Genomic DNA, 52,767 nt, shown 5'->3' on the forward strand with positions numbered 1-52,767 from the left:
GAGGCAGCCCCTTTGGGCTGCTCTCTCTCCTCTCCTCTCCTTCTTCTCCTCCATTTTTTCATAATAGTTTTAGTTTTCTTTTGGGTATTCATAGAATTTCTCACACAAGCTTCAAGGATTCATCAAGAGCTACAAGATTCAAGCTTTAGGTATTTGTGGGAGTTATAATTTCAAGGGAAGTCATATTAGCTTCCTAGCTAATTGTGGCTACCTTTGTGTTCTCCTACACTTCTATAATCTTTTCTCTTTGAATTTTGTATCTTTGATGTTCATAGTTATGGATTGTGAGTAATTTCTTTGTTGGGAGTTAGAGTTGTGAAGCCCTAACTCATCTTGTATAAATATTGATGCTTTAATTTTAATAAATGCAATTTCCATTGTGTATGCTTTAAATCCGAATTTATTGGTCCTTAGAAGCATGTTTCTAGGCTTTGTCACCCTTTGAAATTATGTTGTGGGCAATTGTGATGAATAGATTGATAAATTGACAACTTATTGGTCTTGTGGCATCTAGGATTTAAGTGTGGTAACCATTAGCTAGCTTAATTGTAGCAAAGCTTGCTTGGGTCTCTATTATCTTGCACTCTAGGCCTCTAATTTTAGATATTGCGGCCTTAACCGGCGTAATGCCTAAATTAGAGAGTTGATTGTGGCCCTAACCAGCATAATCGATACACCGAAAGGATAATTGGTTTAGTAGCCTTAACCGGTACTAAATACGGGACTTGACACATATAGGAAATGCATGCATTTGTGAAATTGGCTTCGATATTTGCAAGGGGGTTAGTGTGAATCACCCGACACTCCCATGTTTCCATTAATTTGAAAACCCAAATTTAATTTTCTAGTTCGTTAATTAGTTGTTTAGTTTATTTTTCGGTTGCGTTTAATTTAGTTGATTCCTAATTCAAAACCCCCTACAAATTTCGACTCATTTGTGCATATCCACCACTAGGCTCTTAGTTTTGATTAGGCTTTGGTGAAAACCAAAGCCGAGCATTACTAAGGCTTGGTGCCTTAGATTAGCCTTTTTATTCACTTTATTTTTATTTGGTTTGCTTAGTGACTTTAGTTCCGACCACCCAAGGATTGTGGGTTAGCCACTAATCCCCGTGGTACGATAAACTTTGGGCATAATATTTCCCTCTCTTGACAATGATACGTATGCTTGCGTAAATGTGTATTAAGTCAGCCCCGCAATGTTTTTAATCTCAAATTGAGATTTTTACCGCGTAACCAAATTCGTGTTTTCTGTGTGAATTTTGGTTATATGCCCAGTAGCGATTGCAACATAGCTATCAATCCCCGATATTCAGAAACACGTTCATCCTAGCATTTTGAATTGGCATCAGAGCGGGTTCTAAAGCTTTTTAGTAGATCCGAGGATAGGATGGAATGTGAATGTGACAAAGCCTCTAGTTTGATAAATTGCCCCCCTTTGTTTGATGGTGAAGATTACTCATAATGGAAGATCATGATGAGGGCATTTCTCTACTCTCAGGATGAAAATATGTGGAACATCGTTTAGATTGGATGGGGACACCCAACCAAGCCTGGAGTTCTTAAGCCTGGGCAAGAGTGGACACAAGAAGAGGTTCGGAACAGAAGTTGTGATTTCAAGGGATGGAATTCCTTATTCACAGCTTTATCCAAGGAAAGGGTGAGAATTAGCCACTGTAACACTGCTAAACAAGCATGGGATCTTTTTTAGGTCACTTATGAAGGCAACAAAAAGGTTAGAGGCCAGAAACTTCAGACTTGTCTTGGAGTTTGAGAACATGCAAATGAGGGAGGATGAATCAATAGATGACTTTCATGCTAGTCTTCTGAATGTGACAAGTTAGTGTCACAGTCTTGGTGATCCTTTGGAAGAGCATCGGATTGTCAAGAAAATCTTTAGGTCTCTTTCATCAAAGTTTCAATCCAAACAAACAGCTATAGAGGAGGCTTAAGACTTGGACAACTATTCTCTCAACGAATTGGTAGGTAATCTCAAACCCTTTGAGATGAGTATCAAGCCCAAGAACAAGGTAAAAAGTGTTGTTTTCTCTTCTAGTAAAAGAAAGATGATGATTATATGGATTTAGCGTTGTTGACAAAAGACAAATTTTCTGGAAATTAGCGTTCCGAAAACTCCTAAAAAACAATAACTCTTCTGGAAACTCTTCGAAAATTTTTATTAACAAACCTAAATGCTTTGAGTGTGGTGGTGTAGGTCATCTTGCTGCTGACTGTGGCAACAAGAAATATAATTCACCGAGTAACAGGGCATTGAAATCCACCTGGAGTGACAGCGATGAAGGTTCTCAATCTAAGAATGAAGAGGTAAATCTTGCTCTTACTTCCTCTCTTCATCACAATTCTTCAGATGAATCTAATATTGAAAATGAAGCTTTTGATAAAGAGACAAATGGAAAATGTAAGCAATTGTATAATGCTTCAAAAATTGTTCTTAAGAAAAATTTCAAACTTGAGGAAGAAATTGAGCTATTAAGAAAAGAAAAAGAGAAAACTGAGCTTAGGTTTGAATCTTGTTGAAAGAATGGGAAGAAGAGCTTACTAGCCTTGTTGATAAAATTAAGGTTTTGCAGGAAGAGTTCAAGTCCCAGAATTAGGACAAAGAGTGTGTTGATCTTATTGACAAAATCAAAATCTTGCAAGTGGAAGTTAAGGCTCAGTCCACACTAACTGTTGAGATTGAGAAACTGCAGGTTGAGCTAAATGATGTTAAGGAAAAGTTCTAGCAAGTTCTCAATTGGTTATGAAAAGGTCTCTAAGATAATTGACATTGGAAAATCGCAAAACAACAAAGAAGGCTTAGGTTACGGAGCTGAAACTTGTAAGACTTTAACCTTTGTAAAAGGTACAAGATGTGATGCCTCTTCTAGCTCAATGTCATCGCTCAATGACAACAGTTCTATTCCTAAATGACCCAAAAGGATAGAACCAAATATGGAGCTTCGACCTCATCAGAAAACCGTTAGGTTAATACTAACATGCACACCTCTGAGCGTCAACCCAAGTTTGTTCATCAACCCAAATGATTCTTTCCAACTTGTCATTATTACGGAAAGTTCGGACACATTTGTCTTAGATATAATATGCTCCGTAAACAATCTCAAAAACTCAGAAAACAAAAGAAACTCAGCTCTACAGCCTCTTTGCAAGCTGAGCTGAAAGAACATCTGAAGTTGATAAATAGGATTGCAAAGCCTATTGCAATCCCCTAATAGCAGAATTTGAAGCAGAAGCAAATTTGGATTAAAAAAAGGCTCTAATAATTGTTTTTCTGCTCATATTGATAATCTTGATAATATGCTTGAGCTTGCTTTTGTTCCTACTGAACACCAATTACCTGATTCGTTTACTAAGCCCTTAGACACAACTCGATTTAAATCACTTAGAAATGCCATTGGTGGGTGCTCTAAGCAGGGTTCTAAAAATCGTCCTAGGCGCCTAGGCGCTAGGCAGCACTCCAGCGTTCCGATTCATGCCTAATCGATCGAGCTAGGTGTCTGGCCGACTTGCAACCGCCTAGGCCGTCCTGGGCGGTATTGCTCGGCTGGGCGGTTCTAGCTAGGCGCCGATTAGGCGTTCTGAAAATGATTTTTTTTTCTTTAGTTAAGGGCTTAAGGCTGAGGTTAAAACTAAATCGCCGAAATATGGTACCCAATTCCCAAATAGTGAAACTGCTGCAGCCATCGAAGCAGAACCCTAATCTCCCGCCGGTCGCCATCGCCATCGCCACTCCTTCAGTCCATCGTCATCGCCTCTCTCCAAGTCTTCAGTGAGTTCAGTCATCGACTCGTCGCAGTCGCCTCTCTTCAAGTCGCCGTCGACTCATCGCCATAGCAGTCTGGGTTCAAATTTTAAAACGACGAAGTCGCCACTCTCTGGCTCTGTTTTGCCCCCTCTGGCTCTCCTTTGTCCTCTGACTCCTCTCTAGCTCTAGCTCCAGCCTGGCCTTCGTCCGATTGAGAAGTCTTCAATTTTTGGGTAAGTTGAATTTCTTAGTTTTGATTTTTGAATCGATTTGTTGTGGGTTTTAATTCCCTCCACGATTTCTCACTCTTTCATGAATTTCTGGGTTTTCATTTTGAAGTATCGAGCTCGTCAGCCTCACCTTCAAGTCTTCAACTGGTTGCCTTCAAGTTCTTGGTGCGATTCAGAAATTGAACTGGGTAAGTTACTGCCTTGAATTAGATATATTGAGTTTGGTTAATTAGGCGTGTTGGATTTAATGAATAATTAATATGCTTGATGCTTCTGGGTTTGTCATTCTTGAATTATGCAGTTTTGATGTATTGAGTTTGGTTGTTTTGATGCTTCTGGGTTTGTGATTCATGAATTGCAGTTTGTATATGTGTTTTGACTCTAAATTGCTGACTTGCAGTTTGGCTGAGTTTTGTAGTTTGAGTTTGTGTTTTGAGTCTTTTGACTCTGAATTGCAGTTTGGGTTTGATTGTAGTTTAGAGCCTAGGAGAAGTTGTAGACTTCAATAAATTAGAGAACTTCATGAGGAGGATTTTGTATCGGATGAAGAGGAAGAAGATGAGATGAATTTTGAGTTTGAGTCCGATGAGGAGGGAGTACTAGAGGGATATGGAGAAGAAGAATTTGAGGATTAGGCTTGGAAGAATCAAATTTGCAATTTTTTCAGCTTTTTAAGAACTCATTTTTGATTTCTTGTTGAACATTTTATCTATATTTTGAGTATTTTAGCTTTCTAATACATTTTATATTTTTATCTATATAATTATATGTTATAAAAAAATGAAAAAAAAAAAAACCGCCTAGTCCCCGCCTAGCGTTTTTTAGAACCCTGGCTCTAAGTATTGATACTCTCACTTCACTTGATCCATTCTACATGCATTCATAATGTAAGATCTCATAGTAGTATAAGTGCATTGCTCTTTTTATTCTATATTTTTTTTATTTTATGCTTTCTAGAGAATCAGGATTGCATGTGAGGTTTGTATCCCAAAGTGTCTGATAGATCAAATTGAACTTAGATTGACAATGTGTTGTGATATTTTCCTTAAACCTGATTGTGATGAATTAAATAACATGTTTTGAATTGATTCTTGCATCACTCTGTAATCTTAAGCTTGGCCTACATACTTTGTATTCTCACATGCACACATATTCCTTTGTGGGGGTACGTATCTTTTTAGTTGATTTGATTTTAGTTCACACATACTAAGTGAGTGATTATTATTGGTGCTCCCTGTTTAAATGGTACAAATATTTAGAGCAAGGCCAAGCTATTCCCAAAGTAAACAGGCCTTGGTCATGGTGAACGATATGAGGTTTGGGAAGAAAAGGGAATGGTTTAGTCGCCCCAGTGGATTGTGAAACTATTGGCTCTAGTTGATGTGTCCTTTGGGATGTCCTTGTTACATCTAGTATCCTAAAGTCAACTAACTTGGGAGTTGCTGACATAAAACTTGTTACACGATTGATTTGGTGCCTATACTAGCGCCTCATGCGTAATACAACACGGTCATCAAGTTTAGGGCAAATAAATTAAGCTCCAAGTATCATACCCAAGGGAATAGGGAACCCCCACTTAGTTACGGACAACTAAGCACAAATACAAATTATCCTAGCAACAAGTATCCGAAATTGTGATTTTTAATTGTGAAGACTTAAACTAAATTTAAGAACCGAAAATAGAAAATTGCTAAAAATGAAAAATGCAATGCTAAAGTAGTTTGCGAAAAATTCAAGACAAGAGAGTGTTGGGTGCTAGGGAGTTCCTTCACCCAAATCCTATGTGCCGGAAGCTAATCTAATGTAGATGCAAAATTCTTCATTTGGCGGTAGTCGTATCCTAGGCGGTTCAAGGCTCAAGGACCATATATTCTCAATTACGGTATTAATGTGCCATTTCAAGGGTCACACAAACTCAATTAGAGAGAGCTAGAGCCTTGAACCGCCTAGGATACGACTAACGCCAAATGAAGAATTTTGCATCTACATTAGATTAGCTTCCGGCACATAGGATTTGGATGAAGGAACCTCCCTAGCACCCAACACTCTCTTGTCTTGAATTTTTCGCAAACTACTTTAGCATTGCATTTTTCATTTTTAGCAATTTTCTATTTTCGGTTCTTAAATTTAGTTTAAGTCTTCACAATTAAAATTCACAATTTCGGATACTTGTTGCTAGGATAATTTGTATTTGTGCTTAGTTGTCCGTAACTAAGTGGGGGTTCCCTATTCCCTTGGGTACGATACTTGGAGCTTAATTTATTTGCCCTAAACTTGATGACCGTGTTGTATTACGCGTGAGGGGCTAGTATAGGTACCGAATCAATGGCGCCGTTGCCGGGGATTAGGGTGTAAAAACCGTATTCCCTTGGTGTTCGGATTCTTAGGCACTTTGCATATTTTTCTAGCTTTTTCTTTATTTTGATTTGTGTGTGTTAAATATTGAAAATATATTTTGGTAATTTTTATTGCCATAAAAAAAAATTCCAATTTTCTATTTTTGTGTTATTGGTTACTTGTTGAGTTTTTATTATTGTAGTAGAAAAGAAGAAATTTTTTTTTAAATTTTTTGTTTGAATTACTTGTGTTTTTTCTTGTATTCTAGTTTCTAATCATTTTCATAGTTCTATTTTGAAGGTGCATGAGTGAACTTCCTAATAAGAGAGGCTGGGGCTTCACGAGTTTAGGTTGAGCTTCCTTCAGTTTAGGTTGAGCTTCATGAGTTCCCTTCAGCTCTTCCTTTTAGCTTCACCGGCAGCAAATGAGCATTACCTCGAATCAGATTAATGTTTTTCTTCAAATTTTTGGCTGAAAATCCAGACCCAATGTTGGACTCTGGCAGCGGCTGTACCCAATCGATCGGTGGCAGAATAATTAGATCCGGAGATACCAGCCTCTGGCTGAGGCTTTGACTTTGGCCCTGAGGAAGAAGCAGACAGCGGGTCGTATGTGTTCAGATCGAAATCAATGTTGACTCGTTGGACCTTATTAAAGAAGGGGAAATCTCGTCAAGAAGGAGGTATCTTGTTAAAGAAGAACCAAGCAAGGAAAATCACTTCGAGGAAGGTCTCAATAAAGCAAAACCCTTCATCTCAATGAGGCAAAACCATTCGAGGAAGACTCCCAGTGAGACACAATCTCTTTAAGGTCGAATTGAGTAAGATGAAGCTGAGTTCTAATCAAGAGAAAGCCCACCAATTGAGTAGTGAAAGGTTCAGATAATGTCAATGAGGGATATTTATGTCATTTTAGATCCAGGTACCCTACTATGTCATAAACTTAATTGTATAAGCTTAAAAGAATAATGTGGGACTCTCACAGCACAAGAAAATGATCCAATTATACAATTTCATTCATAGTGAAAATAACCAGTACTAACTCCTGTGTTAGGGAAAAAGAAAGAGAGAAGAATATGAAACAATCAACAAATTAATGTAGACTTAATCATTAAGATTGAGATTGCAAAATATACTAGGATTTGAAAACTCGTAACAGTTGTCGAGAAAAGGATGAAATACGCTTTTATCTAACTGCCAATATAGGTTAAGGACAAAAAGAACACCAGAATTTCCATTGCCATCGTTACACAGAGCATGTAATAAACTTCAATCTCTCCAAGTCGTCGAACCTTCTGTTTCTTTTTGGGAGGCTGCTGCACATTGTTTTATTGATATTCGTATCGTGGTTTTCACGGCTGACTCTGCCACAGACCTATTCTTTTTTGGCCATCTAGATTTTGTATGAGTTCTTGCACGAACTACATTTTCAGCTGTTGTTAGATCGCTTGCTGCTTTCAGTACCCTGCATGCCTTTCCTCCTAACCTTGATAGGATCTTTTAGGATGCTATTACAACTACTTGGACAAACATTGATTTCTTTTTTTTATTATTCAAAATCTCTTCCAATACTGGATCTAATTTATTGAGTTCATTTCTCAAAATGTTGGTGCCCCCCTTTGGCTTCGATGCTAGGTAAGATATCTTGCTACCCAAATAACTTAAATCGTGCCTGCATATATAAAACGTAGGATTAAATTTAGTTTACCCCCCTGAGGTTTGGGGGTAATTTCATGTTAGTCCATGTCCTCTCAATTTAATCAGTTTACCCCCGGTGATTTTCAATTTCAATCCTTCGTGCCCAATGTCTTAGGCTCCGTCCAAATATTGGGAGAAATTTTTGTGTGCTCCCGTCACTCCACGTGGCATATGTGACGGACCACTCTGATTGGTCCACATCATTTTTTTTTTCTCTGTTAAAACAATCATAACAACGTTATCTCTACCCAGAAAACAAATGAAAAGAATGAATGAAGCTTTGAACATCTGATTGGGAAGGATCCATGAAGGCTAGGCGGGAGAGAATTGGGATTTGGCCCTTCTAAAATGGATGAATACCAAGAACCTTCTCCTTTTCAATTGAGAGAGTGAAAATGGTAGTCTTGCTTCTCTGGCTTATCAGGAGGAATTGGATTGAAAAAAAAAATGAATTGTGAACATCCAACAGATCGAAGGTGGGAGAGAACTGGGCTTTTGGTCTTTATGAAATTCCCAATAAATAATCCTAGTGGAATACATCCTATATCGAACTACAACCAAGCAATAAGCTCCAACTGTATGATATCAGATGTTTTTCAAAAAAAAAAAATTGTATGAGACCAGATCATTGAATGAAACTTAATTTTGGGAAGGAGAAATTCAATTTCTCCATCCAAGTTATCGTCATGGTACTAAAATTAATAAAACTTCTAGCTTTGCATATAGTCAAAGTGGAAGAGCTTTCAGATCTTGTTCATAATTCCAATAATATTGTGAAGTGTGTTCTTGGCTGACCACAGTTTCAAATTCCAACAGAAAAGGAAAATACAATTGACAAAGACGTGGACCAATCAGAGTGGTCTGTCACATATGCCATGTGGAGTGACGGGAGCACACAAAAATTTCTCCCAAATTGGACGTTAAATGCTGACGTGGACCCAAACTTGAGAGTAAAATTACGCTTATAACCCCCTACTTAGAAATCAACCCCGTCTTCTTCTTCTTCGTCTTCAATCTCCGGAAACCAAAATCACTGCCCCCTCCTCACATCCTAATCTTCTTCTACCCTGCACAAACCCATACCTGCCCACCACCTTCTCTCTCTGAGCTCCGACGGGCAACTCCAATACCCAAACTTCATCATGTAGGCATTCCATCAATACCCAGAATCTGCAAACGAAAAATCCCTAACTTTGACAAAATTTACAATAACCACAACTACACCCACATGCTCAGATAACAAAAATCCTATCTTTGATCAAGATATGGAAGAATTCAAAGTTTTACACCATAATCACAATCAAATTCAGAGACCCTGAAAAGAAAAGGCTAACATCAGTGGACCTTTGCCGCTCTTCTAGCTTCTGTGAATCTCCCCACAGCGAATCCGCCTCTCGATAACCTCCGCCGCTCTTCTACCCAACCCTGCTCCGTCGTTGTATTACAGCCCAAACTGGTACTTCCTCTTCTGCCCTTGTTCATAAACTTGTGCTTCCTTCAGTTTAGGTTGAGCTTCACGAGTTCCCTTCAGCTCTTCCTTTTAGCTTTACCGGCAGCAAATGAGCATTACCTAGAATCATATTAACGTTTTTCTTCAATTTTTTGGTTGAAAATCCAGACCCAACGTTGGGCTCCGGCGGCGGCTGTACCTAATCGATCGGTGGCAGAATAATTAGATCCGGAGATACCAGCCTCTAGCTGAGGCTTTGACTTTGGCCCTGAGGAAGAAGCAGACGGCGGGTCGTATGTGTTTGGATCTAAATCGATGCTGACTCGTCGGTTTTCTGAGAAAGATGGCGCCAACTTGGAGAAGTAGCCGGGGGTGAGGAAGGAATTGACTGTTGGGATCGCAAGGGTTTGACCAGGCGGGCGATGGAGTATATGGAAAGATAAATCGGAGGACAGAAGAGGAGACGGGTCGGGTGGAGTGGAGGGGGTGGGTCTTTGGGGCTGCCCATCGGAGATGAGAGAGAGAAGAAGAAGAGGATCTGAGGAAGAAGAAGAAATGAGTTTTTTTTTTCCTTCAATTTTTTTTGTTTTAAATGACTGTTTTAGCCATTAAAGTGGGCCCCTAAAGTTGGACTTAACATCAAATTTAGACGGAGCCTCATACATTGGACACGACGGATTGAAATTGGAAAACTTAGGGGGTAAACTGATTAAATTAAGAGGACAGGGACTAACATGAAATTACCTCTAAACCTCAGGGGGGGTAAACTAAATTTAATTCTAAAACATAATTAGAAAGTCAGACATTTTCTGATCATTTGAGACTATATTCCATACTTATCTTTCATACTCGTTTTATGATAAGTTGGGATTATATTGCATTCAACAATCTAAAATAGGTGCAAAAAATGAAAAATTAATTGTAGCTATAATTCTCATAACAGAATACCCAAAAAGAGAACTTATATTCTGGCCATAAAACCAAAATCTAAGATCAACTTTGTGGTATAAGTATTTGTGTACCTAATCAATTGCAGAGCTTCACTAGGTATATATATTGTATTGTTTATGGCCTTTGTTTTTCAATTATTTATATATTGCTTTGAATATCATTAATGAAAATTAATAGTCACTCTATCTTGATGTAATCTTGCTTTGAGAATCAATGTATATAAGTGGAAAGCAAATTGATTGTAAAGTTTAGCTGAAGTGAAAGCAATAAAACCAAAACACATCTGATGTTAGAAAACAAAAGGTACATCGGTTATCTCTATAAAATATATGTCAAATAGGAGATCGTAAATCGATTAAAATGATAAAGCAATGTTATAATAAGAAAACAAATCGATTTTTTTAAAAGAAAACTGATATTAAGACCCAATTAATTTCTACATCGGGTACTTCAAATGAAGTGATGTGTCGCGGAATTTTTAACATCGGCTAATAACTAATATCTGGATTATCATGATCTTAATTTAACATCCTCCACCAAGACATCGGTCAATATATATTTTTTTTTTTTACAACGATTAAATATCAATGTCTGTTAGCATTATTATTTTAGTAGTGAAATGTGAAAATTTTACTGTATTTGCTGAGTATATATGGCAACACCCTCTTTTTTCCTTTTAACGTTAGTCAACACAGAAGTAATGAAAAAAAATTACTTGAAATAACTCTAATCAACTTAAGGAGTAAGGCATAGCAATACCATGCATAACCAATCAAACTTACTTGGAAGCACGATCAGAAATCAACAAAAACAGCGCATTAATACTAGTTCAGTTGCTAGATGTGATCATATAGGTGTGAAAACCCAATGCACATTCAGCACCATGATGGTCCAGACTCCAGGCCCTAGTCAATTACGAGCTACGACCTTCAATCATATACCCTATGAACTCAATTACTTACTACTCTTCCTATGTCGTCGACGTCGTTTATCATCCTCATCCGAGGACTCATCTCTCTTTCTCCGTTTCTCCTTTCTTCTTTTCTTCCTATCCCTTTCAGAATCATCTGAATCATCATGTTTCCACTTTCTGCTTCTCCTCTTCTTCGACCTTTAATTCCTCTCTTCTTCCTCTCCCCAGAATCTGTATCTGAACCATCAATATCCGAGTCCTTGTTCTTCTTTTTCAGCTTCTGCTTTCGAAAACTCTTTTGCCCATATCTTTGAGCAATGAGCCTCTCCATATCAGAATCATAGTCCGAATATGAACTCTCAATGTCTTCATCCTCCTCCTCACTATCAGCCTTAACAACATCTTTTCCCTTCGCTTTACCCAGCTTCCCCTTCAACTTGCCCAACTCAGAAGCAACATCAGCCTGGATAGCTTCAGGGTCCTCCTTCTCCTTGTCCTTAACACTCAGAAAATTCCTACATTGATAGGTGAGGTGCCCAACCCGGCCACACCTCTTGCACGCCCCACGAACCTCGTCAGAATTCGGCCTAGTTATACGAGCGAGTTGGAGAAGGCCTTGATAGCTAGCATATGCATTCTCAGCATCTGGTTTTGAGTTTGACAAATTCGGCTGAGGTGCATAGGGATCGTACCCAATTGTACTCTGCCATATACCATGAGTTTGAAGGGCAACACTACTGTGTACCCGATTGTTTGGCGGCATGCGAACCCTTCCTGCGGTGGCCAGCATCTTGAAATTCCAGGATCAAACCCTAATAAGAAACAAACTATTTAAAATTCTCAGAAATTACACATACAAAAAAGAAAATTACTTGAATTTAAAAGCCCCAAGAGAACACAATTAGTCCTCAAAAGCACTAATATATATCATCGCCTGAAAATTTAAGCAGAAGAATCTAATTCCGATTCAATGGAGGACGTAACAATTACCGCTGTATAATTGATTTTGATCTTTCCTCGACTGGGAAAAAAGGTATATCCCCTTGATGGCAGACGACTTCTGGAGAAAAAACGTTTAATTAGTATGGACTGCTTGAAAGAATCCCTTTATATGGCTTTGACTATGGATTCGGCCGAAATTGAAAACCAATTGCCAAGCGGTCTTGCGAAGCGACATCGTTCGCTGTTGGGCCTCTATCTAATAAAATAAATTGGTTACGAGTTCTGACGGGCTCGGGAGGCCCAAACCATAGAAGGACCTAGCTTTTAGAAAGAAATCGGACCACTTGGATGAAATGTTGATTGATGATATGTCTACATGATATATGTTGTGTGGTATTCGTTTTTAGTAACTTAAATAGAGGAAGATTTTTGATCAGAGCACATATTACAAACATGCAAGTTGTTAATGAAATTTATTTTCTGAAAAAGAAAAAAGAATTATTGGATGATACGGTGCCTGTCGCCCTAGTTTCATTTTGTTTTTTCATTACTTACGAATTGTAGTATGGGAGTTGCTTGTTTTTCACTCTCTTAAACAAGTGGCTTCATGCCTTCAGCCTAACCTATCTAGGTTGAAAATTAGGGCACAATCAAACAAAATCACAAAGCAAATCAGTTGGCAAAAAAATAAATCAAACTCTCTTTGATATAATTCATCATTGATTGTGGTGATCAGTAGCAATGATTACACTTGAGAGATGCGATACTATTCCATACCGTTGGAGTAAACTGGCGCTAAATTATAAGGCCGCATAATGAAATGATATGAGTCATATGACTAAGGCTATGTTTGGGGGGTGGGGTTTGGCTCCCCTGCTTACCCAAAAGCAGAAGCAGCCGGATCCTTGCTTTTAAAAGCCAAAAGCCAGAAGCCAGGAAATCACTGTGGCGGGTGTTACTGTAGATTAATGAAATTTTGATAATACCGGTCTCTATCCTCCCTTGGTTGATGCAATTACTTGATTGCCATGAAACCCTTCTTGATTGGTGTTGATCCCCTTTTCAGCCTTTGCACTTCCAAAAGGCTGCAAGCTAATGCAAATCTCTTAGAACCCATTAGTTTTCTCAAGGATTTGGCTTTAAAGGAGACTATTTTCGCACTTGGAGTTCGAGTTGCAGACTTGGAGTTCAATTGTTGGAGTTCGATTTGCAGCAAAAGATTTGAAGGTATGTTTCCAATTGATTTTCACACTCTTGATGTTAATTAGGCTTTGCTTTTCAATGGCTTTGTGAATGTAAGATTGTTGATTGTTACAACCGATTCAGAATTGCTTTGGATCATCGACTGAATGCATAGATGTTGTTTAGGCTCTGCTTTTCAATGGCTTTTGGTTACGATTGTTGTTCTGTTGTGGTCTTGTGGTTTGATACTTTGATAGGATGAAACTTCCCGAGTTTGTGCAGGTGGATTGTGCCCATTTTGTTTGCTTGATATATATATATATATATATATATATATATATATCAGTTCCACCCAGTACATATTCCACTACTTCCTTCATCTATTCACATTTAGAATACTGAAACTACCACTCTTGAAGGCATGAATTCCCTGTCCAGCTTTGACATGCCTTTTGACAAACAGAAATAAACCATCCCAGAATACAAAGATTTAATCCATAAATTGTGGGTGATTTTTGAATAGGATTATGAAACTTTGAATATGCTGCCCATATTTTGTTTGATAGGAATCATAGAATTATAAAACTTTGATTAAATGATTCAACTAGTTAGGCACTGATTTGATGGAGGGTTAGAGCTGAAACTTTGATTGATATACGTAATAGGCTTAAACTTTAATTGACTTGGTTAGGAGTGATTCCTTGTCTGGTTATTCTTGTTAGTTTCTTGTGGCTTCAATCTTTAGCTAAAGTACTTTTCAGCCGTAGGGAAACTTCATTAGCTCAGAAATTGACTAAGAAAAGTAAGGCAGGACTTTGGAAGACTTGTATATATCATGTTCGGAAATTATACCAGCTTTGATGATCAAAAACGTCTCAGGATCTGTTCCTTTGTAAGTATTCAATTTCACATATACATAGAGATAATCCACGCACAAATTCTTTGTCCGGTTTATCACTTTCTAGAGTTGCTTAGCTTTTTGTTTGTTTGCCGTGAAAATGAAGGAAAAGAAAACAAAACTGAATTAGATATAGAACGAATCAACTGGTTTTTGTTGTTGGATTGTGTTCAAGAGTTGTTCTTTTTCTTAAATCTTCAGTTTGCTATTTGAACTTTCAGTAGCGAGGGTTTATTAATTAGTGTAGCAAAAGGATAAGCATAATTGTGAATGTTGTATTGTCTGGCTGGATGAGTTCAATTGAATGTACCTACGGTTTAGCTCAGCTACAATGTTTTATGTTTTCTGGTGTGAGATTGGAGCAGTTTCCAATTCTACTTGTTAAATATGCAGTTGCTTTAATGTGTGACTGTACTAAATTGTTTCAGATTTTTAACCTTTGTAGACATTAGTTGTTTCCTTCTGCAGTGTATTAACAATTGAATATTTGTACCTGTGCAGCCTCTGTTCCTCATTCCATAAAGATGGAGCTTTTGCGAAGGACTTGTACGTTTCTACCGTTCGCAGCTCTTTAATTTTTAAAGCATCAGTCATGGTCATCTCTCTCCATACATCATATCATTTTGCCTGTTTAGTTCAGGTTCAATTGAATGTTAGATGCTATATTAAACACCCTAGGTTAATGTTACTCTAGAGGGATCAGTGGGCACTTGATTATTTTGATGCTATGTTTGTTTCTGCAGAAATCCTGAAAAACAAAAGTAATGAAATTTTTGTATACCCAAAACGAGTAGCTAGGTTTTTGTTTGAATTTGATGTGGAAATGTTTTGCCTATTATTTCATTTCTCATAGTTTTCATCAAAGGCGTAGATTCCAACTCTTAATGTGACTGGTGATCAAACATGACTTGATATTTTTAGTCTTGCTTACTTTATATATGATTACAATCTTATGCGAGCTACCGATCTATCTTCATTTCCCTTTCAAGGAAAATTGTACTGTGTAGCTTTGCATATCTTTCTCTTATTCAAATGTCTATGCAGATAAATCATAACTTTTGTTATTCAGCAGGAAAAATACTGGGAAGATCATCCTGGCTGTGAGCCCCGGAAAAGTTTATCGAGCTTAAATGAAATAGTTCGCTAATTGACTTATCGATTTCGGTAAAAGTTAAAGTACTCGAGAATATTTTTCAGAAATTTCGTGAAGTGAAATCCTCAATTTAGAAGTTGGATAATGAAGTACGCGTCACGACGAATTCGTGGAAATTTTCGGAAAATTTTCTGGTAACCGGAACTATTTTTAGTGAATTTCCGAAGTTTTGGAATTGTGGAAATTAATTCCAGAAAAGAAACACGTGGCACGATCCTAGCCCTCTACCTTTTCCACCACTTCATCACAGCCCTTGAATCAATTAAACTTGAGATATAATAACCCCAAGATCAGACCAAGGCTCTAGATTGCTCTAGAGTAACCAGAAAGTTCGAGCTCTCTCAGCAGAGAGAGAGAAACCCGACGACCCGCTAGGCAGCCCGACCACAACTTCGGCGTCCGGCCACCGATCGACGACGGACGACCACCATCTTCTTCGCCTCTTCGTCGCCTATAGCCTGATGCTCTTGGATCGTCCATGCATCTGACAAGAACAAAGAGCAGACGGTGAAGGTCCAAGCTTTCGCCGACGATTTCTGCAAGTTTCCGGCCACCATTCAAGGCGCATTCGGTATGGAAATTCATCCCTTCGTCATATTATACATGATTTGATACTTAGTTTTTGGATTGGGGTGAGTTCTGATGAATTGGGTTTCTGGATTCCTCTTGATTCCGGCTCTGCTCTTCGACGCAGGCGACTTCTCTGGCCTCTCTTGGTTCGCTTTTCACCTCGTTTCCACTTGTTGATGTTTAATGTTCTAGACTGAAGCTAATTTTCAGAAACTGCTAGCTGGTGTGTTGGATTCCCAGTTCGTCATCATCTTTGTTCAACCGAGCTGCTTGGAGTAGTTTTTGAAGGTATAATTTGAATTCTTGACTTGAAGTTCGGCTCTTGTTCTGCAGATCGGAAGTTAGTGACTTGAGTTGGTATACCTGTTGCTGGTACTGAAATTTTGAATTGAAATCGATTATTTGGAATGTGCAATGAACTGTGGAGTTGTAGCTCGAATTGCCTTGGTTGTGTGTTTAGTTTGTTTAGTTGTTGTCAGTTAATTGTATTGAGTTGTTAAGCTGGAAAGTGGCTATTATATTTTAGAACTGAAAGTACAGAAGATGTGATTTAGTTGTGAGTGTGGCTGTGGAATATTTGGAAAATGGTCAAGCTTGGGTGCCCATAGTGGTTTTGGGTACACCTTGAATAAAAGTTGGAATAAACAGTGGGTGTCCTTAGTATTTTCCGTCGAATTATTGTGTGTGAAGTAAATTGGACTCTTTTGTTGGTAAAATCGTTATGGATTTGCTTGTGCATTTCACGGCTTGATAGTGAGTAAGGAAAAGAAATGTGTATATATTGGGTGGCCTTAGTAAAATTATGGTGCACCTAATATATCGAGTTGATATCACAATTTTAAGTAATTGTTCGGTAATTTGAGTTAATTATCGAACTAGTCTCGATTGGTCAAACATGGTCAAATGGTCAAATGTGGTCAACCCTTGGTCAACTCCTGGTCAAACCAGGAAAAGTTGGTTGGACGATTAATTAATCGTTGAGATTTCGTTTAACTGTTCAAAAGTTATTAACTATCGAAATGTCGGAATCTAGGACTCCAGTTACCTGAGGAACAGAAGGTTCGCGACTCTCGGAGTACGTGAAAGCAAGCACCGGAATCCAAGTAGGGGATTCAGGATTCTCCTCGGTTTGTGAGTTTCTTTTATACTTTATTAAGGTGATGCATGATAAGTGGTATGGGTTGGTTATGTAAAATGCAATGCATACTAACCAATCCGTGAGAAAATATGTGATGGCTTGAGAGCGAAGGGTGGCTCTGACTTCCTTGGGTTCGATCCCCTTAACCTCCGGAGGGTTAGTTACGCCAGTCTTCCGGGTATTCCGATCGTAATAACGGGCCCGGTACGTGTGTGTAGCTAGGTAGTGGACGCTCTCGCTACGCTTACCTGGTGATAAATTAATTTGAGGTAAGGTCATGTAGTGGGTCTATGGGACCGGCCATCAGGTAATATTTGGATTTGGCGCCATATTTATTTAAGCGTCATGCATCGGTTTTCAAGTTGAAAATCATTAAAGTTTGTCGTTCTTTTAAATATTTGGTTTAAATATGTTTTCATACTAGGCAGCCCAAATATTTGTTTATTGGTTTTGAGTCTAGTTGAGGTAGAGTTCCTGTTGAGCAGCGAGGATGAAAGCTCACCCCCTACAACAGTATGGATGCAGGTACTGTGCACTGGTGACGGGACAATGGCGGACGGAGCTGGGTGTGCAGAACAAGTTTGGTAAACCACCTTCTGGGCTTTATTCTGATTTCCATTTCTAGAACTCCGTGTTTCGGAACTTGTGGTTATTTAGCATCGTGTCAAATTTAGTTGATCTCTCTTTCATTGAAATTCATACCTCGTGTGATCCTTATCCAAGTATTGGATGAGTGAAACTCAAGTTTTTCACCTCAAAAATATCGGTAGCTTCCTCTGTGTTTTGCAAAAAGTTTTCTAACAAAATGCCTAGCGGTCCTCTAGAATGTGAATCGAGCTTTCGGTTTATATTTTAGAGCCACGCAGCACTGTGACTTGCCGAAGCTGGTGAGGTGTGGTTTGGGGCGTTACAGAAAGTGGTATCAGAGCAATGCTTATGAGTTTTCGATTTCAACAATTTACAACCTCTGATACCCGAAAAAGTTTCTGTCGGCTCGTGAAAATTTCCAAGTTCTGGTAAAAAGTTGACTTGGGAAATGGTTGTTTAAGAACGTGTTTCGGAAGTCGAAACCTTTGACTTGAAAAGTTGTTAGAATTTCTACCTAATGTTTGAGAAGGTTTGACTTCGGTTCTTAAGACTGAGTTTCAAAAACGTTTGACGAAGTTTTCGGAAAAAGATTTTGAAAACGGTTCACGGGCGGGTTTTAAAGGTGTTTCCCAAAAGAGATTTCGAGAAAAGGGATCAAAAGCGAAAGTGCTTTGAGAGGCGATTTGGTAAAAAGGTTTGACTTCCCGTTACTGTTCAAAAGTGTTGGTTTTCGGTGTTTACTATTTACGTGCTTAAACCCGTACCGACTTTGAAATTGTGTTTTGTCGGAAAAACGTTTTTGACCGAAAAAGGGAAGTTTTAGTGGAAGAATCATTGTTTAACTTTAACGTGGGTTTTTACATTTGAGGTTTTCAGAACAAAACCTTGTACTAATTTAAACAGTTTTTCGAAGTTTGTCTAGAGTCTTGATTTCCGGTTACGTGGGAGATTATAGGAATTTCTTTACCATGAAATTCTGGTTCCCTCCTTCATTGTGAGAAATGATTGTTGCTAGTGTGTGTTCATATAATTACAACTCTTCACGCGGTTTAGGGCCCGACTGGCCACCGGATCTCCCTAATGTATATCGCGGTTGAAAGTTGTTAATTACTGAATACAACTTGCGATAAATAAATGACTCTGGAGTTATTCTCTGAAACTTTGACGTGTTGTCAGTCGGAACTATTGTTTGTTTTCTTTTTGGATTCCTTAATCCGAAAATCGTTATCCCTTCTTCGAAAGGTTGACTTATGTTCCGACTTGTCTTTGTAATTGACCTTGTGTTTGTGTGATTTTCCATACTTTTGAATGTTGTTATATTGTTGGATTCACTTACCGATTTGGTTGTTTGCCATCGTTTGGTTCAGTGAATCTGGTTCGTTAAAAAAAATTGTGCTTATTGCTATTGAAGTTGGACTTGCTAATTGATTCTTCCTTGGATATCCTGTCGAGTCTAGTTTACTTGATTGCTTCCCAGACTCGACTGTTGTGATTTGTTTCATCATCTTTTCAAGTCCAACTGTTGTATGTCTATACGCTGTGTTGACTTGGTTTATGGATTCACTTCCAAATTGTGCGTAATCACGTGAATCCTGTTCATTGAAATATTGTTGGTAAGACTCGATGTTACATTTGTCTTGTAATCTTTATCGAGTCCAGTTACTGTTTATCTTTTTATTTGTTCTTGGAATTTGAACAAGTATTGCCACCCAAAGCTCCTCCCCAGTGCACAGACTGCGAGAAAGATTATGTGGGCCCAGTATGAGGTAAAAGTAAAAAGGAAAAGGTACGTGAACGACAAACTTTGGGTCCCTATAAGCATAGTGGATGTTTGGACAACTGTCTTGTGAATTTCTTTTAGTTGTCTGAGTGATGTTGATTGTTGCTCTCATGTTAGTCTTGACTTGAAATGTCATTTGACAACTCTCGAGGAATTTGAATCATTATTTCGTGAAGATCCTGTCGAGCGTAACTCGTTGACGTTTCTTGTGCCTTAGGGGTGTGAGTCAAGGAAAAGTGGATCTTCAGCTACTTAATCTACTGAACAACAGAATGAAATTCCTCGCTTAGACCTGTTGATTTCGAAATTAAGTAAGAGAGATTTAATTGTGCTTTAGTAGTCGCCATTTGACGTTGCTTGTGAAATTTTAGGATTGTAAAATTTGAAAGCATGGTTTCGGCGAGTGGTACCATATAAGGCGTTGCTTTGGGTAGCCGAGGAAGCCACGCGATTAGAAGATTTATAGATTTGACTAAGGTCACCCTATGTAGTGTGTAGACCTCCTCGGGAATGCTTAAACAAGATAATGCAGATTCCGCATGGACCCGAAGCGTGCCATAAGGGAAAAAGGAGAAGAGGTGTGTGTCACCGAGCGACCTCTATGGCGACTTCTCGAATTTTGTTTCTTCGACTGACTCGTATGTTCGACAGAAACTCCATGTCACTTATGGCTATAGTTGACTCGAGTTTTTGGACGTCGAGATTGGCGTACGTATGAGGAAACAAGGCTACTTTGTTTCGTGGACCAAACCGCTCGACTCTAGGTGAAAGGTCATCAAGTCAAACATATTTCAAGGAAGGGCAGGCGACTCTCTGGGATTCTGGCCATTTACAACAACACGTGTCACCGGTAAGGATCTTTTGAGGACTGCAAGTATTTCTTCCTTACTAATAAATACGTTGATTTCTATTCTTTTTGTTTGGTTGGGGTTGCCTTACCATCTCCCTACTTTGCTAGAATTCTGGTTGTGGTTAAAAAGCATGCACCTTGAACCTTGAAATTTCTCCATTTGAATTGTTTCCAAGGTTTAAAAGATCTTGTGTCTTGACAAAGCTTTTTAGGTGCAAATGTATTTTGTTGCAGTAGTTTGGAAATTGTTTACAAATTATTTACAAAACCAGGAAATTTTTTCAACTAGTTTCACCCAAAGGTGAGAACCTTTACCCCTGCAAATCAGTTTCAAAACTGAAAATTTATAAACTTCAGGTTCTGCTGATACTCCTTGGCAGCGACTTTGGAATCAGTTTTGAATGATTTCCAAGGCTCCGAAATTGTTGAAATTTTAACCCAACAATGTTCAGCCTTTTGGCTAGTGATCTGGAAAATTTTACCTCGTTTCGACTAAAACAGAAGTCGTGGTGATTTTCCAAATTTTCCTTGTAGGGGAAGAAATTTGAAAACTTTTGCTGCAAATTGTTTGGGCAAAATTTTCAGTCCTTTTCTCTTCCTTTTTCTGAGAGTTTACATCCAGTGTTGAAAAAAATCATTTGACTTTCCCTAGAGCTTAATTTCCCTCCCTTGGGAATTTCTAAAGAAGTTTTGTTCTTACTTTAGTTGCCTATTCATAAAAGTCAAGTGCCATGTACACTATAGTAAGGGAAGAATACTCTCTACACTACAAAACTTCTAGCAATTGAAGGTCAAGGAAGATATGTACGCCTACCGAAAGGTGGGAAGTTGGCGTTGTCATCGCCGGAAACGACACTTGCGACTTCAGCCACCTGGCTAGTCATGGTCGGAACAACGTGTAACCTGGAAGAGTCTTTTAACGTCAGGTACGTTATAAGTGTTGTTCATGGTTGTTTAACCATCAGTTTCTCTAATTTTGACAAGGTTTTCGAAGTCGACGTTGTGCTATATGTGGAAGCGTGCAAGCCTTCAGTCTTCAAGAGGTAAACCTTTAATGGTGATCCTCGAATTTCGTCGGGTCGTGACGGAAGCGCTTGTTGAAGTTCATTAAACAAGACTGAAGGAGGGTTCAACAAACTAGTGTCTAAAAACTCGTGGACACGTAGTTGTTGCGACGAGGGCAATAAGATTCGATGTTATTAACATACGGCATATTGTCCACGTGGTTGGTAGGTGTGCTTCACTTTTGAGTTCGTGGAATGGTTGCGTTAGCCGAGACAGCGGTCATAAACGAATACGTAACGAACTCGGGTGCACTACGCGAAAATTCGTAAAGTTTCGTCACGTGAAAATTCGCGGAATAACTTTTGGGAATCGGCGGTTAGGTTCCGTCGTGCTTTTCTTGTATAGCTTGACGAGAAAAGATGGATACTCAGCCAGCTTCGTGTGTGGTTGTCCTTTTGAGGACAGATATGTCTTCCACGATGAATCGCGAATTCCATGTTAGTGACGACCAGTGAACTGTTAACAGAGAGTGTATTCCATTGGACGTTAATGGTCGCTAGAAGCTACGAGTCGCGGCGACGACGTCGACTTGCTCTCATAATTGACATAAGTTCCGCCATGGGAACATAATTTTACCCATGGATAGTTGTGATTTCACTTACAGGTGGTTGAGTACGTCTCTTGTTCAGTCCAAATTCCCGGTTAATTGTGTGCTTGTAATAAACGGGAATTGGATGGAGATGGGAATCATCTACTAGATGCTGGCTGTGGCAATATTGAGTTAGGGTAACAGGGTTGGTAATTACCCAGTTTTATTTGGTACAGACATGAATTGTCTGTGGAATTGCCAAGTATGGCAGTGTTATGAGGAGAGTGATAAAACGGTAAATTACTCATTCTGGTTGTTATAAGAAAACTTGTGGGTACAGAAGAATAAAGTGAAATGGAGCGAAGTGTATCCTGTTGGTGATAAATAAGGAACACTTGGTAAAAAGAAATGCTAGCTCCTGTGTTGATATGTGTGACTAGTAATAGTCTAGTTGTACCACAAGAACTCAGAATGAGAAATTGTTATGGGTACTGGAGTCCGACATGGAAAGTAAAGTATGGTAGACCGTTTGACCAATCATGAAATTTCGAAGACGAAATTTATTTAAGGGGGGTGGAACTGTGAGCCCCGGAAAAGTTTATCGAGCTTAAATGAAATAGTTCGCTAATTGACTTATCGATTTCAATAAAAGTTAAAGTACTCGAGAATATTTTTCAGAAATTTCGTGAAGTGAAATCCTCAATTTAGAAGTTGGATAATGAAGTACGCGTCACGACGAATTCGTGGAAATTTTCGGAGAATTTTCTGGTAACCGGAACTATTTTTAGTGAATTTCCGAAGTTTTGGAATTGTGGAAATTAATTCCAGAAAAAGAAACACGTGGCACGATCCTAGCCCTCTACCTTTTCCACCGCTTCATCACAGCCCTTGAATCAATTAAACTTGAGATATAATAACCCCAAGATCAGACCAAGGCTCTAGATTGCTCTAGAGTAACCAGAAAGTTCGAGCTCTCTCAACAGAGAGAGAGAAACCCGACGACCCGCTAGGCAGCCCGACCACAACTTCGGCGTCCGGCCACCGATCGACTACGGACGACCACCATCTTCTTCGCCTCTTCGTCGCCTATAGCCTGATGCTCTTGGATCGTCCATGCATCTGACAAGAACGAAGAGCAGACGGTGAAGGTCCAAGCTTTCGCCGATGATTTCTGCAAGTTTCCGGCCACCATTCAAGGCGCATTCGGTATGGAAATTCATCCCTTCGTCATATTATACATGATTTGATACTTAGTTTTCGGATTGGGGTGAGTTCTGATGAATTGGGTTTCTGGATTCCTCTCGATTCCGACTCTGCTCTTCGACGCAGGCGACTTCTCTGGCCTCTCTTGGTTCGCTTTTCACCTCGTTTCCACTTGTTGATGTTTAATGTTCTAGACTGAAGCTAATTTTCAGAAACTGCTAGCTGGTGTGTTGGATTCCCAGTTCGTCATCATCTTTGTTCAACTGAGCTGCTTGGAGTAGTTTTTGAAGGTATAATTCGAATTCTTGACTTGAAGTTCGGCTCTTGTTCTGCAGATCGGAAGTTAGTGACTTGAGTTGGTATACCTGTTGCTGGTACTGAAATTTTGAATTGAAATCGATTATTTGGAATGTGCAATGAACTGTGGAGTTGTGGTGGAGCTCGAATTGCCTTGGTTGTGTGTTTAGTTTGTTTAGTTGTTGTCAGTTAATTGTATTGAGTTGTTAAGTTGGAAAGTGGCTATTATATTTTAGAACTGAAAGTACAGAAGATGTGATTTAGTTGTGAGTGTGGCTGTGGAATATTTGGAAAATGGTCAAGCTTGGGTGCCCATAGTGGTTTTGGGTACACCTTGAATAAAAGTTGGAATAAACAGTGGGTGTCCTTAGTATTTTCCGTCGAATTATTGTGTGTGAAGTAAATTGGACTCTTTTGTTGGTAAAATCGTTATGGATTTGCTTGTGCATTTCACGGCTTGATAGTGAGTAAGGAAAAGAAATGTGTATATATTGGGTGGCCTTAGTAAAATTATGGTGCACCTAATATATCGAGTCGATATCACAATTTTAAGTAATTGTTCGGTAATTTGAGTTAATTATCGAACTAGTCTCGATTGGTCAAACATGGTCAAATGGTCAAATGTGGTCAACCCTTGGTCAACTCCTGGTCAAACCAGGAAAAGTTGGTTGGACGATTAATTAATCGTTGAGATTTCGTTTAACTGTTCAAAAGTTATTAACTATCGAAATGTCAGAATCTAGGACTCTAGTTACCCGAGGAACATAAGGTTCGCGACTCTCGGAATACGTGAAAGCAAGCACCGGAATCCAGGTAGGGGATTCAGGACTCTCCTCGGTTTGTGAGTTTCTTTTATACTTTATTAAGGTGATGCATGATAAGTGGTATGGGTTGGTTATGTAAAATGCAATGCATACTAACCAATCCGTGAGAAAATATGTGATGGCTTGAGAGCGAAGGGTGGCTCTGACTTCCTTGGGTTCGATCCCCTTAACCTCCGGAGGGTTAGTTACGCCAGTCGTCCGGGTATTCCGATCGTAATAACGGGCCCGGTACGTGTGTGTAGCTAGGTAGTGGACGCTCTCGCTACGCTTACCTGGTGATAAATTAATTTGAGGTAAGGTCATGTAGTGGGTCTATGGGACTGGCCATCAGGTAATATTTGGATTTGGCGCAATATTTATTTAAGCATCATGCATCGGTTTTCAAGTTGAAAATCAATAAAGTTTGTCATTCTTTTAAATATTTGGTTTAAATATGTTTTCATACTGGGCAGCCCAAATATTTGTTTATTGGTTTTGAGTCTAGTTGAGGTAGAGTTCCTGTTGAGCAGCGAGGACGAAAGCTCACCCCCTACAACAGTATGGATGCAGGTACTGTGCACTGGTGACGGGACAATGGCGGACGGAGCTGGGTGTGCAGAACTGATGCGCTAAAAGCAAGCGCATAATTTAACCCTGAAATGTCGTTAGTAATATAAGCAAATAGGGATCGTTCTATTCCGGGGATTGAGGGTACACCTGTCATTGTGTAACAAATAAAGAAAAGTATTATTTACAGAAATAAAATAAAGAATAAATATATACAAGTGAACAAAAATAAGGGGGGGAGTTTTAAGAATTAAAGAATTGAAAATTAAAATAAAGAAAATATAAAAACACATGTACAAGAATGAAACATAAGAAACAAAGATTAAACCCAAGTTTATCATTGAATTCGAATTAACCCTACATTGTTCTTCCAAGTCATGTGAAAGGAGTTGATCATGTGAAACATTCGAAAGCAAACGATTTCCCATATTTTACTTTTCAATTCTAATTAATCTAAGTGAAAGCACATAGACTAATCCTATCAAACATGTAATCAAGCCCTAGAAAGCTAGTCAATCATGACATGTTCAACGCATGAAACACATAGAAAGGCTATCAACTCAAGTGTACAACTTAGTATGAAAAAGTCCACCTAATTGCAATCCTCTTTAATTAAATTCGGTCTTTGCACAAAACCTTTACTACTTTGATTCAAGTTTACACAAAACGAAAAGTCGATTTCATGTTCTTAAATCTAGCACCATTCATATCAAAACCCTACGTGTTTCGAACCACATAAGATTAAAATACAAAAGATATCTATAAAGCAAATTCAATCGAACAATCACACATAAGCAACTTTGGAATCACAACATAAGAATCGAAATTCTTTATTCAATCATAAAATTTCAGAATATAAATCTTGTTCAAACATAAATGTCAACTAAAAACAATTCTCACGAAACTAAGCAAGATTACAAAGAAAGAGGTTGAATTACACCGTGAGATGGAGATGGGGATGAAGGATGAAACGTTATGGATTCTTGAATCTCGAAAGCAAGCTTCAAGGTGGAGGATGGATGATGATGCTCACGGCTCCTTCTTCTTCTTCTTCTCCCTTGCTTGAAACGTTGAATGCACTAGAGGATGGAGAGAAAATGGAAAGGAAATGGAGAGACAAAGAAGATGGAATGGATGAAGGAATTTATTTTAGAGTGAGAGGAGAAGGTGTTTATATAGGGAAGAGAAAGAAGAGTGAAATTGGAAAAGATGGAGTAAATTAGTGTGAGTAATGATGGAGAAAACATGATGATTACACCCTAAAACATGGAATGTTTTTGGGTGATGATGGTGGTGGATTAGTGTGAGAAATGATGGAGAAAACATGATGATTACACCCTAAAACATGGAATGTTTTTGGGTGATGATGATGATGGATTTCCTACTCATTTACTTCAATTTTATCTCCACCGAAAGTTTAGATTCTGCCCAAGACTTCTTCATAACAAATATTCCCCCATGAATGTAGATTACTGTGGTAAAATTTCAGAATGTATTGCCATGTGGTTGGGCCGGAAATGCTGCTGGACCTCTTACAGGTCCAGTTTTCCAGTTTTGCTTCTGTAGAAAATTGGGCTGATTGTTTGAATGCCTGCCACTCATAGTTTGCTCTGGCACTCTTCATAAGAAATGATCCTTGGGCTTTCTAGAATGAATCTGGAAAGTTTCAACTCATTTGAAGTTCGGATGGTTAGTCTGCCACTCCTCATTTCTTGTCTAGCTCGCTTTCTCATTGGCTCAATTTCTCCAAGACACGCTTTCTCAGGCCAAAATGCTCATTTTAGGGCCAAACAGCTCATTTCATCATCATCTACTCCAATGTACCTAAAAATAGAAATTGAGTTAAAAATCGATTCGTTAAGGAATTAACTAAGCAAAATGTGAGGAATTAACTATTAAAATACCGCATTAAAATGCTCCTATCAAATTCCCCCATACTTAGCTTTTGCTAGTCCCTTAGCAAAACAAAACAAAAAAAATCCAAAACAGAACAAAGACTTGACAAAAAGCAAGTAAATGACTCTATTGCTCCTAACTGTTGTCTCAGAGACTCCAAACTCATGGCTTTCACGTTAAACACTTAATCAAAATCACAAAGATAATTCCATGGTTAATAAACCTGTGACATTCGTATGACTAAGCAAGATATGGAGAACTTAAGTTATACAGTGAATGATAGCATGTTTCGAACAAGTCCAATCCAAACTCACAGGGCATACTCTCGATTTTTCTCTCATAAATGGCTATGCTTAAAAGCTTCACACTCAAGTATATGCAAGAGAACAAATTGTAAGGCAACAAACCGCTTGCATATTTCATCAATAAACATATTTTGTGAAGAATTTTTAAAGACCTCATGAAATGACTAAGTGCACAAATGGACCTACCATAAGCTCGACTGCGTAACTGACTCCACTAACCAAAGACTGCCCATCTCAAGGATCAAGTCAGCACTTAAAACAGGTTGTAATGGGGCTAAGCTAGGGTTTTCGAAATGAAGATTAAGGATACAAAAATCCTAAGGACCTAGCAGAGCATATAAGGACCACCTTATGTCATCATTTTTGTAGACCAAATATCATTGTTTTGGGCCAAACCTTCACTCTAACCAACATGGGAATGGACAAATGCATAATTTTCAACTTTGAGCCTTCTACAAATTTGCAAGTCCAAAACCACACTTCAACATTTTCCCAAGAGTTTTCTTTTCAATTTTTCTTCTCTTTTGCCGCTTTTCTTTCTTTCTTTCTTTCTTTTTTTCAAGGCAAAATTTTTTTTTTTTTTTTTTCTTCTTGGATTTTCTCCACCCCACACTTGTCTTTCATCGTCACCCCTACATACTATGTCATGCTCTACTAAGTCCTTAAGACAAGGGTAGAGATATCCTGTACTAAGCTCATGGTAGGGTAGTGAGGGTGATGAAACAAAGGTTTTCAACGTAGGCTCAAAGGGGTTCATTCTAAGGAGTCCCACGACGGGCACAATTGGGGACACATGCTTGTTTGGCTATGGTGGTTACCCTAATGTCTTCTATCCTATCCAAGATCAGGGCATATTATGGCATACAAGTTTTGACAGTCACAACAGCCGAGTTCTAGTACTCTCTAGTCCATTAAAATCTATGGCACATGATCATTGGATTTCCAAAGAATGATGAGGTTTTGCAAATACAGCCACGAAATTCTAGAATTATCAATAAGCACTCGAAAAGAAAGTATTTTAGCTCAACAGCTCACTTAGGGTCAAATGAATCAGACTTAATCCTAACATGCTTAATGAACCAAGTTACAATCCTATCTCAAATCTTCATACAAGCATCACAATGTCGATTAACCACAGAATTCAATTAAGTCCTATTTTGATTGTGAAAACCTTCAGCCATGAATTCGGAGACATGTTCATCCTAGACGTTAGGAGCATCCTAAAACTCAAACACACAAAAACACTCTAAAACCAACATTTTTTTTTTTTTTTTTACAATTTAATTTAATTTCAACACTTAGGTACGGGAACAGGGAGTCTCGATGTGCAATGGGACTGAAACAGCTACCCTTTTTCAAGACTATGTTTAATCCAATATACCTTAGTGTATCACAACGTTTTCTTTTGTTATAAACTTTTTTTTTTTTTTTTACTAACTACTAAAAACACAATAAAGCAATAATCCGTCCCCCATACTTAATTCATGCATTGTCCTCAATGTATAACAAATATAAAGCATGCAAAGCATAAATCAAGCATAGAAGAGAAAGTTAACACAACGAAACCTAAAACAACTTAAAATTCATGAAAATAAAATAGAAGGAAGAGTTCAAGAAAGCAAATCTGCGTTTGATGGCTCCTCCACAGATACGGTTGAAATGGGTTGCCTCCCATGCAGCGCTTAATGTTTAAAGTCTTTCAGCCTAGACTTGTACCTCCATTTACTCCTTTGGAGGAGCGGTATGCGGGCGAGTGGCAGCCCTTTTGCTGGTTTCAGCCTCCGGAGGAGAGTTCTCATGGTGTGATGCAGTAGTGTCCTTGCGAGGAAACCCAGGAGGATAACTCTGCAAGTTATTTACTTCCTGAGCAAGCTTGTTTATTGCAGTGTGACAGCGGATCAAAGAGCAGTTCATCTCAGAGATGTAATCGATCATGCAATTGACTCTCCAATCTGTCACCATAATACCATCGCGGAGAGAGGAACGCAAATCATCAATCGAATCCGACAAGCTTTCCAGGGTGGCCATAGGCCGAGGAGCACAAGCAGCTGGTGAGGAAGAAGACTCTCCGGGATGCAGTCTGGGAGAGCGACGAGGCAGAGGAGGGGGACTGCGGGTACGCTCACGGATTGGACGATGGTCCCATGGACGAGTAAGCCCAGCTCTAGTGGCCGCTTGACGACCTTCTTCCTCCAAAGAGAGAACACGGCGTTGATTGACGCCCCTGCGAGGGGTTACCTTGGTTCGAGCCATGAGGAAGTAGAAGGAATTTGAAACTGCACGCTTTAGACAAACCTTAGTAAAATCTGGAGGAGACAAAAAAGGATGTATATGTAAAGCACAAAATAGGGTAGAAATCTCAACAGGCACACGGTTTTAACAAAGCTTCTCCGGGAAGGAGAAGAGTTATGACAGTTCACGGCCCAAGAAACTCCCCCACGTGTAAATATTCCTTTCTTTTCCTGGATTTATGGCATGCTTTCGGCTATAGCTTGTCTGTCACGGATCCTCGAGATTCGTTTGATTCCCCCACGCGTCCTTTCTTTTCCTTGATTCACGGCAATTAAACCTGCTTTCGGCTGTAGCTTGTCTGTCACAGCTCCTCGAGATTCGTTTGGTTCCCCCACGTGTTCTCCACGCGCCAACAGCTTTTCCGTGTTTTCGGGTGACTTTAATCCAATGCGTAGATTTAATCTCAGAGATCGTCCATCCAACGGTGGAGATCTGCTCACTCGTTCTATAAATAGGTGCATTCTGAGGGAGCGACTGTTCACTCCAAAAGAAAATTCTTCCGAGTTCCAGCCTTTCTCTCTCAACCCTTCAGCCTTTCTTTCGAAACTCAAATCCTTTCTTCATCAACATGGAACCACGAACTCTGCAACTAATGGAGTTACAAACCCAGCAACAAATGGAATTACAAGCCCAGCAACCAACCGAGGAGGGAGGAAGCATCCAAGCAGCCGGGAGTAGTGCCAACACGCCTATCAGGCCGACCAATAACCGGTGGACTCCCACACCAGATCAACTAAGAATCCTCCAGGAGCTTTACTACGACAGGGCGCTTAAGAACCCAACTCCAGAGCAGATTCAAGGGATCTGTCTCCATCTGAAACCGTATGGGCAGATCGAGAACAAGAACGTCTTCTTTTGGTTCCAGAACCTCAAGGCTCGTGAGAGGCAGAAGTTGAGGGAATTTCGGAACGTTCGGGTTGGTGGATCTCTCGATCTCAATTTTGGATCCACTAGTTCTACTGATGATGGTAGGTCCATTGATCTGAACTTTGGTTCCACTGGTTCTACTAGTACTGACAGATCCATTGATCTAAATTTTGGGTTACGTGTCGGCTATGGTGTTGATGGATCGATCATGGAACAACGAGGAGAATATCACCAGGAGATTGAAACCCTTCCACTATTCCCCATGCATGGTGAGGACATCTTTGGCAACATGAAGACTACTTCTGAGGGAGGTAGCGGTTATGGCGGTGGCTCTCGCATTTCCCTTGAGCTCAGCCTCAACTCCTACGGAGATGCAGACATGGCTTAGTATAGTGTATTATTATTATTATTATTATTATTTTTTTTTTATATATTTTTTAAAAAGCTGAATTTAATAAGACTGAATGAATGCAGTTTTTTTTTTTTTTTTTTTTTATATATTAATTAAATTTTTTTTTTTATATAAAGGACTTAAAAATAAAAGACAAATATAAATATATATTGGACTCAAAATGAAAGACAAAAATATAAATCTCTTCCCCCATACTTAAATATTGCATTATCTTCAATGTAATCAATTAAAAGCATGCAATGAAATAAGTAAGCATAGATAGAAGACATTTACGAAAACAAATCCTAAAATAAAAACAATAGAGAAAAAAAATGAAAAATAAAAAGAAATAGGGAAAGAGAAAGCAAATCTGATTATATTCTGAATTGGGTTGCCTCCCAAGTAGCGCTTGTATTTTACGTCTTGCAGCTAGACGGTACCTACATTAAATAAAGTTAGTAACTATAATTAACAAAGAAATACAAAATAAAAACAAGTATAACTATTAATTACAAACTACAAGTATAATTAACAAGTATATTGTACATAAGACACAAGTTAAGTATACAAGTGAGTATAAAACGTGAAAAGTATTTTTACAAGTTTAAAGTGTGAAACAACAAAATAATTTACACGTATAGAGTATTCACAAGTATTTCTTTTGTTATAAACATTATTGATATCGAATCAAATTCCAAGCGGTAAATCAAGTGAACGTGCGGCCCAAGTATAGTCGCCTAGACACAAACTCCCTTTCAAATCGTTTGGGCAACCTTACTGAAATGGCCAGGTGGGGGAGGGCAAACACGAGAGGAAAAATCCATTTTGGCATGAGCTACTCCCACATTATGGTTTATGCCCATTTGCAAGCACTTCTGGATTCAAAAACCCGTCATGAACGTTGTCCCCTTCCTAGACACCATTCCACATAGGCTATACTTACTAAGATGAAAAAGTTCATAAGTGTTAAGACAGTTCAACAAGTGTTAATAAAGGTCGCCCTCAACCTTAAGGGACCTGAGCTAGGTACCAATAAGGGGTTTAGGCCAATATTAATAAAAGAGACTTCACCTATTCCTCTCAATTTACAACCTACAATTAAAATTCGTGTTCAATAATATAAATAATATTTAAACTAAGTTTCAAACAATTTTTAAACAACAAATATATACAATAAATGACACAATTTAGCAAGTGATTTTTCAATCCCCGGCAACGGCGCCAAAAATTGATGCGCTAAAAGCAAGCGCATAATTTAACCCTGAAATGTCGTTAGTAATATAAGCAAATAGGGATCGTTCTATTCCGGGGATTGAGGGTACACCTGTCATTGTGTAACAAATAAAGAAAAGTATTATTTACAGAAATAAAATAAAGAATAAATATATACAAGTGAACAAAAATAAGGGGGGAGTTTTAAGAATTAAAGAATTGAAAATTAAAATAAAGAAAATATAAAAACACATGTACAAGAATGAAACATAAGAAACAAAGATTAAACCCAAGTTTATCATTGAATTCGAATTAACCCTACATTGTTCTTCCAAGTCATGTGAAAGGAGTTGATCATGTGAAACATTCGAAAGCAAACGATTTCCCATATTTTACTTTTCAATTCTAATTAATCTAAGTGAAAGCACATAGACTAATCCTATCAAACATGTAATCAAGCCCTAGAAAGCTAGTCAATCATGACATGTTCAACGCATGAAACACATAGAAAGGCTATCAACTCAAGTGTACAACTTAGTATGAAAAAGTCCACCTAATTGCAATCCTCTTTAATTAAATTCGGTCTTTGCACAAAACCTTTACTACTTTGATTCAAGTTTACACAAAACGAAAAGTCGATTTCATGTTCTTAAATCTAGCACCATTCATATCAAAACCCTACGTGTTTCGAACCACATAAGATTAAAATACGAAAGATATCTATAAAGCAAATTCAATCGAACAATCACACATAAGCAACTTTGGAATCACAACATAAGAATCGAAATTCTTTATTCAATCATAAAATTTCAGAATATAAACCTTGTTCAAACATAAATGTCAACTAAAAACAATTCTCACGAAACTAAGCAAGATTACAAAGAAAGAGGTTCAATTACACCGTGAGATGGAGATGGGGATGAAGGATGAAACGTTATGGATTCTTGAATCTCGAAAGCAAGCTTCAAGGTGGAGGATGGATGATGATGCTCACGGCTCCTTCTTCTTCTTCTTCTCCCTTGCTTGAAACGTTGAATGCACTAGAGGATGGAGAGAAAATGGAAAGGAAATGGAGAGACAAAGAAGATGGAATGGATGAAGGAATTTATTTTAGAGTGAGAGGAGAAGGTGTTTATATAGGGAAGAGAAAGAAGAGTGAAATTGGAAAAGATGGAGTAAATTAGTGTGAGTAATGATGGAGAAAACATGATGATTACACCCTAAAACATGGAATGTTTTTGGGTGATGATGGTGGTGGATTAGTGTGAGAAATGATGGAGAAAACATGATGATTACACCCTAAAACATGGAATGTTTTTGGGTGATGATGATGATGGATTTCCTACTCATTTACTTCAATTTTATCTCCACCGAAAGTTTAGATTCTGCCCAAGACTTCTTCATAACAAATATTCCCCCATGAATGTAGATTACTGTGGTAAAATTTCAGAATGTATTGCTATGTGGTTGGGCCGGAAATGCTGCTGGACCTCTTACAGGTCCAGTTTTCCAGTTTTGCTTCTGTAGAAAATTGGGCTGATTGTTTGAATGCCTGCCACTCATAGTTTGCTCTGGCACTCTTCATAAGAAATGATCCTTGGGCTTTCTAGAATGAATCTGGAAAGTTTCAACTCATTTGAAGTTCGGATGGTTAGTCTGCCACTCCTCATTTCTTGTCTAGCTCGCTTTCTCATTGGCTCAATTTCTCCAAGACACGCTTTCTCAGGCCAAAATGCTCATTTTAGGGCCAAACAGCTCATTTCATCATCATCTACTCCAATGTACCTAAAAAATAGAAATTGAGTTAAAAATCGATTCGTTAAGGAATTAACTAAGCAAAATGTGAGGAATTAACTATTAAAATACCGCATTAAAATGCTCCTATCAAGAACAAGTTTGGTAAACCACCTTCTAGGCTTTATTCTGATTTCTATTTCTAGAACTCCGTGTTTCGGAACTTGTGGTTATTTAGCATCGTGTCAAATTTAGTTGATCTCTCTTTCATTGAAATTCATTGTCACGCCCCCAAATCCAAGGCCAATATTGTACTGAAATATGGCTCGTAAATTTGTGACGTGAGTCAAAACAAATAAAATTTTCTTCTTGAATAAATCTACAGAAAGTAAAAGAAATTTTATACATGTTTGAATAGTATTTTTATTAGAAAACAAATATCGGTAATATATTTACATAACCAAAGTTAAGCAAAATTCGAATCAGTACAGGTATTCACTAGAAATAGTAGTAGAAAAATATTATTTTATCTAGTAGGTTCATCCCGTTTCCCCAAGCATCTATTCAGTACCTGAAAACAAAAAGGTGTAGCATCATGAGCAACACAAGCCCAATAAGTACACAACTTACATTCTTATATTAATGTGTCTTATAAGAAATCAAAACTAAACAACCAAGTTAAAATGTACCAAGAACCATTTATATGTTCATACAAATTCTTAAATATGTATATATATACACACAATACACACACACATATATGCAAATATATTCATTCGTGTGAATGGTTTGGTAATAAATCACAGTCACATATTCTTATCAAACCAACAAATATTGTAGTATTAATATGTGAATTAACATTAAAGCAATACATGCTTGATTCTTTTTTTTTTTACTCACACCATCACATATTAAAAATATATCACAACCAACAAATATTGTAACATTAATATGTGAAATAACATTAAAGCAACACATGCTTGATTTTCTTTTCACTAACACCTTCACATATTCAAAATATATCAAAATATATCATAGATAGATATTTGATCAATTTCACTAACACCTTCACATATTCAAAATATATCATAGATAGATATTTGATCAAAATAACATAAGTCTTTTTAGTGAATTTTCGGATTAACTGGTATCAAATCATAAATCCGCGTGCTAGGGTCCATAATACCAAAGCACGGGAATCCACATGCTAGGGTCCATAATACCAAAGCATGGGTAAGCCGCAGCATACCAAGGACACCCTCCAAAGTATGTATACTCAAAGTACCACCCTTCCTAAGAGTATAATAGTGCACTATCTGAAGGGACTAGGGCCCACAGCTTAACTCCTCATAACACCAAAACAGTTTTACCAGTAATTCACTTAAGCACGGGGTTGTTGTAATCACCCGGCTTCACAATTGTACTTTTTAGACATAATCAAATTCACAACATACAATCTTTATAAATTATAGATCGTAATATATGTATATGTACACACACATATAGATACATATACTTAGGAATAATCTCATATGAAAACATGTATAACATAATTGTATATCACAAATAAGTAAATTCACTAGCAAACAACATAATTAAAAAGAAGCTTATACATAATGAAAATCAAGTAAAATAGATAATAATAAAGCACAAACATTAAATAACTATAAACAATTAAATTATAGTTAGTATAAACATTAAAAAGAAACTTATGCATAATTGAAATCAAGTAAAATAGGTAATAATAAAGCAAAAGCATTAAATAAGTAACTATAAACAATTTAACAAAAATTATATTATAGTTAGTATTTCAGTCCTTATGTCCAAATCCATTGAAGTTCATCAACCATGTTCATGTTTCTCCAATTAGAGTCATCAAACTTCAAGATGTGTTATGTTGTCCATCACAAGTCCGAATTAGTCAAATGAGTATACCAATTCAAAGGGTTTCTCACAAGGAATCCAATGGAATAAGTCATGTAGTCCAAATCAGAGTGACATAGTCCAGAAATGGTGAAGAACCATAACAGTGCAGAAACCGATATTTTTAATACTGTCCTTTGATATCTAAGTCTTTACGTATAGTATAAAATTACCATTAATTCTCAAAATTTCCAGATCACAAGTAGAGGTCCTAAGCTTCAAATTGATATAAATTTTGTAGAAAATAGATAAGAAATGAGGGAGATATGAATTTTTGAAGTTGTGATGGCTGTATGAGATTTCCAGCAAGTTTAAAAGTTGAAAACTTTGATTAGCCATAACTTCTTCATTTCTTAACCTTTTTTTGTGATTCAAAAGCCTAAATTGAAGAACTTTTGATGAAGAATTTAATACTATAATTAGTTTTGACAAAACAGATTTTTTTATATACTAAAATACTGGTTTGCAGCAAAGCAGATCCTTTTCCATCTTATCATTGATTATGTAGTTTGATAAATCTTAAAGACAAAAGAATATAGGAATGTAATCATGTACTTACTTAAGAAAATCAGGGGTGAGGTGAAGATTTTGGTCTTAAATTCAAGCTTGGACTTCTTTAAGAAAAACAAAGGGAGCTTCTAAAGAGAAAAAGGATGAAGGATTTGTGTGGGAATCTTGAGTTTTCTCTACAACTAAGGGAGTGTTTGATCAATTTTGCATTTGATCTTCAAGCTTGTGAGAAGTATGATCAGATCATATGCTTAAATAGGCTAGAATTAAGCATAAAATAAGTAAGTGGCAAATTATTATAAGGTGAGTGACTAATTACTATTTAGGTTAAATGATTAAAAGGATAAAATAAAATTAAAATAAATAAAAAGAAAGAAAGCACAAATCCACTTGCTAAATATATATATATATATATATATATATGCATATATATATATATGTATGTACACATACACATCCATATGCACATTTACCCAATTAATAAGTAAAGAACTTTAGTAAAAAAAAATTACAATAATTAGTACTAAAATGACATGCATCACAAAAATAACATAGATGAGAGTCTTGAGCTCAATAACAAAGATTTTTCAAATATAGTTAATAATATAGTGTTCTATAGTTGACACTAATTTTCGGGTCATTACATTCATACCTCGTGTGATCCTTATCCAAGTATTGGATGAGTGAAACTCAAGTTTTTCACCTCAAAAATATCGGTAGCTTCCTCTGTGTTTTGCAAAAAGTTTTCTAACAAAATGCCTAGCGGTCCTCTAGAATGTGAATCGAGCTTTCGGTTTATATTTTAGAACCCCGGGGCACTGTGACGTGCCCAAGCTGGTGAGGTGCGGTTTGGGGCGTTACACTGGCCATGCAGTCCCACTTATGAAGCCCAAGTTTTATGGAGGACCTTGGATGGTTGCAAGGGGAGAGGTTCCGGCCACTCTCCCACCCCCATAGACAAGTTTGAGAAATTGTTTAAGAGTTTCTACTAGCATTTGCAATCTTCTGTTATTGAATGTCAAGGGCTTATTGTGCCAAGAAGAAAGAAAATGAGAAAAACAATATGATTGGTGTACTATTTGGTACTTATGGTAATTATCCCAACTTGATTTATTTTAAGTCTTTATCTTTTGAAACTCAGTCAAAAATAACTTGAAGGAACATTCACCTAACACGTACCAACTGGTCATGGTGCTAATATAACTTGATGGATGATGATGTAGAAGAATATCATGGTGATGGTGCACAAGAAATGCAAACAACAAGAAATAACATTACTCAAAGTTTGATGACTGCGAGTAATAACGTGTACATTTGAATATATTATGATATTTTTTGTGGTTACTTGATGCGAATCAAAAACCAATTGTTAATAATGTTACTAATATATTTGTATAAGTTATTTTTTAAATTATCCAATATTAATCATATGGTCACCATAATTTATAAAAATTAAAAGTTAACTGGACCCCCCCAATTAATTCTTTTTCAAAGTTAAATGTTGATGCTGCTTGCAATGCAAAAGATGGGAAAGTTGCTGTTGGTGCAGTAGTTCGTGATAGTGAAGGCAAGTTGCAAGGAGCTTTAATGCATCCAATCTGTGGGAATCTCACACCGCATGCTACCGAAGCACTTGCTGTGTTATATGGCATGAAGTTCTGTCTAATGTCTGGCTTTAATAAGCTGGAGATTGAAAGTGATGCAGCCAATGTGATTTCAGCAATATTAAATCAAGAAGTGGATCTCAGCATGGAAGGATCCGTTTTTGAAGAAATTAAGTTCCTGAAGCAAGCCTTTGAAGAAGTTATTTGGAGGAAAATTCCTAGAAGTTGCAATAGGGCAGCACATTCTGTTGCTCGGAAAGCGTTGAATGCTACAAATATTGTCTTTTGGAAAGAAGTTGGCCCTCCATGGCTCAATGAGATTGTAACAGAAGAGTTGTCTAGTTAATGTTAGGGGCGTGACACTCTCCTTTATTACTTTAAAGGAGGTCATTTTAGCCCTTCGGGTGTATTGTCCACGAGTTTTTGAATGAAGTCATTTTCCCAATCAAAAAAAAAAAAAGGACATAATAAAGATTAAAAATAATAACAAAAGCATTTGAAGAACATTGTGTTACCAAACAATCAAGGCAAAATCATCTCTCATGTCCAATTTGGTCATTCTACAAACAAAAAGCACAAGCCAGTTTGATTTACCAAACACTTTGCCACTGCTTCTGCCACTGACAACTCTTATAAAAAGTCAGTTTACCAAACACTCAGCAGCTTTGATTTTCAGCCACTTATTCTCAGAAATAAGCAGAAGCCAGCTTTTCTGAAAAGTCCAGCATACCAAACATAGCCTAACTCCATACATATATCAAAGTCTATGTGGTTCTGAACTATTTTCCCTTCAATGACCTGGAAAAGTCCGTGAGGCTTTGCTGTCAGATGCAACTTTAGGAAGGTGAGAAGGAAAAAGAAGGAAAAGTAAAGAAAACACGTCTAATTAGCACTACATGATTACTTTCCTACACTTTAAAGTCTAAAGTCCACACCTTGAATTGCCAACTGAATGAGACGAAATCCCTGCACACTTTCTTGTTACCATATATCACTTGAGTCCACACCCTGGCCAGTTAAAAACCAAAAGAAGAAAAAGGACATAACTCCACACCAACTACTTAGAAAACGTAAATATAGGACCGGGTTTGGCATGTTTTCAATGTTAGTCTTCATTTTGAGAAGTCACTAACGTGTCGTGGAACTAGTATACATCACGTTATTTTTTGAGATTGTCCTAAATTCCTCTAAGGGGTTTTAATCTACACCTTATTTTTTTGGTGCTGCATGGGATTAGAAAGTAGGATTATCAAAATAGTGTTATTTAATGTTGCGGTATTTTATTGGGTTATAATACATTTTACAATACTCGATATCCCTAATTTTAAAATTGTAAAGAGCACAGCTCAAAAGTTCAAAAATAGGGTGGCTAGCTTTTATATATTTTCTTTTAGCCTGATTTGGCTAGTTTAAAAACATTACAGCTTGAATACCGATTTTAAAATTAAAACGTATCAAATTTGAAACAAAGAGGAAGGAACTTCCCACAGCATGCAGCAAAAGAATGTGAACTCCAAGCCACAATAAAGATTCATTAAAATCCCTACTTTCAAAAGATTTACAAGCCACTACGATCAATTTGACAGACAAATTTATTAGTTACAAACTTACAATTTACAAATCCACAAGTTCACAGATAAATGAACTATGATCAAATGAGAGTCAAGAGGAAGTATACGCCAAGGTCCACATCACCTTCCTAGAAAAAAGAAGGAGAAGTAAAGAAAACGCGTCTAATTATATCACTACGCGGCGCGGTTTTGGTCCGAGTTCTCTCTCCCTTCCATGATTAACTTTTCTACACTTTGTGCCCCTTTCATTTCACTCTTCATTTTTCAGAGTGGTCTCCTCTGCAACTAGCTTTCATTTCCTCTTCCAGTTTTCACAGTTCACAGTGGTTTTCCCTAGACCTTTCTTTTCGATCTTGGTGGTTTCCAATGGCTTTGAGCACCCACAGGGCCTCCTCATCTCGTGCTTGGGCTGAACCACCTCCCCAGTGGAATTTCGATGTTTTCTTGAGTTTCAGGGGTGAAGACACCCGCACGGGTTTCGTCTCCCATTTATACCGCGAACTGCAGTACCGGCAAGTATTCAAGACTTTCAAGGACGACCGAGAGCTTGAAATCGGAGCTAGTATATCTCCAGAGCTCTTGAGGGCAATCGAACAATCACATCTCGCCATCGTTGTTCTCTCACCCAACTATGCTTCTTCCACTTGGTGCCTGGATGAACTTTCCAAAATTATCGAGTCCATGGAAACCGGAGATAAGAGAATTCTGCCGGTTTTCTTTAATGTGGATCCATCCGACGTTCGACATCAAAGGAGCAGCTTTGCTGAAGCCTTTGCTAAGCATGAAGTAAAGTTCAGTAACGACCCAGAGAAGGTGGAGAAGTGGAGAGAGGCTTTAAGAAAAGTGGCCAATCTCTCTGGATGGGATGCAAAGAATTATAAGTAAGCACTACAACTTCACCCCTTGTTTGTTGTCTTTTAAATTTTGACCTGTCATAGCAATGTTCTACTATATACATATATATTATTAGCTTGATGATTGTCTATTTTTCTGTTAGATGTGAAAGTGAGCTTATAGAAGTCATTGTGAAACGTGTGTGGGAGAAAGTGCTTCCTACGATCACATTGTCAGATTCCAAAGAAAAGTTTGTCGGAATTGAATTTATACTCAGGCAAATGGGTTTGCTTTTAGCTCCTGAGGAGAAGGATGTTCGATTTATAGGAATATGGGGTATGGGTGGAGTGGGTAAGACTACCCTTGCTAGGCTAGTGTTCGAGAGAATTTCCCATCATTTTGAAGTGGCTGAGTTTCTTGTTGATGTCAGGAAGCGTCCACTAATCGATCTTCGAAAACAGGTTCTTTCCCCACATGTTTCACTAGTTTGGAATGAGAACGAAGTAACCAAATTTATTGGAAAATTCCTGTCTAATAAAAAGGTTCTTGTTGTTGTTGATGATGTTGATAGCTGTGACCTCCTAGAAAAAGTTGCTCTAGATAAATCTTGGTTTGGTGATGGAAGCAGAATCATTGTTACAACTAGAGATAAACGTGTGCTCGTCGAGAATGATATAAAACTATCAGTTGAGCTAGTGGGGCTAAATGTCAGTGATGCTCTTGAGCTCTTTAGTCACAAAGCCTTCAAAAAAGATCAGCCAGAGGAAGGGTTTTTAGAGCTTTCCAAGAGTTTTGTATATTATTCCAAAGGGCTTCCATTAGCTCTTAAAACTCTGGGAAGTTCTTTGTATCAGAGAAAGCTAGAGGAGTGGAATAGTACATCGGAGTCACTAAGGAGAATTCCTAATCCGACAATTTTCGATTCGCTCAAATTAAGTTATGATGCCCTGAATGATCTGCAACGGAAGATGTTCTTGGACATTGCATTCTTCTACAAGGGGGTGAAGAAGGGGCGAGTTAATCAACTGCTAGAATATTGTTATGGCTATAATTGTCTTATTGAGATAAATGTTCTTATCGAGAAATCTCTCTTAACTATTGATCAGAACGACAATGTTGGGATGCATGGTTTGATAGAAGAAATGGCATGGGAAATTGTTCGTCAAGACTCTCGCGAGGAGCCTGGTCTTCGCAGCCGTTTGTGTCATCGTAAGGACATCTTTCTTGTATTCACGGAAAATACGGTAAGTATATAACTTATCCAAGTTTAAATTTAAAAATAAAAAATACATTTTGTTTTAGCATGATATATATTAGACCTGTGTGGAATTAACTTTTCCTTTGTTCTGAATTAATATCAGGGAACAGATGCAATCAAAGGCATACGGTTATGTTTACCTTGTTTAGAAGAGGCAGATTCAAGCTGGAATTTTGAATGTTTCTCTAGGATGACCAAACTAGAGTTTCTTGAATTTGATAATTTAATAATTAGTTCAGTCCCCAAATTCCTCCCAGATTACTTGAGAATTCTCATATGGAATTGGTATCCTTCCAAATCTCTTCCAGCTAGTTTCCAGCCAAGTATGCTTGCTGTACTGGAGATGCAAAGAAGCAATCTTGTCCGGCTTTGGGATGGAAGACAGGTAACAATGTTGATAATGTTTTCTTCTTCAAAATATAATTTTAGGTTTTCCAAAGGTAATTATTTGTTCTATGCATTGCACAGGACTTGCCTAACTTGAAACGTATGGATCTTGGGGAGTCCAAAAACTTGAAGGAGACCCCAGATTTCACAGGTATTCCAAATCTTGAGGAGTTGTATCTTTTAAATTGTGACGGTTTAGTTAAGGTCCATCAATCCATTGCAGTCCACAAGAAGCTTAAACGGTTGAGACTTGATCGATGTAAAAATGTTAAGAGTTTCCCACGTAAGATTGAAATGGATTCTCTCGAGCATCTCAACCTTTGGGAATGCTCAAAAGTAAAGATTCCAGAATTTGGAGAAGGGATGAAAAATTTGTCATTCATTCTCGCACGTGGGACCGCTACTGAGGAACTACCTTCATCAATTGAACATCTGGTTGGCCTAACTGGTCTGTGCATACGTGATAGCAAAAGTCTCCAGAGTCTCCCGGGTACGGCAATTTTAAAACTGAAGTCTCTTGAAATACTCAATATGCGTGGATGCCCAAAGCTTAAGAAATCTGTAGAAAATATGTGGGAGACAGTGTCTGAAAAACCGCCAGCCTTGCGACGTTTATCATCTATGAAAAGGAAGCGTATGGGCCCTACGGGCTTATGTAAAAGAAAGAGTCCAGAGCATTTGTGCTTGTCGCCAACTCCAAGGGCTTTTCCGTCTTTGTCCGCGTTATGTCTAAATGATTGTAATCTGTGTGTTATCCCCGACGATATTGGCTACTGCTTTCCATCTCTATCTTACTTGACACTCGCTGGAAATAATTTTGATAGTCTTCCTGCAAGCATTAAATGCCTTTCGAAGCTTTGGCACATTGATTTGGGGAGGTGCAAAAGGCTTGAACAATTACCGGATCTCCCATTGAATGATTACTTAGACGTATATGCAGACGATTGTGATTCCTTAAAAATGTTGTCAGAACCATCACAGCAGGGCAGATTCCCCAAATTGATGCACTTTAATTTACGTGCTGCCAATTGCTTTAGATTGATTGACAATGAAGGCTTGAATAATGGAATATTTTCAATGCTAAGGAGATTGGCCGCTCAGGTATTCTCTCTCTCTCTCTCTCTCTCTCTCTCTCTCTCTCTCTCTCTCTCTCTCTCTCATATTGAACATGGATAATTATTTCTTTGGTATAGGGGATCTCTCCCGATTTTCTTCACTCATTCGAATACCACTACCGTAAGTCATTCGATATTGTAAGTCCTGGAAGTAAAATTTCAGACTGGTTCGATACTCAAAGCGAAGGAGATTCATTGACTGTGGAACTGCCTCCGGATCGGGAATCATGTACATCAGAGTTGATGGGCATTGTGTTTTGTGTTGCTTTTTCCGGTAAGAAAGATCCTATCGCTCTCGAGGCTCCTAGATTGGCAATTCGATGTTTTTCGACTCGGATTGTTACCGATCACGCTTTACCAAACCATCAGATTGTTATCGATCAGCATTTATCAAAACATACGATGGGAGATCATCTTTGGGTGTTTTTTATCGGTCGTTGTCAAATCCAGGATACCACAAGCTGCTCTATTAGGTTCTCATTCAGGCTTTATCACGGGATTAATAATCCTATTCCATGCTCGTATTGTGTGAAGAGCTGTGGGGCTCGATTGTTGTACGAGCAAGATTTGAAAAACCTCCTCAATGGAACAACCAACATCTTGTGAATATTGTGACAAGGACGAAGCAGAGGAAGGGGAAGGTCCAAGATGTGCAATTGCAAGTGGTAGCCCTAACAAAGAATCATTTTTCAAAAGACTCAAGGCATGAATACTAATCGATCTATGGGAGGTATGTTTTTGTGATTTGTATAAATGGTTTATGTCTGATGTAGGTTCCATTAACTGATCAACCCAGTCCCCCTAATTTATATTTGTGTATCCGTATATAAAAGGTTCATCAACCAGTAAAGCCCTAAGTTTGAGATTGCCTTTATATGTGGCTCAAATATCCAAATAATTGAACTTATGCATTTCTCAAAAAAAAAAAAAAATCGTAGTTGTGTAAATTGTGCTAACAATACCATGTTGAGTAATTGTTGTAGTCATAATTTGTAGCCTCAATAAATTGTTTATGTTAAACATGTTTTTCCTCATTGACAGACTTATTCTCATGTAGACTCTTGTAACTTTTGTTTTGTTTCAGAAAGTATATCTTTGATTGGTATGCATGTAAGCCCTTTTCTTTCTAAGGAAAAATTTTAAACCACAAGCATTGCTGTTACTGCATTGCTGGATTACTACTTTGCTAGGTATATCAATGTCGCATGGGTTCCTACATTGGTTTAAGTATCCTTAATTTATGGACAATCTACCCAAAACATCGTTGTCCTGTAAGAGAAAAGTTATATACAAAATTGCATACACGAATAAACTTCTTGGAATCTTATAATCCAATAGTTTAGATTCATCACTCCCATATTCAAGGTTGATCATGCTACAACCAACATAGTAACAATAACAATGTGATGACATTAATTCAAGTTGTGATTAGTTTTTACTTTATTTTTTATCTTTTGTCAAGGATTATTAGTTTATACTCTATAGCAGAGAGTATTTATAAGTTATGAGATATGTGGAAAATACATATACCGTAACGAGTTGTATTCATCTTATGCTACAGGAACTACCTCTTTCTGGTTCTGATTCTTGTACAGCTAGGCTGCTAGTGGTCTCTTTGGCGACAATGGTCTTCCTCTATTTTTCCTTTCAGTACTTGAGGAGCCCATCCACCACAAGATTTGTGGCGCATTGGCCAGGGCTATCTCTGTCTCCGTTAGGATGCCTTGTTGATGTTGTGAAGACAAGGCTGATCAAGATGTTGCTTTGGTTGGTTTGAAATTTCTCTTCCATATTCCATTTCATTTGTTGTCCTCATTCCTTCTAACTGCTCACATTCATTCCTACAAATAGTAAATATTGTTGCAATTTTTAGTGTCCTGTAAATTAATTTTCCAAGAGTAATGAGTAGAAGACTAGAAGTAGAAGTCTAAGACCATGATCCAATTCAATACTTTCTATGTTCTCTTTCACGAAATGTTAATGCATAATGCCCGTGAGATATCATTACATTCTTTACTAACGTTCTATATATATCTATCCTCTTTTATTACTGCAATATGTAAATCATTCCATTTTGTCTCTGTATTTCTAGAATTCCGTGTTCAGTTAGCAACACTACAACAAATCTGGGTATTAATGACCACCACATTGGTCACTGAAACTAACAAATCTGGTCACTAAATATGGTTAGTGACCAAATTTAGGTGGTCACTAGGTGGTCACTATAGGTCCCTCACTGATTCTATTTAGTGACCAACAAATGTAAGTTGGTCACTAATTCAAAATGTCTTTAGTGACCATGGTCTTATGGTCACAAATAATAATGGCATTAGTGACCTACAAATTCATCACTAAAGGTGTTACCAATGGTCACTGAATTGCAAAATTTGGTCATTAAAAACCATTGACTGACATGCTTTTAGTGACCATATTGCTAGATCATTGGTACTTTGGTAACTAAATTTTGGCAATTTTTCCTGGTTGTTAAAACAAACCTAATCATTTACTGCATCAATACAAATCAAAGTAGCCTTCAATACTCCAACACCACAAAATGAAATGTACTCAAATACCAGTTATCAATATTAAACTACTCAATTCCAATACAATATAAGACATGTATCTCTATCCTGAAATACTAATTAAATTTGCAAATCCAAAATATACAAATGTCAATCCATCCTTAACAGCAATTTCAAAATAAATGGAAATACATACAAGTCTTTCTAGAAGTTCAATAAGGCGGCCTTCAATGATAGTTTGCAAGATGTACTTTTTTTAAGCTTAGACCAATCTGCAATATAACAAAACATATACAAGTTATAATCTTCATCCTAATGTAGGTAAGAGCTGCACCTAAGAAAGGCCTAGTATTCACTATATACACTAATTATATTTCCTTGATATAATATAATTGCAACAGCACAAATGAATCATGTATGCATACCATTAGTTTTGGGAGGATAACGGCACCATCAATTTAAGTAAAAGTATGTCGGTATGATTTTGTCTTGCCTTTAGTGCCTCCAACTCTTCATTTTGTGCAGCGGCTTTAGCCTTCACTGCCTCTAATTCTTCATTTTGCTGAGCTGCACCAGCTTTGACTATCTCTAACTCCTCATTGCTGAGCTCCAGTAGACTTCGCAGCCATCAACTCACTCTGCAAGTTGCATTGCTTGTGTTTCTGCTTGATCTGCCTCCCTCACTTGAGCATGATTTGCTGTATATGTAAAATGAATCAGATAAACAGTAATCAGACATTATATGAACTCGCACACAAAAAACAGTGGGAAAAAAGGTATCATAATAACTATAGAAGACCATGGGTTAAGATCACTAATTCATAAATCTGAATAGGATAATAATTTTTTTGGTTAAGGAAATATGATACTTAAATTTAAAATCTTATATAGGGCAGGGAAATTAGTCACAGCTCTAGCAGCCTTATGTATAAGGGGGAAATACACAATGAGATCTCCAAACAATAACTCAGCTCACAAACTTGAAAGACAAAATAAAATCTTCATCTAAGCCAAGGAGGATAAGCAAATTCAGATCTGTCAAATGCTACTCCTATAAGCAAGAAGGATAAGCAAATTCAGTCAACTATTGTTTGGTTTTGACACATATAAGAAATACTGAAATTAATTAAGAAAATAGGAAGAGAACTTTTACCTGGTTAGAGGAACAAATCAACTTCATCACCTTGCCTGTAAAACTGCACAAAGAGAGATCCTTGATCAGTTTAACCCAGTCATATCTACAATTGTTATATATATTTAAATCTATGAAGCCAATCTGGCATTCTTTTTGGAAAGAGTTTATTTACACCGTAGTGCCCAATAAGAAAAAATAAGACATTAAAAACATACAAACAAGATGTTAGGACTAAGACTTTCTGGAAAAGAAATGCCAGACTAGACTACATCTGAGTGAAGAACGAAAAATATATCATGATTTTTCAAGAAAATGAAAAACTAAAGGATGTCCACATCTTCTAACTAAGAAATTACCCAGTTTGATAACACTCTGATGTCTAAACCTGGGTAAATTGATAGAGGGCCTTTTAAGAACTAGAAACACCGGTCAAATGTTCACATCCTAACATGGTTTTAAACAATCAGAGTCTTTAGATAGTCCTACACACATAAAGAGAAATAAAAGACACTAAACATGATTATAAACTTTGAGGCTTAATCAGCATTAACATAATTGATCCAATCCTAAATTTTGTAATCTTCCATTTCTAATAAATTCAAATTTTAATGTCAAATAATGAGGGCAGTAAGTCTAACTAGTGGTTGTGGTCTAAATCTGCAATGTATAAATCACTGATAAGGCTTGTAAGAAGTAAGTGAAACACTACCGTCTTCGCATTCATTTCCATTGGCATCCACCGCAGCCGCTTTTAAAATATCCATCGAATTCGCAACCAGATCATCAACACGAGATGTTGAGCATTCTCATGTGACTATTCTTGTCCTCTACTTGCGGCACATAAAGCTTCTTCCTCACCTGCACATCACCATCTTCACACAACACAAGAAACATTACCAACCCAGAACTAAACTCTCAACCCACATCAAGGCACCATATCAAGCTAAAGATAAAACCCATATTATGCTGTACAACTTCTATCACAAAGGGTCAGTTTTATAAAAAACAAATATCCAAAGGAAAGATAGTACTTGTTATATTATGTAGTATTGATCTTCATCAATATATATGGTTCACTGCACAGCAACAAAACATTCTCAAGAGTCCAACCAATGCGATGTTCAGTTCAGAAATGAATGAGCTTATATTTAACATAACAATAAACCTCAGCAGTGTTGTGCCAATGCAAAGTAATCTAACCAACAATGATAAAAGAACATTATCATACTAAACAAGTGCGCACTAACCAACTATCATAGAAGCAAGCAGGCATATATGCTTACCTTCTCACGACTCTGAAAACACAGAAATTGGGACGAAGTCCCTGGACATATCCAAAACGTAACAGAACTCAAATAAAGAAAAAGAGGCATTTGATGATAAAGACAGAAACAGAACTCAAATAGCCACAAAAAATAAAGCTCTCCATATGTTAAATTTGGTTAATGATGCATCTCATTGAAAATCTTTTAAGAGTAAAGCAAATAATTCAGAATACAAATTAATCGCAAAATCAACTTCTAAATTTCCTAAAATCCACAATATATAGAAGTGATAATACAAAAGAACACAAACATAGAAAGTCAAGTTATATGGGAAAAAAAAAATCGAACTACTGGCAACTTCTTACCAGATCCATAAATACGAAAAGCCAATCGTTTATTTGTCAATCCTTCTTCGTCTTCTCCAGCCAATCCTTGAACTAGATATATGAAAAGCAGCAACCTGATCAATAAAAATTAGAAATAAGGAAAATCAAAACCCAAACATTCATAACCCTAAAATTAACTCAAGTACCAAATTGCTTCATGAAACCCCTCAATTCAAACCCCAAAGTCAATTTGATTGCCAAAAAAACAAAACCCATTGTCAATAGCTCAACCATGGAGTGGAATCAGTTTTCGACAAGCCATGTGAAAGAAATACTTACAATAGGAGCAGTGGAGAAGGCAATGGGAGCAGAGGAGAAGATCTGAGTCGGAGTCAGAGTCGATGGGTACGAGTCGGAGAAGATTTGAGTCGGAGATCAAAAATCCTCACCGACCCGTCGGCGGAGACGGAGGCGAAAACCCTAGCTTCGCCCCACGCAATGTCGTAAACCTCCTTATCGTGAGCGATCAGCTGCGTCTCGACGACTCCCTTCTCGATGTCCCAAATCGTACAGGTGGTGTCGATGCTGGAGGTTCCGATTCGCCAAGGCTCGATCTCGTTCCAGTCAAATGACGTCAGCGGCGCACAGAACTCGCTGGTCTTGGAGTTGTTGAGGACGGAGATGGGCTCGAGGCGTTCAACGGAGGAGTCTTTGACCTCCCAGAGGCGGAGGTAGTCGCCGGAGGAGGCGAGAATGTCGTTGGACTTGTGGAGGGAGAGAAGAACAAGACCCAATCACATCTTTCATTCACAATTTGGGAATTGGAAGCGCGCCTATAACCTTTTGGAGACCGCGAAATTTTTCGACCATGAAAACTTGCCGCTTGAAAATTCACCAAGGAAAATGTAAAATAGTTGGTCACTAACTCCAAAACGACAGCGTTCTGTCATTAAATTTGTAGTGGCCAAACATTAGCTGGTCACTATTAATTATAGATTTGGTCACTGAGATAAAAAAATTAGGCGGGAGTTAATAAAAATTTAGCGCTGATATTTTAGTGACCAATGGGTGATGTTGGTCATTAATTCAATTCTATTAATGACCAATTATAGGTTGGTCACTATGATTTAGTCACTGATGTCCATATTTGTTGTAGTGCAACAAAATATGGAAAATGATAGTACTGTGGTGTAGGACTAAAGGCAGGGGTGGAGGGAGCATAGCAGCAGTGTACTCTGCTGCACCCCCTGAACCATAGGAAAGGGCACAAACATACATGTAACTACTTATCTTGAATGTATTTTGTAGTTCTACTGAGACATTCCAAGGTCTAGTCTTTGGTCAAGTGCTTCTTGTTTCTATTAATCTTGAAATGCATCTGTATGAGTTCATATTCTTGTCTTCATGCTAACTAATTTCTTAATAATGTGTTAATACAAGTCAGACTTCTTGGACCTTAGAAGTCTTGTTTTTCTAGAAAATTTTCACAAACTTCAATGAAGTGTGACAAGATAACAACAAGTCTTGCAACTTTCCAACTATGAGGTTTTGACTTTACGTGATACCAATGGAGGTGTTTTTCCTTCTTTAAGTTTAGCCAGTTTCTGTATCAATGGGGTATGGCTTAGTAGCTAGGTTTAGTTCTGGGTAGCAATTTTGGGTGTTTGAGGAATTTGGAATCTTTTTGGTCCAGAGTTTGTGCATTAAGATACAGTCGTATACTTGTAGACATAGCACTAGAGTAATCAACATTGATTAGCAGTGGAAGAGGATCCGTGCTCTGTTTAATACTTATTATTTCAATACATAAAAAGTGACAAACTTTTGAGAAAATTGACTACATTCTAATGGCATCAAACCAGCTTTCAACTACCAACAAGGGTTGGCAGGAATCTTTTTGCCAATCTTGCCTTGGTTGGCACCCCCATCCAAGGTTCGAGCCTCAGAGTTGTCAATTTATCTCTTGTTGGTAGGTTGCTGAATGTCGGGGTCTTGCGGGGGTTTATGTGAGTGCTGGTGAAACGTGCCAACTTCATGAGTGTCTAATTGCAGATGCCTGCGGGTCCTACCACCTGACCAATTCAATGGGGGTAGCGTGGGCTTTGGGACGTTGTGGGGTTTGTCTACTTGTAATTGTAAACCGGCTTGGAGACCAGATGTTTGTTGGGCTCCTACGAAGGCCTGCCTCGGGTAATCTGGGCAAACGGTCGATCATAAAGTTTCTGTACCAGGAGACTTGCCTCCCCCCTCCCAAATACTCTTTACCAAAAAAAAAAACAAAAAACTAGTTTTCAACTTTCAGACTTCTACTTTAAAATATCGAGTCCGTCTATCTGGCATTCCAAGAAATTCTTTAGTACAGGCTGACGTATAGGGAGGCTTCTCACAAAAGACCAGTCCATACCTTAAATTGCCAAATGGAGAGTAAATCCCTGCGCACTTTCTTATTACCATATACCACGTAAGTCCACACCTTGGCCAGTCAAAAACCAAAAGAAGAAAAAGGACACAAGTCCACACCAATTGCTTAACAAAAGTAAGTATAGGATCGGGTTTGGATGTTTCCAATTTTACGTCTTCATTTTGAAAAGTCACCAACAAGATATCGAGCGTTCCTCTATTTCTCGGGTATTTTGCATTTAGTCCTTTCTCAGTCTTAAGAAAGGAAGTAACCAGTGACCGAGTTCTAGAGCAAAACAAAAAAACAGTGACCAAGTTGAGAATTATCAAGCACACAAATGAGGGAAAGAAAAAAAAAAAAAGTGAATAATTCTCAGCACCTCTCACTAGTAGGGGTGGGCATGATGCACCACAAATACAGTACCGCACCATTTCGCACCGAAGCAAAGCGGTGCCGCTTCTCTCTCAAACCGCACCGCCCTGCATGAATACGGTGTGGTTGTGGTTTCGGGTCCTAACTCGCCTAGTTAAAACCAAAGTTTTAAATATCTGCGATATTTCTGATATCTCTCCCGATATCTCCTTTGTTCGACGGATCGATATATCTAGGGGGTAAATATCTTACCTTTTACCGTTTCTGCGAAATTTATCCGACATCGTCAAATATTCCCGATATATTAGATATTTGCGACATATTCCCGATAAAGTGAAGAAATATCTATAAAATTTGAGGTAAAAAAAAAAAAACTCAATAATTCTCTAAATGAAAATCTGTGTAAAGAGAGATCTCCTAAAGGCAAATCTGAGTGAGGAGAAATCCCCCCAAGGTGAATCTAGTTGAGTAGAAAATCCCTTCAAGGCGAATCTAGGTGAGGAAAAAAATTCCCTCAAGGCGAATCTAGGTCAAGAGAAATACCTTCAAGGTGATTTTGGGTGAGATAAACAGGCAAAGAATAATGTGGTCAATGAAAACAACTATATAGATCTACTTCATGTTGCAAGTGAGCCTCTTGATAATGGCATTGATCCACTTCATGATTAGATTATGCCTGCATACCTCGATGATGAAGCTGGAAGACCTCTTCCACAAGTTGTAGAAACTGCAACTAATGCTAGAATCAACGTAGACATAGTCTTATCTGAAGAAGTTGTTAAAAACCAAGAAGATAATTCAGATAGTGATGATGCGTGGGGTGGTACAGCAACTCTAGATAGTTCTGATGATGGTGGAGAGGGTGGAAGCAGAACAAGTGGTGGAGGTGAAAGATATGAATATAGACAATCTTCTGTGGATGGAGGATTCCAATTTACCTGTGAAGGTAATTTTGATCATACCACCCAAGATGAAGACCACAGAATAAGAGCAGCTGGTCATGGTGCTCAAGAGAAGACCCGATATGGGAGGAGGACTAGAAGTGCAACTGATGATCAAAGTACCTCATCTGATGTTTCTTCAATTGCCTTAAGTTTTGACTCTATCAGTTTAGGGATAGAGTGGAGTGGGATCTCAAATGAATCTCATGAAGGCAACAATTAATTTGGTTATGATGCTTACGGATATAATCAATATGGAGAAGTATATGATCAGTGATCTAGTTTGGTTCATCTTTATTATCCCCTTATAGGGGAAACAGTCGGCAGCTCTAAAGAGATATATAACTATCATGTTTATCACTACAATTCGCACTATATGGGTCATATGTCTTGATCTGATTATTGTATTTTCGTAGACCAGCGAGCAGCTTTTCAACTGCCTAGAGTCTCTTTTTGAATGTAGATGAAGTTGACATTCATATGTATTTATATGTAGTTCTAAATTTCTAATAAATTGACTTTTTTCAAAAACGACATTTTGTTACCCTGTATCCCCTATATATCCCTGATATTTTCTATATCTCCCTTTTTCAAAGTACCGATACATATGAAGATACCGATATTTAAAACCTTGGTTAAAACTACACCTCCCCACTTTTTTATTTATTTTATTTATATATTATTTTTCTGATTAGTTATAAATCCAAGTTTATGTAGGCTTGAATGCACCTGATCAACAATTAGGGTTACCTAATAGCAGGACCTTTTCTTTTCAATCACTATTCAATATATTCTCTCTCGACCTTCTAAACCCTAAATCGACCCAGCAATTAGGTTTGCTATTTTTTTATTTTTTTTCATTCTGTTTCAGTTTTAGACAATTTGGATAATTTCTATCGAACTTTGTTTTATTTTACCTTTTTCCAATTTTTTGGGAAGTTGGATACTTGCATAGAATGAAATGAGGCTTAAAATAGTAAAAATTTGGCTCTCATTTTAT

At 37.8% G+C, this 52,767-nt stretch overlaps 1 protein-coding gene, 1 long non-coding RNA gene and 1 pseudogene across 4 annotated transcripts; 1 reads left to right on the top strand and 2 right to left on the bottom strand.

Moving 5' to 3' along the window:
- Window positions 1-11,171: 11,171 nt before the first annotated feature.
- Window positions 11,172-12,226, bottom strand: LOC112202417 (annotated as a pseudogene).
- Window positions 12,227-39,402: 27,176 nt separating this feature from the next.
- On the top strand, window positions 39,403-44,821 carry LOC112166190 (TMV resistance protein N). 2 transcript variants are annotated; one of them, XM_040506098.1, is made up of 7 exons: window positions 39,403-40,092; window positions 40,209-41,289; window positions 41,407-41,688; window positions 41,772-41,841; window positions 41,914-42,791; window positions 42,884-43,535; window positions 44,367-44,821. In XM_040506098.1, the coding sequence occupies exons 1-6, from the start codon at window positions 39,578-39,580 to the stop codon at window positions 43,409-43,411; spliced, it is 3,354 nt and encodes a 1,117-aa protein (XP_040362032.1). In that variant the 5' UTR covers window positions 39,403-39,577; the 3' UTR covers window positions 43,412-43,535; window positions 44,367-44,821. The 2 variants fall into 2 exon arrangements, with proteins under 2 accessions (XP_040362032.1, XP_024158730.1); XM_024302962.2 differs by having other exon boundaries at window positions 41,772-42,791.
- LOC112166191 lies at window positions 44,128-48,444 on the bottom strand. 2 transcript variants are annotated; one of them, XR_002923152.2, is made up of 7 exons: window positions 48,393-48,444; window positions 48,093-48,187; window positions 47,172-47,334; window positions 46,481-46,523; window positions 45,753-46,025; window positions 45,524-45,599; window positions 44,128-44,646 (listed from the first exon to the last, which is right to left on the bottom strand). It is a non-coding gene; the product is annotated as an uncharacterized LOC112166191 (long non-coding RNA). The 2 variants fall into 2 exon arrangements; XR_002923151.2 differs by lacking the exon at window positions 44,128-44,646 and having other exon boundaries at window positions 45,363-45,599.
- Window positions 48,445-52,767: the final 4,323 nt, after the last annotated feature.

This window comes from Rosa chinensis, chromosome 5 (assembly GCF_002994745.2).
Source record: "Rosa chinensis cultivar Old Blush chromosome 5, RchiOBHm-V2, whole genome shotgun sequence".
Taxonomy (NCBI): domain Eukaryota; kingdom Viridiplantae; phylum Streptophyta; class Magnoliopsida; order Rosales; family Rosaceae; genus Rosa; species Rosa chinensis.

What these genes read in the sequence shown, in the direction of transcription:
- LOC112166190 (XM_024302962.2), top strand. Translation starts at nt 39,578, where the DNA reads ATGGCTTTGAGCACCCACAGGGCCTCCTCATCTCGTGCTTGGGCTGAA. An exon ending in TGGGATGCAAAGAATTATAA is followed by an intron (nt 40,093 to 40,208) that starts GTAAGCACTACA and finishes TTTTTCTGTTAG; the next exon opens with ATGTGAAAGTGAGCTTATAG. An exon ending in GGCTTTGGGATGGAAGACAG is followed by an intron (nt 41,689 to 41,771) that starts GTAACAATGTTG and finishes TGCATTGCACAG; the next exon opens with GACTTGCCTAACTTGAAACG.